The 72,089-nt window shown below is 39.0% G+C and overlaps 2 protein-coding genes across 3 annotated transcripts in view; both read right to left on the bottom strand.

The window, feature by feature from the left end:
- Positions 1–17,767: 17,767 nt before the first annotated feature.
- On the bottom strand, positions 17,768–52,777 carry CPZ (carboxypeptidase Z). 2 transcript variants are annotated; one of them, XM_015862938.2, is made up of 11 exons: positions 52,226–52,773; positions 40,034–40,057; positions 38,378–38,752; positions 37,355–37,567; positions 35,739–35,935; positions 34,644–34,805; positions 29,147–29,305; positions 25,827–25,962; positions 24,636–24,775; positions 21,399–21,498; positions 17,768–19,448 (listed from the first exon to the last, which is right to left on the bottom strand). In XM_015862938.2, the coding sequence occupies exons 1-11, from the start codon at positions 52,311–52,313 to the stop codon at positions 19,099–19,101; spliced, it is 1,944 nt and encodes a 647-aa protein (XP_015718424.1). In that variant the 5' UTR covers positions 52,314–52,773; the 3' UTR covers positions 17,768–19,098. The 2 variants fall into 2 exon arrangements, with proteins under 2 accessions (XP_015718424.1, XP_015718425.1); XM_015862939.2 differs by lacking the exon at positions 37,355–37,567 and having other exon boundaries at positions 52,226–52,777.
- Positions 52,778–65,640: 12,863 nt separating this feature from the next.
- GPR78 (G protein-coupled receptor 78) overlaps positions 65,641–72,089 on the bottom strand; it is a 7,318-nt gene continuing 869 nt past the window's right edge. The window contains exons 1-3 of the mRNA XM_015862950.2: positions 71,338–72,089; positions 70,860–70,973; positions 65,641–67,212 (exon numbers count right to left, since the gene is read on the bottom strand). The exon at positions 71,338–72,089 is cut by the window's right edge and continues 869 nt beyond it. Of these exons, the coding sequence (XP_015718436.1) occupies positions 66,975–67,212; positions 70,860–70,973; positions 71,338–72,005 (1,020 nt within the window). The 5' untranslated portion in view covers positions 72,006–72,089 and the 3' untranslated portion in view covers positions 65,641–66,974. The remainder of the gene's footprint in view (positions 67,213–70,859; positions 70,974–71,337) is intronic.

Below are 72,089 nucleotides of genomic sequence, written 5' to 3'. Positions count from 1 at the left end.
ACTGGATAGAAAGGAGTCTTATTATTAAGTCAGTGGCATCAGTATTAAATACCTAAATAATACTTTATTTGAAATGCCACACTGTTGCTGATGTTTATTTGTAAATATTACTCACACAGAAGTCTGGATCACATTTTGTCTTTCATATAGAATAACTACAAATAACTATAAATAAAGGAGCAATAGAAAGTTTTTGCATTATATACAGAAGAATATTTTACAGTAGTACTACTTTCAATATTGAGTTTATGCATATATGCTATATAATCTAATAAATGTTTTGCTTAGCAGAGGATAATGTGAAACAGATAGAAATGATGTCTTCTGTCTATTGTCAAATGTCTAAATTTGATCTCTTCTCCTTATACCTTGGAGCTAATGCTTCTAAAACTCATCAAAAACACATCTTAAGTTTCATGTAGTTAATGTTTCCTTTCTGTGGCTTTCAATCCTTCCATCCTTCTCCATTCAATCCTTCAGTTTTTTCTCCTCATCTTAATTTCTATCCATTCTCCTTCATAGCAGCATTCCACTTTGCCTGCACTCAATCCAAGTGAGTAATGATTAGAAAAATCTCCTCTACAGTCCCCGTTTTCCAAGAATCTTTTCCTGGTTATTATTCATCCCAGCAGTCACTACATTCTTCTTCCCATAATGTGTGCAATGACTTTATCTGCCTTTGATAATGAAGACTGAAATAAAAAAAAAGCTTCTACAGAGTGACAAGCACAGTTGCTTAATAGGTTCCCTTAAATCTCATAGGAAGTTTGTGCAAGAAATGTTATTTGTATTATGTATTTTGGCAGAATCACGCCGATTGGCTTCAAGCCTCCAAAAGAAGACTCTGAAATGTGGGTTGAGGCTGCTGTGGAGATGAGTGGTGGTGAAGGTCTGCATGAATAGAACCGGGATGTGATTTCACTGCCTTCCCTCCTGTCTGCATTAGGTTCCTGGTGTGGCTGACTGCTGGAATGGCACCCAATTGGCTACCTGGAGCATGGACTGGAAAGATTCCTGCTGACCTGGGGCTACCAGAACTGGTGCATTAGAGCTGTGCACAGTTTAAAACACATAAACCAAACCTTCCTTGCATTTCTTTCCTCTTTCATTTGTAAACCCTGTTGAGGACATCTGGTACCTTACACTATATAATAGTCATAATGACTACATACATTACAGTTTAGACAATTATAACCCTACAAGCCCTATAAAATCCAGCCATCTGAGTATTTTTCATGCTTGCTACTTTCCTATGAAAATGACTTAATTATCCTACCCACAGACAAGTTAAATGCTGACAATTCCATTTAAACCTGGGGACAAACTCAGTTCTCTTATTACATCTTAAGTGAAAAGATTAAATGCTCAAAAAGATTGGCTAGTCAAGGTTTCTTTAATAGTGAAAATACCACTGGAAATTTGGGTGGAGAAAAGTGGTATTTATTTAAAATTTAAATGGAAATTAATTGCTATCCCTTTAAAATTCCCCGGCATATTAGAATAAAAAAGTCCAAACCAGGACATTTGCAGTGCCTCATACAGGTCAGAGTATAAATTAATATTTATTGTTTTTAAGAAAAACAAATGCCCATTACTAAGTCCACAGTTAAAGACATCTTTGCAAGTTCCACAGTTGTTCTTTGCATAATAATACCACTGCAAATCTGTTACCTGATCTGATATTATTAATGCCAGTGGGAAAGCACTACTCTAGATGTTGCCATGTAAGCAACAGGTACAGGCAACAGGTTCAAAACTACAATTCTCTTTATACTTGATTACATTCATCAGGGAAAATGACATTGTCTGAGTATCAGCTGCCACTAGCGTGTTCAGTATTTCTCAAGTATTAGTAGCACTCCTGCAGTTGTCAAGATATGCATCTAAGATTATGCTAAAAGTAGCTCTCTTGTACCAATAATGACCATATCAGATTCTACACGTGTAATTTTGCAGCCAAGAAAATAGCATGTGATGGCAAATCAATAATAACTGACTTTTCAGACATGACGTTAGAAGAAACATCTGTGTTAAAGGATGACAAATTACAAATTCTGGGAAGAAAAAGCTTAAAAATAAGGTAAGCTATTTTACTAAGGAAAACATGTCAACCTTAAAGAAAGATAAAAGCCCAGCATGCTGTGTGACCAAGATATTCCAGCTCTATCATCCATGTATTTAGAGCACTGGTGCTTACACTTGTTTGCTTGCTACATGGAAAATACAACTTCCAGCAAGCTTGTAGCACCAAGTGACACTGGAGAAGTTATGGTTACATTTATTTTATGAAAAGATGTTGAACAGTTACCACTTTTTTATCCTAGATGTGAATTAACTGGCAAGATGAAGAGAAGAGTAAAAATAGGTTTAAGTCAAGGATAAAGTAATCCCAGTTGTGCTTCGGCTTCATCTGCAGAACACTGGGAGCTTTCTGAATTAAAAAATAAAAATAAAATAATAAATGACAGGAAATATATGTGGTGGCAGAATATGTGAAAGAGTACGTTCAAAATCTCTGTCTAGTCTCCTTTTGCCTTTCACTGTAAGCTCAGTTTGGTTCATTTCCTAGAAATTTGCTTCTGTTATGAGGATATTTCCAAACTCATTTTCCAAGGAAAGTAAAAGGTAGGGTAATCAAAACCAGGCTTATTTCTGAGAGAAATCTGGCTCATTTTTAGCATTAAAATATGTCTTGTGTTAGGAAAGTGTGATTGTTCTTGATTATCACAAAATCAAGATTTTCACAAAGCAAAAAACTCCAAACTCCCAAATCCTATTTGCTAGGAAGAAGAAATAGGGATTTCCATACTGGATCAAGACAAAGGCCTGAGTATCTCTGTGTCCTGTTTGTCACCACTAGAGCAAGCAACTTCAGAGGAAAGCACAAAAGCTCCCTCAGGGAGTTTATTTGATACAGTCTATTACCCCTAGGTAATCTCTAAGTGTAATTATAGCTTCAAAAGATGGAAAATGAAATAAGTGCATAAATTAAAAATTTTAGTATGAGACTTAAATATCCAATGTTTCTTCTAAGACACTGAATGCAAGACATTGACTACACTGTTTTTGGTATACTTCTGATCAGAAGGTTATAAGTTACCTTTGCTTAATTTGTTACCAACAATGCATAAGCAGGTACACATATTAAAATTTGTAAGGCACAACTGCTAGAGACAACTGAAATCATCTCAATATCTGCAACTCATTAAAACATTTTTCTCATTTCTATTGATGACTCATTCAGAGAAAACAAAAAAAGAGAGAGCAAGTGAGAAAAGAAATGAGAGAAAGGGAGAAAAACGTTTCTCATCCAATGTCTAAGCAATTAAAGTAAAACCCACATAGCAAGAGTGCCACTATGGGATCCAGGGGTGGACAGGGATGGTGCACAGCAGTGGGCGGGCAGATGCTATGTCACTGATGCGGACATTGCAAGCTGAAGACCATCAGTGGCTGTCAGTGAAGCATTAATCATGACAGTCTACCTGTGAGCGGCCTGATGTTAATGTGAAATGGCAGCTGAGAGCAGCCCCATACAACTTTCTCAGCCTCCCTAAGTAATTGGTAACCTCTGAACTTTGCTCACATGAGTAGCTGGGGAGAGCTGCTCCCAGTTAAGCAGAGAGGTCAAGCTGAAGCCTGATTGTCTGGACCTTCAAACATGTGACCTTCTTCCTCCAAATTTTCTTTCTCACACCTAAAGATCATGCCACTGGCCCCCAAACCTGCACTTTGATCAGTGCTCAGAGTGCTTTGTTTACCTTGTGTGCTAAGCCCGGCCAAATGTGCTTGAACTGTACAGTATCATTTTTAACCTGGGCCTTTAATTTTGGGCAAAGAGAAACTCGCCTGTCTCAGAAAACTTCTACCTTATTTAGTGCTGATCCTGGACTTTTGCAAAACTGACAGTATTGCTAATCTAATCCTGATGTCTGCAATGAGTTTTAACACTTGGAACATCCAAATGGTGTTTAGCTGGAGCAAATCTCTGAACTTTTAAGTCCTGTATTTTTCTGGGGCACATTCTGCTTATAGATTGAATATGACAGTATGTCCTGATTAGCCCAGCATTGAGGAAAGGGAAACCAAAGCCTCATTGCAGGCTGGGAAGCACAAAAGAGGCACTTACCAGGTACTGCAGCATTCCTATTAACACAAAGAATTGTGCATGAAATCTTGGGTTGTTTTCTTTGTTTTTGTTGGTGGTTTGTTTGTTTATGTTTTTCTGGTTTCTGTTTTTATTTATTTTCTTTGGTTTTTTTTGTTCTTGTTGTTTTTTGTTTTTGTTTTTAAACAGAAAACCTAGAAAAATGAATGCCAATCTCTGCTTAGTTTCATTGGGTTTTAAATATTTTTATTCAGGCAAATACATCCAAGTATTCCAATCAAAATGAAAAATGGTCATTTCCTCCCTGTTTCCTCTACCTGAAGTTTCTAGAAATACACTTCAGTTCCAGATAAAGTCTTTGCTGCATGCTCCTCTCTGGCAGAAACACTATTGCTGCCCAGCACCCTCAATTCTGGCTCATGCTAAACATCTTATTTTCTTTAATAATTAAGAGAAGATTTTGGAGTTTGGAAACAGTTTCCTTCCTACCTATTCATCTGCTCTACTACCAGTTTAATTCCCTGGATTTTGATTTTAGTTTTGGTAGAAATTATTTTCAAAGCAGGCCATTAATAACGCGGCAATGATTCTGCTCACAGTGGTATTAAGAATAACAGTCTGGCACTCTGTGACTCTGAATCTAACATAGCAATCACTGGCAAGTCCTAAAATTGCTGCAAATTTTGCCAGTACAATAGGACATCAAAAATTTGGTACTCACTTAACCTAGTCAAATTCTCTTACAGTTTAGAAAGCCAACAGCCTTGCAGTGACCGTCAATTTTATTGTACAAATCAATTTGTCTCCACTGACGGAAAATAATTGCAAAGCAAACAAATTATCCATGCTACATTGAACCCTATTCACTCCAGGGACGCTGAGCTTACAGCTTGAGAAGATTTTCCCTTGCCAGTCTCAAAAATAGAGCTTGCATATTTAAAAAAAATAGCATACATATATATATATATAGTTTATATATATATATAAAATCTCACTGCTCTTACTTCTAGTGCTTTGGGAGAACTTTAGAATATAAATTTTGCATTTGTCTAGGCATTAAAATGCCATTAGGTGGAACTTTTCTGAGTGTATCCAAACCCAACTCTATGATATGTCTTTATATAGTAAATTTTTAGAACAAAGAACACTGTTGTTGAAAGAGGGAGTTTTGGAAGCTGCTGAATGCTTATGAAGTCACTCAGGATCTTATGTAAAAGCACAGTCCAGCAGCTTTGTATATAGGCCAATATCCACAGAGGGATTTAAACTCCTGAACTGACTGTAGACTTGCAGTGAGTTTACTCAAATTTCACTCCCCAAAACCTCCGCCCTCTTGTCATCTGCCATTGGAAACATTTAAATTCTGTCAACATGTGTAATGCCCCAGCAGTTCTGCTCCTGAAAATTCTCCATAACACATCTGCTCAGGGTGTCAGTCTGGCTGCCCTTCTTGGAAGATGGAGAACCTGTCTAAGAAAGTGTGGTGGCAGGTGTTGCTTCCCATAACCTGATACCGGTAAGACCAGTAACTAATGTTCCAGTGCAGAGGTGAACAGAGCTGAACTGATTCCAGAACCAGTCTCCTTTATGTGAATGCTTGGACTTGAGCAATTCCCTATTTGCTTTTCCTCTCTCTGGTATCACAACCCTAAAAATTCTTTAATCAAAAGTAAGATGAACTGAACTCCTCCTAGGGAGGACAGTCAGACAGTTTTTGTCCCTCCTTTCTGCCCACATGGAGCCTCCCAGAGGACATATAGCTTCCAAGGTGTTAACTTCAGCCATTTCCTGGGAGAACTGGGATGAGTTCAGCACCAAATCCCAGAATGACTTTGAAAAATTTGGCCTTATATATAAGGAGCTGGAGTCAGTGGATAAAGTCCTACAGCTGCTAGAAGAAACAACTTGTGCCTTCAGCACTCATTAAGGAGCTGAGAAAGCCCATAATTAAAAGTTAGGCACTGCCTCTGGTAGATGAAGTAATTTAACTACTGTAAGTAGAGATCATGAATATCAGTTCACAGGTATTAGTGAAGATGTCTGGCTTCAGACCTTAAATTCAAGGAGTGGTTAGCACAGTGCTAAGCCTTGTAGAGCCCTACAGTACTCAGTGGAAATGTATATGTATATACACACAGTATACTTCCTTCTGCTTAGATTTGGTACACCGAAGGAAAATCTTTTCTTCTTTTCAGTTACTTTGACACTTTCAAATTTCATCTATGTGAGGCTATTTATTTGTGATCAGTGTTCAGAAATATGGCAGCAAGAAACCTTTAGCAGTTTATGTAATAAAAAAAAAATAATCAAAGAACAGTAGAATCTATTTTAAGTATGTGTATGTATGTGAAGGCAATGTAAATGGCTACTGCTGGTGTTGCTAGTCTATCCTAAAGATGCCCCATCACTGGAAGTGTTCAAGGCCAGGTTTGACAGGGCCTGGGCAACCTGATCTGGTGCTGGATCTAGTGGTTGACAGCCCTGCCCATGGAAAGGGGGTTGGAACTGATTGATTTTTGAGGTCCCTTCCAATGGAAGCCATTTTGTGATTCTATCATTCTATGTTTCTATGTTGACATGTAGTGTTTGATGAAATGTAACTCATGTGGCTTACTTACTTAAAGGTCCTGTGGTGTCTAAGTGAGTAGTAGCGCCTCTTGCAAACTTCTCTTTACAATTTAGTGAAAAATATAGCAAAATTGATGTAAATTTGTCAGAATAAGGTTGGAAGAGATGTCAAATTTTCTAAAATATAAAAACAGACACTCATTATTATTAAAAAATAATTTGCAAAAGTATTTCTGCTAAGGAAATAATTATGGTAAAATCTTTCTTTCTTGTTTCAGATTGTAAAACTTCTCTGAAATGAAATCCATAGGAAAGCTCTAAAGGCACAAAATGGAACATGGACTGGGATAGAGCTCTGTTCTTCTTAGGTGTCAAAGCCAACAAACTCTTAGACAAATAGCAGTGAGAAGCCAGACTTCCTCAGTTCCAATGTTCATCAACCACCTCATGTTACTCAACAGACTTGAAAGAAAAGGAAAGGCCAAGAAGTCAGTAGAGGAAGTTACAAAATACTTGGTAGCATACAGCCCAAATTCTTTAATGACATTTTTAGTAAATGTTTTTGCTGCCAAATGCAGTTTACTTCACCATTAGATCTGTCTGCTTTAATAACGTGCAATTCCACTTCAAAATTATTCCTGTAAAGCGCTTTCTTAATAGGAGACACCACCTTTTTGCGTTACTACAGAAGTCAGTAGGAGATTTTTGTGAATGTATGGAGTTCTTTATCTGAATATTTGCAACATGAAACATCTCTAAGATCTATAAGAATTCCTGACAAAAGTCAATCCTGGGTGGGAGGCAGATGTCAAATCACTATAGACACATTTCTATGATCCTGACCTAGGAAGAATATTGCCCAATCTAACCTATGATGGGCAAATATCTAAAAAAAGGGACAAATTTCTAATTGACCTCCTCTTCCCCCACAGTGCTCACATTCTTCACCTCCACTGCATAATTTTTTGTGGAGCCAGAAGACCATTTTCTCCATGTGTTTCAGCTCAACCTCCAGTTGTGTTTGCAGAGAGGTTAACTTTCTAAATAAAAGGAAAGAGTACAAGTTCCTTAGATGCCTGCAGGAGTAGGAGGACTGAGAAAAAATGGAAAGACTTTTGAGAATACGCTTTCCATGAGATTTTCATGAGATTTCCTCAATTGCTTCTTAGATAAATTGAAATGTGTTGCCTGTTTAATCATGTACCACTTTATAATTATTTCCTGCTGAATTTATGTGAAGCTTTGGAAATTACTATCTAGGAGAAAGGGAATGTGTGAGGGAACAAATAGACAGAAGGATTGCTTTCATTTTGCTTTATTATCACTGTAAGCTGATACTAAATACTGTGCAGGTTATATTACAGAATTATCATAGAATGAAATGTAGCTCCCACTGAGCATGTCAAAAGCATTTCTATTTATACATCTAATATTTTTTCTCTCTCTTTCCCTATCTCATTTATCTGCTAAACACTAAAAACATTAATTATGTGGTTATCATAACATCATTATGTAAAAGAAGCCAAGATGAGCACTAAACTCAATCATGTATAAAGTAAACAAACCACAAACAAGCAGATGGCACATTTGGGACCTGACTTTGCTCTGCGAAGTCATTTTCTGTTTTCAAACAGAAAGAGCAAATTCTGCATGGTCTTTGTCACTGGTTTAACAAAAGCATCTTAAAACATCTTTTTTTCATCCAAACTGGTACAACTCTGCTTTCAATAGCCATACTTCACAGGTGCCATTCATAAATTTATGGAGCATAGCTCTTAAACCCAAACTGATTTAACATTCAAGTAACTCCTGTACCTTTAATGTCTTTCCTCCCAATTCCCACCTGCAACTCTGAGGGCTAACGAAGCCCATTGCACTCATTTAATATTTCATTAATTGCATTTTAAGTCCCCTGTATAACCATGCATTGCTACCAGTAAGACGTAAGGAAACACTGTATTAATATAATATTGATTAATTTAACCAGCATAAAATGAACAGAAGGTCAAATTGAGGCAAAGCTGGTTCAAGCAAATACATCCCTGGCTGTTAACAATTGTGACTCAGCTACCTATGACTGCAACAAGAATATAGGAAGAGACTCTCCAATGCTCTCTAAAGTGTACCATTAGTCTGTTGTTTAGAGCCATCAGACTGTCTTGAGTTGGTTTTTGCCCCCTAGGCAATCATCACAATTAATTGTGCATGCAATTTATCATAGACTAATTAAGTAGCTTCTACTGCATTTATCACTGCTTGTAAATGGAAGGGAGCTCATTCTGACTTTTTATTCGTAGCACTGGCAGAACAGTTTAAAGCACATAGAATCATAGAATCACTAAGGTTGGAAAAGACCTTAAAGACCACTGAGTCCAACCAAAGCCTAAACATACCACCTTCTCAATAGATAGTAGATTCTCAGCAGATGAGCACACTTGGACCCAGAAGGGAATGGTTGTTCATCCCAGGAGTATAGGATAAATATGTTTGCATTTGAAAGAGTACTAGGTTGGTTTCTGCTGGAGAAGACCTTGATGCCCTTCCTATGTAATTATATATATTCCCCACCTTTTTACCTTCTGTTTTATTTTTTTCTTTTTTCTTTTTACTTTTTTCTTGACTTTTGATCAGTTGCAATCAAAAGAAGAAATACTTCTAGGACTCCCACTAAGGTGACTTTCCAGTGAGTTTAGCACTTCTTAGGCCTGTGGGATCTTTATGGGATCATGAAGACAAACCAAGAAGACACCAGGATCCCTGGTTTCCTGAGATGGTGGAGCTATCAGTACTCTCTGCTGCTCTTCTGTGCTATTATAACTTTGTGTTGCTACCAGAATAAATGCTTTGCTCATTCATCTCTGGAAGCCATTATGCAGTCACAAAAGGAGATAATTTTTCCACAGTGAAATGAATTACATAAAGTCATTAAGGATAGAAGAATTCAGATCTAAACGATAAAAGGAAAAAATAAATGTTCTGCATTGTTTTTGTTATTGGAACCGGAAATCAATTCTCTTTCTAGCACAATAAAGCAGCTTAGCTACTTTAGTCAATTGTTAAGGCATCTTAGCAAATACTCCTGGGTCCTCGTAATGATTACTAACATGTGCCCAAAGGATTGTGTGGTCCCTTGTCTTAGTTTATGCACTGTGAGGTTGACTGCAGTTCTTTGCAAAAAGAAAATAAATACTACAATAAATAAATAAATAAATAAATTCTCAACAACGAGATATTTCCCATTTGGTTCTTAACTGCTTATTGCATTTCCCATCCACTTAACCATAACATTTATTTTTATAAACCAAAGTGCCAGGGACATGCTTGCACCACCCTTTTGTGTTTTTAACATGGATAAAATAGAAGAATTCTGTCTTGTGTCAAATCTCTGCAATTACCCTTCAATACAACAGATTTTCAATCATTTAGGGTGGAGGATGCATTTAATGGTGTGGCTTTACTGGACATTACTGTGTGTTGTGAGTGGCTGTGAGTGAACCACTTTGAGCCAAGTGTATGTGGGCACTAAATTTCTTTAACAATAGCTGGACTGAGCTCTCCAGAGCTATTTTTTCCCCCTCATTTTTTCCTTTGCACCAGAATGGGCAGAGGATGGATAACAGCAGAAGTCAGAGGAAAGCAGAAGAGTCTTTGACCACTATCCCATTCAAAGACGCATTCCTTCAGGCACCTCTCCTTCCTCAGAGGAATTTAAGCAGTAGCATGACATGTCTGAGCATGAATTTATCTTCTGGATTATATAGAAAGTTACATAGGTGCTCATGATTATACCAGCAACTTTAATAAGCAGACAGGTTTAGGTCAGATGACCTTTACTATCTCTAGCAGATTTATTTACCTATCTGATTTTTCTAACTATCTCTAATAGACCTCAGTCTGTAAGATGATTTTTCCCTACCTGGGACTCAGCTAGTAGGACTGTTATGAAGATGTTTACATCTAAGTTAGTCACTTCCTAGCATATGTTGTGAAATGTGTGCAGTTTTAGGCCAATCATGTCTAAGACAAGAAGTTGATCTCTAGATTAGACAGACAGCAACTTGAAAATGCCTAATTCCATTCATTTACTATATTCAGGATTTACAACTATTATTTTGGTTGCCTGCATTTACATCAAAGTCTGGTGAGATTAATCCCTCTAAAGGTACTCCAGCTCCTCACACGTCCAGTCTGATAAGTGTATTCAATGTACTTCATGAAGAGTGAAAAATCTCTTGAAAACAGAGAGCCACAATACAGAATTATTTTGTCTTTTTTTTTTTTTTTTCTTCTTTCTGAAAACATAGAGAAACCATAAGAAATGTCAAGTAGCCCACCTAGAATGTCTTAGTGATTAGAAAACAGTCCAGTTAGTGGGAAAATAAGGGAATGAAGCACTTTTTATGGAGGGACAAGCAGAATATATAGCAGCTAAATTATTATTACAGGGCTATTGAAGACAGGGCTCTGCCTTCTCTAGCTGAGATTTAAATGAAAACTGACACAGATGAGCAACCTGAGTGCTGAATGGACCAAGCCTTTCAAGGGAGGTAGTCAGAGGAAAATCCAATTTGTGAATCCCAGCAGAGACAGAAATAGGAGCCTTACCTCTGAGCACGCAAAGACGGACGCTTTTGAGCAATCCAACAAGCAGACATTTAAGTGAGCATTAACATCAGAAGCAAAGTAACCATGGACTTGTGGTACAAAGATTGGAGTAGATGAGCAAACGTTCTGAGATTTTAAAATCAGAGCTATTCTAATTCCTACACTTGGAATGAAATGGCCTGATGGCCAGAGATGGGTTTTCACATATCCACTACGCAAATAGAACAAAACTATTCTTAGCAATTTTGACAGCGATGTCTGATTTACTATAGGACTACTGGTCTGTGTGGTTTTTTTTTTTTTTTTATATAAGTTTCTCCTTTCTTCCTTACTTTCCTAACAGTGAAGAATAGATATTTTTGTCTAAGGAATCTTCCAATTTCCTAATTTCATACTGGAAGACAGCAGTATTGCCTAGAGCATTAATTTAACTACATGATAGGGTCATTTTAGGTTGCCATATCTCCGCTTTGTTTGCTTTCTAGAAGCCCTAACCTCTAAGACTTTCTGCTGCTTTAAAGTACTCATGTTTCACCTTTGATTTCACTGCCAGTTTTGTTACTGAAGAACTGCACCTTGTAAACTGCCAAAGCTTGATGTTTTATATGGATAAAATCAACATAGCAGTAATTTTTTTTTGCTAGAAATATGCACACTCATATTCTGGCCATATCAGTGCTTCATTCAATTTAGAATCAATATAGCAACAGGGAAAAACATATTTCATGATCCACCTGCTTTTGAAGCCTTAATTACTTGACTTGAAACAAGGTATATTTATCATGTCTTCAAAAATCACAGCCAATTTAAATAAAAGCAATATTATTTTTTTATTCCTGGTGGCTCAAATATATGTTTGATGACAATAGAAAATAATGAGTAGTATATATGAGGTTTATTTATAAGACATTGATAATCATATAAGTATTTCATATAAACATACATCTCTGTACAATGCATGGATTCATGTAGGTGTTTGTGTATCTTAAAAAATGTTCAAAATGAACAGTCTAGTTTTTGGAGTTACGATCTGTAACATTTTTGTTTAGTAAATATAAAACTGTTTTTCTACTCCAGTTTTTCATTTAAAGGTTTGTCCATGTGGCTTAGAAAAGGAAACAAACAAACAAAACCCAGGGATACATATTGTGAGTTAATAAAAGATCATGTTATTTCTTAATCCTAATGAGAACTTCTGTTGTAGCCACAAAGTCACAGAGACATGAGAGGACCTGCCTCAGTGCTATTCCAGACCTGGCAGTGGGACATGGCACCATGCTGTATCAAGGGAGGTTTGGTTGGTGGTTAGCAGAAGGGTCTGCATAAGAAGGTGGTGAGTATGGAGCAGTCTCCCCTGGGCAGTGGGCACAGACCTGAGCTGCTGGAGCTCAAGGAGCATTTGGACACTGCTCTCAGACACAGGGTTTGGATTTTGGGTGGCACTGTGCAGGGCCAGGAGTTCAACTCAGGGATCCCTGTCAGTCCCTTCGAATCTGTCTTCAGAAATCACCTTCTTCCACAATTATATTCAAGTATAAAATAACAAGTTGCCTATATTTCTTTCTTTGCACACATCCATATTTGTTTCTCAGAGGCTTATTCTTTCTGTAGAGTATAGGTTTATACTTGGTGGTTTGGTGTTTTTTTTAGTAGATTTATGGATGATTTTCAAATTACATTACAGTTAACTGAGACATCCAGGGTATGACTTAATAATGTTCATTTGAATACTGGGTTATGGGGTTCAAGCATATATTTAGCTGAAATATTATTACAGACATAAAATGTTAGTTAATGTCAGTGTCCGAGCTACGTAGTCTTATTTTTGCTTTAGTTAGCAGTGCACTGCTTTCTGGAATATACTGCTGCATACTTGTCTGTGATTTCTATCTATGAAATTTTATTTTCTGATGACAAATGTTATCTTTATTCTTGTTAAAGAGGAATAAAGCAGCATATTCTGAAGTCATTTTTTATTAATCTAACTTGCATGGACTTCACCAGTCTGCTTGTCATTAATCATACATTATTGGTATCATCCATGTTAGCTGTTACTTATGTAGCTCCAATAGAAATTCTCATTTTAAAGTTGCTGGCTCCTATTGGATCTGAACTAATACTTTTTTGTTCTTGAGGAGAGAAGACTATGGTAAGCGCTGAATGTTCCTGAGTGAAAAAGATGCACAGGGCTCTTGTAGTTAGCCTACTGATTACCAGCTGGAGCAAAATTGAAAAGAAAAGCATACTAAAGAACCGCTGCTTGTTTCCATGTGGTCAATCTTTTATAAAGTCAGGTAGACTGGAAAGTTTGAGCCTGCTGTAGCAGGCCCACTTAATCCTCACTCTGTCACTTTATGCATACTCTTAAACACCCTCTTAGATTAATCACTAGCCAGCTTTCCAAAAGGATTGCCAGCAGCCCAGCACGAGTGATATCAGAATTGTTGAAGCAGATTCATTACCAGATTTCATCCTCATCATTGTAACATCTTATTTTCTAAGGCCCTTCTGCATAGGAGAATTTAAATTCCATGTTAAATATCTGTTCATAATATATAGGACACATCACTCCTGAAAAATTCATTGGACCATAATGTCATTTGGACACTAAAACGAAGGAAAAGCAAGAGACAGTTTCCAATGAAATGTTTAAAGTATATGTTGAATGTTCCAGGGAATGGAGTTACAGACACTGCTTCAGTGCATTTGGATGTATTTGATTGCAAGTAATCATTAAAATTGAAATTAATAAGTATTGCTATTAGGGAAAAAGAAGCACTGAAGAGAAGCAGGAGTAGGAATTCTGTCTGAACTACCCTGATCCAAAGCAAACAGTGGAAAAGAGAGCTGTGAGTGTGGGACAGCCACTGTCCTGAATGGGCAATGTAGTCTGGAGCCTCTGCACCCTGCAGCTGCTGCTTGTGCTCAGCAGCAGAGGGAAGCAAAAAGCAAAAGTAATTGGGAAATTCACATGGTACAGTGTGAAACAGTCACGGCATTTGTCTTACTGCAGTGCTGGGCAAATGGAGCAGCAAAACTAAAATAGCTATAGTGCATCAGTAGCCATAACAAAGCCTTTAAATTTAAGCAAAGATTTGGCTTTCTATTACTGAACATCTGTGCCAAAAATGACAATTAGAGAGTTATAGAATCATTTTGGTTGGAAAGGAACACTGAGATCATCTATTCCAATCCCAACCCATTTCCACCATGCCTGCTAAACACATTTCTCAGTGTCACATCTTTACATTTCTTGAACAACCCCAGGGACTGTGAGACCATCACCTTTCTGGACAGACGTTCCCATTATGTTCCTATGTTTCTTGTAAATTTATCCCTTTGCCTGTTATGAAGGTTAGGTTAAGGTTTAATTTCCAATTACTGTAACACTACCGGCATTTTTACACACGTAACTGTAGCACAGATGTTAGCACCCAGGCATATGTTGCATAGCATGAAATACACTGACATGTCTGAGGCTCCTTGGCAGTTTTTTAATGAGAAATTAACAGATTTTGCACTGTGTCAAGAAAACACCTTCCCTGACAAAATAATAATAATAATAAAGCAAATACTGTATATTGATATTTTTATCAGATTATACATAACAATTATTAATGAGTTTGAAAAGAAATATAAACTTCTTCTTTAAAGAGTTCCTCAGAAGGAAGGAGAGTAATTAAAAATATGTTCTTCGGAATGTAAGTGTCTGCAAGATGCAAAATTATATCTAAATTCTTTAGGAAATTGACATTTTAGAATCATGTTTCTGTGTGAATTGTGAAAAAATGAAATAACCTGACTTCACTGAAACAGAACTTTCTTTCTTGGCAATAACACTGAAGGAGTGGTATTTTTGAGCAGAAAACGTCTTAAAATGCTTAATCAGATTCAGTAAACAGAAACATCAGTACTAATTGCATGAAAATAAACAGTATGTATCTTGTGACTTAGAAAACTGAAAGACATGAGTGTACATTACATTACTAAGTGTACCAACAGTACTTTACTTAAATTCCATTTTGAAGGAAGGAAACTAAAGACAATGTCAGCAATAATACCACTATTCTTTTGTATTAGTGAATTTTCCCTGTACTGTTAGAAGGTGATACAACTCCTTAAAGGGGTGTTTAATTATAAAAGACTCTGCTCCCATCATTTAAAATAATCCTAACAAAGTTTAGCTACCAATGCATGTTAATGATTTTTTTTCCTCCTTTTTTCTCCTTTCCTTCTCTACTGGTGTGTCACTGGTGGCTCTTGGGAGCCAGACTGGGAGGAATCTCCCTTCATTCATCATTTATTCATCCAAATAAATATAGATCCAGAGAATGGACGTGGACATGTAAAAAGCCCTACAGAAAAACTCTCCTGGTGTTCCCCACACACTCAGAGCTGGTTGGCTGTTAAAGATATCTCTGGCTTGTTGTCTGAATTGCAGAGAAATGCTAGAATGATGGGCACAAAGAAATGACACTGGTCTGCCAATTCCTGCTTGACAGCTGGTTACAGGACTTCCAAGAAGACTGCAATATTGCTCTGAAGTGCTTTCATTTTGCTGTTAAACAATGTTAACAGGAAATCTTTAGTGGATGGTGATTTTGACACAAGTTGTGTTTCTAAGAAATCGGCTCAAAAAACTTTTCTGTTCTGAGGAAGATGCTCCTTCTTATGTGTGGGTGGCCCAAGAATGAAACATCATTTTGTTAAAACAGATGAAAATGTCAACAACTGCAAGCTATTTTCCTTTAGTTTTCTGTTAATATTTTTGACAAATAAATTTAATAAAAAGTCTCCTACGAGTGGAACAGAGACCCATGGCTTCTTTGGTGTAATCATATGCACACCAACTTGTGATTTAACTCCTGATGTTTTCTGTAGGTGTTCTTGATGTTTTCTGCAATAAGAATGAAAAGTAATTTGTATATGTGACATAAAGAGATCTTCCTCTTTACTCTTTATGTCTGTAATTGTACCACTTAGATTTACATATTTTGACTTGTTGAGAAGATTCATTGCTAGCAGACTAATGAGGTCTGGATAGTTGGCAGGTTAGAGCATTTATTAATGTTATTGCTTTCTGCAGAAACAGTTTGGCTCCACGGCTGAGAAGATGCCCTCAAACATGGAGACTAGGAAATTAATTATTAAGGAGGATGTTACAAAAAACATATGTCAATACTGTTCAATATGTGGTTGGAAGGTAATTGAAAAAGTTATGTAGTCTCTGACTTAAAAGGAGAGGGAGTCTCATGAACACACACTGTAATTCTTGAAAGCAGTCCAACTGCTAAACATGTAGTCCTCTGGAAAGAGGCCAAGCTGAGTCTGCAAGGCTGGTTTTGACCAATGATTTCTTTTTTCCTTACTTTTTTCTTTTTGTAGCTTCAAAGCATTGATAAAGACATCCCAAACCCAACCAAAACTTGTTTGAGAGGCACCAAGAGAATGCTGGAAGTCTTTTCCATCTCCAAGGAGCTGAGATCTGAAGATTTTGTCTCTTGGAAAATGAAGTATTTCCAGAAGACTGAGGCATACCTTTTCCCAGAACCCTCATAATTGCTCCAATGCAGTTTTATGAATCCCATCTCTACAGGTTGCTGTATGTGAACAAGAAGTCTTATCTGATTTTTTTTTTTATTTTTTTTATTTTTTTTTTCTGCTGAACACCTCTTTTTATGGATGAAGCACAGAGATGCAGGGAAGCTACTCTTGTTCTATTCTCCTAGTTTCACATTAGAGCTATAGTAGTCCAAAAGAACTGCTTTTTACACTCTCTCAAGTGTAGCGCTTCTTTACAATCTTCCCAGAAAATCGTCTTTCCACAGTTTTGATTGCCATCTGCTATTTCAACATGGGACTCATGGAAAGGAATGGATTTTCTGCACAGCCATTCTGTTTTATATTTCATCTGGCTTGGGTGTACTGTGATTACTTGAAAAAATTCCAAATAGTCTTATGAGAATATGGGATATACTAATAGAAAGCATCTTTCTAAGTGTGCAAGACATTACATACATAAAAAGAACAGCTAATAGCCAGCAATTTGGCATATTGTTCTGATTTTGTTAGTTTTACCAATTTTTTTTTTTCACAGGATAGTGAAAACAATGACCATAGTAAACAGTCACAATACCTGTCACAGGAAATACAGTCTGGAGGTATATCTCTTGCTAGTTTCTCTGTGAAACATTTAGGATTCAGAATTTCTTTGGTTTTGTAAGCCTAAGAAAGGCATGCTAATTTGTGTATGCAGTACATTTGGTCTCACATAATTATTTTTGTTAGTGCTATTAATTGGTTTTCTTTCATTTTTACACAGACTCCAGTCCTGCAGACCTTTAAAACTGGACTAACAGATTCAGAACTCCTATCAGGTTACAGCAGGGAATAAGGCACTCAGGCATGTACAGTGTCCAGTTGCAGAATTAAAGGCATTCATCTGCTGGGTCTTCTTAGGCAATTATAGCTTAAGATACACACACATGGCATTTAGGACTCATATAATATGGGACTTTTAAAAAATCTAAGATAAGGAAACAAGCTTTTAGAAATCAGAGGGCAATCCAGACAACTAATACAGCAGTTCCTGCAGGAAGTACGTCAGCTCCAAACAAACATTTTGATTGTACACTGTGGCATTCAGATGAGGAATTACTGTAAGTGCATGAAGCTCATTACCCACTGCGAGCCAAAAGGAAGAACAAGTCTAAATGTTTCATCAAAATAATGGATATGCAAAAAAAATTTTGGAGAGAGGACAGCATCTTGCAGTACTACTACTTACCTATTTAACTCTCTTGGAAAGAACTTAATGACTGATTTGATTATTCCATTAATTATCCCGTGGACTAAAGACTGTGTGATGTTTATATCCTCAGCATAATGTGTCATATTCAACAAATTACTTCATGTATTTTTCCACACCATAGGTTGTGTGTACTTCCATCAGTGAGCATATATTTCTGTGTTTTGCTTTACTTATTAAATTAGAAAACTTCAAATTATATTAACATCTATATATCATAATGACTGGATTTTCAGACTTCTTGGAACAGAATCAGCTTTCCAAGCATTTTTCTTGATTCTCTGGGTTTACTGATGCAAGAGAGTTCAAAGAAGTAAGACTGAGTATTTAACAGTTTTTTTATTACATATGTCTTCAAAGGATAATTTCTGAAACAGTATTTGAGAAAACATTATTTAACGATTCCTCGCTGATTTAATGACTCCTCACCTGTCTGTAAGCAGCCCATCCTACTGAATGTGCTACTTACTCAGGTGCAGATTTACTACCATATTCCTAATGATTTTTTTTCAGTCCAAAATCAATACTAATGTCACATGATGGATTAAAAAATAATTGTGAGCTGTACTAGAAGAGCTAATGAATGGAACTTAATATACTAATACAATGTAAAAAGAGAAGAGATTTCTGAAAATTGTTTTTAGTACATGGTCATTAATGTGTTAAGGCATGTACAAAAATGCATTAAAGGATCAGGAATATATTCCTGCAGGTACTTAGAACCTAATAAATAATGAATGTGATGATTAACTACATGGGCAGAAGTACAGCACATTACTAAGAAAAAGACTGCATAAAACCTGGCTCTTGAATGGGTGTGCACCATTGCTTTTAATATATAAAAACACTTGAACAGACCCACTTGTGTGCAACGAGAAAACAAAAGAAGGCTTGAATTAACATTGTACTTTCAAATGACATAGATTTAAATACTGCTAAGAGCAATCAGGGTGCATGGAGCTGGGTGGAAGGGCAGCAGAACAAGATGAGCAGAGCACGATGGCACCACTCAATGCTGTTTAAGCAGCCAGAGAGGTTTATGCAGGCCTAGAGAGCTGAAGTAGGACCACCACCAGGGCTTCTCCCTGACCTGTTGTGACCCTCCCCGAGCCTGTGCATGTTGAGCATGAGGGTCAAACAGTTCCAGGGGGTCATATTGGTCATTCATGTCCTCCATGGGCCGGCGGAGAAGCTTGTTAGGCCAAACCTCAACGGGTCTCAGGACAAAGTCAACTCGTCCAGCCCGTTTCATCTTGATGGGAAGGGTGACCCTTTTCATCACCTTGGTGTAGCCCATGGCTTGGGCAGTGATTACATACGTCCCTGGAGGCAGGAGTCGCCAGTAGTCTCCATCAGCAGCTTTGGAAAGGGAAAGGCACAAGACAGAGGTTATTTGGTCTTCCATCCTTTACAGATACATATTCATACTCATGAGTAAAGATACATAAAGATTTAGATAGAGATTAGATGCGTAACGACTTAGGGAGCAGGCATTTAAAGGACTTTAGAAACAAATCAACACAAATTTTGAAAAAAGTTCAGACAGAAGCATTTGAAGGACTAAAAAATATATTCTGCCTTTGAAAGTGTGGCCTTTGGGAACTTAAGGAAGAAAAATCACATGCTAAATTTCAGTAACTGGGAAGCTTTCCTTCTTGCTGCTTTTCTATGGACACAAGGAATAACTCCAAAAGAAACCAAATGAATTAAAAACTACGTGAAACTTAAGAAAGTGAAAGGAGAATCCAAGCTGCAATGTATACATAAATATAGCATGTCTAAAGAGGTAAGAAATCCCTCTTTTTATTATATTACATTCTACTACTTTGCAGATGTTATAGTGCATAAGACCATGGAGTTGGAGCTGCAGATGGTATAAATTGCCATTAGTATAAACTGAGTGTAAATTTCCTCCAGCTGAAGGTTAGTCCCTGCAGGCAAAAAGCAGGGAGTTTTAAAATGCAATATTTATTCTCCGTTTTGTATTTCCTTTATTTTGAATGATATGTTTCTTAACTCAGTTAATGTTGCATTAATGTTATTTTCCCATGGAATTTTTCAGTCCTTTTTTTGACACTGAAATTTAAAGATGTTTTAATTATATGGCGTATTTAACCCCACCTAACACAAGAGCAAATGCTCCATGTTACTTCAGTGTATTCACATTTTTTATTCAGCCCTTAATTCTTTAAGTGTCCATTGCCAATGTGAAGCCATTGTCTGGGAAGACATTTGAAAGAGACCCTATTTCATGCCAGAGTCTGCCATTAACTGAATCTGCATCATCTCCACTGTTGTATCCTTTCTAATGTTAAGGTTTTTTGTTTTGTTTTATTTGTGATGGGTGTTTTTTGTTGTTGTTGGTTTTTTGTTTTTTTTTTTTTTCTTTTCCAAAAGCTGGAAAGCATCCACTACATTATAAGCCACTGTAGCTCTCCAAATTGATTCAACAGCTATCATTAGGGGAAAAATGTTACCATTCACGTCTCCTGTTTTGCACTCCCATGGTCTATCCTATTCCTATTGAAATCAATAATAAAATGAAAGCATTTACTCCAATGCTCAGAACTTTAGGACTGTGAAAATTAGCAATTGCACATGCCTTGATTTATGTTTATCAGCTGGTGACACCGAACATAATTCTATGTTGTTTTGCATTTTATATAAACATTGTTCACAGATTGCATATATTTATACTGTTGTTCAGATGAAAAAAAGGTTGCTTGCCTTTCAAACACTGCACTTCTTACAGCTGCTAAAGCCACTGTAGATCCTACCATACATTCTGTATCTCATGCTCAGGACATCTCATCTATTTTCCATGAATACAAGATAGACAGAATCATAGAATCATAGAATCACCAAGGTTGGAAAAGACCTAAAAGATCATCCAGTCCAACCGTTCACCTATTACCAATAGCTTCCACTAAACCATGTCCCTCAACACAACATCCAGTCTTTCCTTAAGTAGTCTTTGCCCCCCAGAAAGGATATTGCTATATTTCTCCAAACATGAAATATGTACTCCTAGGTGGATTTCTGAATTTCTCTAATTCACATTGTTTTTGATGGCTGGCTGACAGCTTCATATGGAAGTTTTAACTGCAACAACTATGTCATCCCAGAGACATGACAGACTGAACAGACAGCTTGATATTTGCTCTCTCTAGCCTTTCTCAAAACAAACTCACAGCTGAGCCTTGACTTCTCAATAAGGTGACAGTTCCATCAGATATGACAAGACTTCGCAGGTTCATTTCTCATTGCTTTCACTCTGCCCCAGGAAAAAGTCTGAAATAAAAATATTACCTGTGGTGATATCATGCTGGATGCCTCTTACTGAAATTCTAGCATTTTTAATTGGGTTGCCAAATTTATCAGACACAATTCCTTTTATTCCCCGATGAACCTGGAAAAGCAAAGCAAAGCAAAGATACATAGGAGTCACTGATCACAGCACCACATCTAAATATTCTACCTGTGTCGACAGGAAACAGCTTTTGAGAGGTTTGATCCATTACAGAGGATCTTGGGTGCTAATACCTCTTCTGATCACATCTACATTAAGATCTCAAGAGCAGCAATATCTTCTTGGAGAGAGCTAATGAAAAGGGAGAATAGAACAAGTGCTCTCCCAGGCTAGGCATGTTGCTGTGCATTGCAATAAGGGTCTCTCCGCTGGACAGATGAGTGGCATCTCATGATACAACCACACCATTTAAAAACTGTTGCTGATTGCCTACCCTAGACTCAGAACTAGAAAGAAATGAAAAGTTAAAGCTGTAAAAAACAATCTCATTCTCTACACACAGTGTAAAGAAATCATAGTTGCTATATGCAGAACCAAGTCAGCATAGAGCAGTGGCCCTTTACTCAAAGTACAGCATTAAAAGATGTGAGAAGTAAATCAAAATCTCACGTAATTCTTAGTTTGTAGATAATACCATACATAAACAATACACTGCCATGCTGGCAGCAGAATTAGTTAATGAAGCTTTACAAAGAAGCCAGGTCTTTTTTGTTAATAGATAGATAGTTTTCAGATCCTTCCACTTCTTCATAAAGGACCGCAAAGTGAATAAAGAACTGAACCTGCACAACTGTCTTGTGGTAGATTATTTTAGAGTGAAAACATACAAACAAAATAATAGCATGAATTCTAAGGTAAGGAGAAATCAGAATAAGGATAAACCTTTGTAAATTGCTATATTTAACTCTGTGTTAATATTAAATATGCAATTCTTTGTGCAATCCTTATATCCAACGTGATCCTTAATGCAATACTTAAAAATCATTTTCAGCACACATTTATGAATATTATCAATATATAACACTGAATACAGTTATGGAAATGTTAATATTTTTTTATTTAATATGAGTGAAGACTATTTCAGGAAAATTTTTGACCACTTCGGTCTCATCATCTCCATGCTGCCTACACATCACTACATGTCAGACTGTCATGATAACAGTGTGTATAATATCCTTTTGCTCTTCTCTACAAGCACAGCTGCTTGAGCTGATGAGAAATGTGTTTGGTGACATACTAAAGAGCAATGTGAATTCTGTCAAAGGAAGAGGTGCACAAACAGCTCACTTTATTTAAGGATCTTTCTTTTGCAGCTTTAAAAAATGGAAATGGAAATAGTTTCTACTAGAAACTCCATATGAACTTTGTAATTGAAAAGTGACTCCATTCCTGTTTTTCCCGTGAATTGGTATGATTAACTTGTGCAGTTCTTTACTCATTTACTCACCCTGACTTTAAAGAGAAAAGCATCAAAGCAATGGAAAAAAATATAGAGAAAAATAGGTGCTTAAAAACATGCAGTTGAATATCTGACTTTCTGGTAACTTTAATACCAAGCTTGAAAATTATTTAGTATAGTCCAATGACAGCAGGTTTTTATTTAAGATGAGATGATTGTACTGCCATATTAATGTAGCCTTTCTATACTGAGTGGAGCAATTCACTGATGGATTTAGAAACAATTCAGTCTAAAGGCTTCAAAACTGTCCTTTAAAAAAGTTTATGATGAAGAACTGTGATTTACTTTTCAGCATTGGACTTGAGGATTTATCATATGGATAGTGGGTAAATCTGGTCAGAAGAGTCATCTCTGAGTCAAATTGAATTTACACTGTAGACATACTCAAAGTAGTATGACCTCATCCAACTTCAATAATAATTTTGCAATTACAACAGGAGAGGATAAAAATGACAAATATGAAATTCCTTTAATGATGTTGATTTGGTTTCCTTTATTAAATACACTGGTTTTGGTTTTGTCTCACGTCTGTGCCATGTAGAGAGCAGAGAGCACTCCAGAGTGCTTTTTGGTACAACTTCCAATGGGGAGAAGAGATCAATGTTTGTGAAAATGAATACTACTTCAGTGTGTTAAGTCAAGAAGATCTGTACACACACCAACCAGCCTGGTATGTATCAGAATAAGAAAAGTTAGAATTGGTTATGGCAGACTTAATCCTTATCGGGAGTAATTCAGTCATCCTTATCTACAAAGTTGTTTTGCTTACTGTCCTGCATTTACTCAAAAAGCTTTTCCGGCACAGGCTTCTACAGTATCTCACACTATAAAAATCTTTACATCTTGAAGGCTTCAACTGCAATATATATGGATTTAACCCAGCTCCATTTGGATTCACTAAAACTCATTTTCATCAGACAGCTGTAAAATGAAATGAGTTTGGTGGTCTGTACTGTAGACTTTATTGAATGATGATACTTACCACAAGTAGCAAGAGGTTGCTTAGAAAGGCAATAAAAACACTCCTAACTATTTTAAATTACTGCGTACTCTATCAAAATAAGGCATGACAGAAATCTAATCTACTAATGGCTGAGAGAAAGAGGAGCAACTTCTGTTTCTGTGTTCACTTACTTATTGTCAGTGAGGTATTTGTTTTTGCTGAGCTCAAGCTTGTTATTAAAAACGACTTTTTAATGGCTTGCTTTAATATAGTTGTCCCTTTAGAAAATGAAGCCTCAAACCTTTTAAACTATTTTCATCTAGAAACTGAGCTAAGAAGTGTGGAAACAATATTTCTAGCAAGATACTAAGAACCTCTCCATTCCAACTGAATCTGTTGGACCTCCTGTTGCTGTACAGCAGAGTTTGAGCCATGAACATGGAATATGACATTGAAAAGTTCCAAGAAGCTTTCTGGAAAACAGCTCTCTTGGTTTATTCTTCAGGAGAAAGGCTGTTTTGTATTTTTTATGGTTTTTTTTTCCCCCTAACATTAAAATTAGTTGATTTATAATGTTGCACAAAGTATTTATAGAAATCTCCCTTTTTCATTGTTTTAAAGTTCTCTATCTTCATCATTCCTGCAAGACAAGGCAAATATTATCTATAAGCCCTATCAGACAAGTGGAGGCCCTGAGCTGCAGGTGGAATGTGATGACTGATTTAGTGCTGTCTCAGTAATAACTAAAAAGGGAAACAGTAATGAGAGAAATATTGACAAAGAAAATAAGAAGAAAAACCATAAGCACTCAGGTCTGAAAAAGTAGAGTCATACCATCTCCATGTAGTTCAGAAGGGCATCCCTGTTTTCATGCCAGATTGTAAACAGTTCTTCCTCCAAAGGAAATTTTTCACATCCTACTTCCACAGTAATTTCAAAGCAATTTGTATGAAGGTAGTTAAAATCCGCCATACCTGCAGATTCAGAAAGAAAAGATGAAGAAGAACCCATTTAACTCCAAACTGGAATTTTCCTGTTGCAGTTGGCTGAAGGCAATGGCCAATACATAGAAATTATTGAACAAATCCAGAATGTTAGGACTTGTTTCAGCTGTGAATTAACTAATGACTGTGATGATACTTTCCAGTGAAGAAACATTATTTCAAGTATTGTTCACCTGGCCAGGAAACAGCAATAGAAATATAAGAATTGGCTAATCACAGTAATTAGATAATCAGCTATATTAGACGTGATTGCCAAAGTTCTTCAGGAAAGAGATGACCTTTTGCCACTAGAACGTTCAGAAATGTTTCTGCACAAAAGGCACTGGAAATAATTTTCAAAAGAATGTAAGTCTAGGATACTTAAACTTGATTCTCACTCATGCCTCAAATCTTTCTGAGTGCCCAGTTTTTATACAATAATTTTGAGAACCATCTGAGTTCAGTTTCAAGACATGATTGAAATGCCTGTGAAAATGGTATGAACAATAGTAACTCATCCTTGACATACTGAGGGAAAAAAATAAGAGTAATACTACTGAGGAAATCAAATTACCAACTTAAGCACAAATTAATGAATAGTTTGTTTCTGCTGTTGATTTTCATTACAAAAAATAAGTGTTTATTTAAACAACTTGTAAAAGCAATACTTTCAGGAAGAAGAGTACAAATCCGAAAGGTGAAATCAAACCCATGGTACTACAGTATGATAGCACAGCATCAAGCACTTATTTCTACTTTTCAGATTTTAAAACTAGAGGGATCTTATATACAGTAACAAATCTGACCCTTGTATAGCTTGGTAACATTTCTAGATTTTATCAGTGTTAAATATGTCCCTTTGCAGCTGGAAATAAATGCTACCAACATACATATCACTATTTAAATCACAGGAAACTTTCTGCAAGGATTAGACTTGAAGAAAACTGAAATGAATAAAATTGTTTCTGTCAAACCCTTGTTTGTCTCATTAAGATCGTATAGAGGTTGTACCTCTCTTGAAATGACGGTAAAGTGGTTTTACCTCCAGTGAAGCTGTACCACTCAGCACCATTTATAATACCTCCACGTTTTACAAAATTTCCACCACAGCGATGTTCCGATCGGTCTGAGATGACTGGATGTGCATCAGCATAAGCTTTTGCCAGCATTTTAAACATCTGAAAATACAGGTTTGAAATAAACAGTAAACATGTTAGTCTTCAGTCATGGCTGTTGATGCTAGAAACTCTTGCTGCTGTGAGCCCAGAGGCAGATGGAAAGTGAGAACCTCTGTGCAAGAATGTTCTGCCAAAAAGCTTTCACTTGCTTTCTTCTCTAAGGTACCCCTCTGCAATTTCATTTATTTAGCCAGTACTAAGTATCTGTTGATTTTATAACACTTGGATTTAATCTATCTGAAGCAGACATAGTGAGATTTCTTGGTTGGTCTAAATTCCAGGTTTAATGGCTGAAATCAGCTCTTCCCACTGTCTTCTAGCTGTTGCTATTTTTATTGCTTCAGAAACACCTACACCAACCTCAGCTCAACCATATCTTTGCATCAGCTGCTGGTGATTAAAATAGACAGTGTCAATTTGCTTTGCACTTATCATTCTCACAGGACAACCTGCCAGTTTGATCTCAATGACAGTTGCTTCTTCATGGGGCAGAAACCATTCCTAAAAATGGAAGGATAGGATGTAGAGATGGAGTGTGTCACCACCGATCTCTTAAGAGTGTTAATAGTGATAAGGAGCAGCTGAGTCACCACCCAGAAAGAAAAAGTGATGGGTACATGAAGTGAAGACAGAAGAAGCAGCAATGATCTGGGGAAGCCATTTCTTTGAATCAGTTTTCTATCATTTTTTCTCCAATTCTTATTCCAAATTTTAACACAAATATTCCCATTTATTCATTTGATTCAAATCTCGTCTACAAAAACTACAATTCCAGATTTTAGCCCTGAAATGACAGCAATGGTAATAAGCCACCAGATCAGATCAGCTTTAAGGGTTGCACTGCATAGTTCTTAAGACAACATGCAAGGAATTGGGTGTGTAAAATCTTAGGTCATTTCCAACCCAAACCATTCTAGGATTCTGTGATTCCATGTGAAGAAAATTTGCCAAAATCTTTCTGATGGCCAGAGTAGCTGTGACTGGACACAGACCTTAAAATAATTCCATGCTTAAACAGAAGAGTTCATAATATAAAAGAACATAAAGGGAGATAATGAAGAGAAATTTTGGAAGCATGATGCTCAGTTGCTAAAATGGGGTACATGATGTTACATGCCAACACTGATCCCACTGACTGACACAGGTTGGGTTTTTTGAGTGGGAGAAAGGGAGAGTTTCCATTCAGCAAAACTTGACTCCATTTTAGTGTGTACTTTTTTGCCCCAGTGGTCACAGGGTCAGTGCCACTAACACAAAGCAACAACAGTTTACTGGAAACAGCAGGCCAAAATATGGAAGGTTCTGGACTAGGTTATCTGAAACAGATGCAAGAACATGGCATAAGGGCGTGGGTCAGTTTTGAGACTCAGCAGTTAGAAGCCTCGTTGGTGATGTGAGCTAAAGAGTCTTGAAATCTGTCACTGCCAAGAGGACCTCCATACTACCAAACATACAGCATGAGAGACATACGTAAGTGGCAGCACCCTTCCAGCTTTTGCTGGAAGATCTCAAGGATTTCAAAGAAATTTAGTTTGAATGTGCTTTGTAGAATTTGACTTTTGAAATTCTGGACATTGTCTGTATTGCAGCATTTCACCCAGGGCTGCAGACAAGGGTGCAAATTTGCCTCTCTTACCTTTACATGGTGCATTTGGCAGATCAGTGTTCAGAACAAGGGATACAGCTAACATATAGCAGCTAAAACATGTTGCAATATTTCAGGTTGCCAGTTCCCCAGCAGCAGCAGGTTACATTACTTAAATGCAGGTCGCTTCACAGGTACACATTTTATAACTTCCCATTATTAAAGTTCCTGAGCTGACTCATTGAAAAAGTTTGTTTAAGTGGAGGATATCCCAAGCCTCCCTCTTCTCCCTCCCCCCGAACCTCCCAGTATATTCGAAACATCCATGTTTGTAACTAGTTTCCCAGGCTTTGCTGCTACTGGCTATGAAGCCATCTCAGCATACGGTTCTGTGTCTTGCAAACCAGGGATACAATTAGGGCTCACTGCATCCCAAAGGATGGAGCCCTTCATAGTTATGAATCATTTTATACAGAATATACATGCTGTCTCTGAATGGAGATGATGGAGGGACAGTTGTCCTTCATTCCCACATGTGAACCATTGGATGAAGCATGTGTGGCCACGCCTTGCACCATCTCTGTGCAGGATGACACCTCTAGCCCAGGTGAGGGGACATACTTGTACATGGATGTGTTTGTGACACCCACTAGACTTTGTAACTTCTCACCAAGAGCTTACCACCAGACATTTGTTACAGTGTTTTTTACTGTGCAGTGCCTGGCCTATATCACTGCTAAAATCATTGTTATGCACAGTCAGTACACTTCACACCACCCAGAAGAAATGAATTGATATAGAGAATGTTAAATAGTGAGAAATATTTAATAGTTGCTGATGAGAATTGTCACTTTACAAGAGATTCAGCCCAGAAATGTGCTCTAAGATAAGGGATATCTCCAGCCAAAGACCAACTTCTGATGATTTTCAATTGCTGTAAGCTGGGTAAGGAACCACATTTACTTAAGAGGCCAGGGACACTTTTAACACACACTAGAAGGATAAAGAGCTGGCTCTTCTCCTAGTGGGCTTGTCAGCAATGAATACTAGATTGAGGAAATCAAAGGGAAATAGGAAAGACAGCAAAAAATTTTACAGAAGATTTACAGCGATTCCCAGCTGAGGAACCTGAGAGGGGAAAACCATTCCTATTCTTTTGGAATAAATGTTACAAGGCTGCCACCATATGGCAGGCAGCCTTTTTGTTACTACAGATTTTAACAGAAAACACTTCTGTTGAGGCTTGCTTCTATCATTCTAGGAAAAGAGTGGTAAAAAAAGCAGAGCTTCCACCCCTTATATAGTGACATCCTTACTTTTCTTAACCTAACTCTTTTGAAAGTGTGCTTGGCTTCATAAAACGTGAGCAAATTTTTACACATCAATATTATTAGAACACATAAAGTGATTGCATGAATTACTTAATGCATAAATCCGTGGGGTTTTTTGTTTGTTTTTTTTTCTTTTGGAATAATACGTCCCATTTATTTCCATGAAAAGTACAACAAAGTGCTAAACAGCACTACTTGATAGAGCAAATTCACGTTCTGCATATGGAAACTATATCAATATACCTACTGTACAAAAATCAAACCTTACCTTCTCATCAGGTGTAGGGGAGAACTCTTTTTCTTCCATAGGATGCCTTGAATAATCATAAGGATAAGTCACAACTAATTCTCCCCCATGGAGGCTGGCAGAGAGCACAAATGGGATGGACCTCATCCATTTCATGACTGCTTTAGTCTCAGGTGCTACCTGAAAACCAAAAGGAAAAATAGCCATGACTGATTGTTCAGCAATGAAGGGATTTGCTCTTGAGCAGGATAAAGTCCTGTGAAGAAGAGTGTGTCAAGGAGGAGGATGATGAGGCTCTTCACCTCTCCCATTCCACTGATTAATGGGGGAAAAATGTCCATTTGCTCCAGGGAACAGATCATAGAATCATAGCATTTTTGGGTTGGAAAGAATGCTACTCCCCTGTAACAAACAGAGACACCTACAGCTAGGTTAGGTTACTCAGAGCCCTGTCCAGCCTGACCTTGAATGTCTTCAAGGACAGAGCATCCAGCACCTCTATGGGCAACTTCACTGCCCTTACTGTAAAAAATTGATGAGATGACATGCATCCCTATAAACCAGAAGCAAACACTGGAAAAATCGATGGAAAAAAAACCCACCAAACCAACAAACAAAAAACCACCAAAAAACAAAAATAAAAAAGCCAGAAACTTCGCCGAAGAAACTTTTTCACTGCAGCAGCACTTTCAGCAGTTCAAAATGATGATGCCATTATTTGTCATGGTGCTTTACTATTATTTGCAAACCAGGCCTCTTTTCTAGTTTAATTTCTGAAACAGCTGGGCTGACTTTGGATGGGATACAAGGATCAGTTTGTAATGCTCAGCACTTGTTGGAAATAACATCTCATATACTGACCTTAGCTCTACAGATAAACTGAACAGATATAACACGCAGCAACAATTGCAGTTCACTTGCAGGGAACTGCTGCAAATAGGTCACAAAGTTCGTCTTTCTGGCAGTGTATGAGATGTGACAACAGCCGGGTAGGGATCGGACCTCGGGGAATCCGTGCTAAGGAGAGATTTCACGGACTCTCATCGGCGTTGGTGAATTCTTCGGGGTAACAGTGTCACCTGGTGGCTGGTCCCCGCAAGCCCAGACACTAGTCGGTGCCCTTGGAGGTGAGACTGTTTTCTTTGCAACTTGTAAGGATATCAGGGGAAAAGAACATTGTTGTTCCAGACTCTGCTTCGCAGAAGTGCATATACGCAAGTTTAAATATATATATATAGAAGTGCAAGGTTGTTACGCTAGATTTACTGCGGTATTTCTGCAGGGCTGCCTATGCTGCATGTCATTCTGCACTTTATGTCCACTATCAGGAACTTGTCCAGCCAGGACACTGGAGGGGCTAATATCCAGTGCCAAAGAGCCAAGTGCCTCCAATGATTGCACTATATAGCTCAAAACACAGTAGATACAGAACATAAATAAATAAATAACACCCTAAAGATCAAAACATTAGGTTCACAGTAACTGTAATTCCTGTTTTCTTCTCATCAGTCCCTGAACAGATATAACTTTTGGATGAGGCACATCTAAATGCAGCTTTACATATGCTGGTACATTGACAGCCACACTAGGAAATCACTTTTCTATGTCTATTTATATAGTTTATATACTTATATTTATATACTTCACACATCCAGTCACAGCTTTACATTTACCTGCATATGATTTGCGTGCATTCGCTGAGCTGTTTGAAAAGTCTGTACCTTGTGTTTGGGAAGTAGTAGGAACTTGATGATCTTAGTCACCTTTTCCAATCTTTATGATTCTATAATTCTATAATTTTAAGATTAAGAAATGTTTAAGTTGCAGCTAACATATGGACACATGCTAGTTTGTGCCACTTGTCCACAACTAGAAGCACTCTGCACACCAGAAACATAAATCATGTTTTTTGTATAACTATTAAGGTTAGTTTCTGGAAAGGGCATGGCCTGAAAAAGCATTCTGAAAGTCAAATAGCACTCCAGGAGAGGGTACTCCCTGCACCACATGCAGATGCCCAGTCAGGGAAGATGTACCCTGAGAATCAGCCCTACTTTCAAACAGTGCTCTTAGGTCTTGACAAGATTTTATCTGTTTCTGTCATTCAGTGGGTAAGGGTGAAATTAGAATTTTGACTCAGAGAGCTCTGATATTCTGCTCTCTTCTGCTTAGCTGACTTGCTCACGAGCCACCTGCATAAGCTGCAAGGCACTGGTGCATCACATAGCCAATGTCTTGTTGAACCAAATGCTGTGGAAAAACAGTAATTTCAATGTCATGGTTTTTATCCTAATTGCATTTCAGCAACTTTTTGATCCACGACTAAGGCTTTGAAGTGTGTCCATCCCTTTTTATCTTGGTTCAGATCCTTTGGATGATATCAGATCCTGTCTCAATCTCCCCTTTGACTGTTTGTAGGTTTTTACTATAATGTGGATTCTGTGTTTGTTTTTCATTTCTTTTTCACCAAGGCTCTTGTTTCTCAGTCAGAGGAAATCAATCTTAAGGTATTCATCTCACAAGACAATTTGAGATATAATTAGAAAACAGCCAAATTATTTGGCCATAATTACAGTGAATGGGCACTACCTTTTAAAACCCGAATCTCATTTTTATCAATTATACTGTAATTAGTTAGTCTCCATAGCTTTCAAAGGCTTTTTTTCCCCCACCTCCTTTTAGAAACAACAAACTTCATTTTTCTAAATGCTATGCTGGCCTCCACTGGCACAGACCTCCAAATCCTGTTAAGAGTCAAGCCAATTTAACTGGATTCACTTCAAATGAAACCCAAAGTCTCTCAGACCTAGCACTCAGACCCTGTATTTCAATAACATAAAATACCAGGGAACAAAAACCACTGTATAGTAACGTCTAGAAAGAGGTCAAAGCTCTACTGAGACTGTGAGATTGGCTGAGACCACACTTTCCAGTTTCTGATCTTTATACAATGTCCTGCAATACCTACATAATTACTTTAATAAGGCAGGTAATAAAAGCTATTAAGTAAATGAAAGCTGAGAGGCCGGTGTTGAAAAGCATGATTTAATGCTTTTGCATACACAAAGCTGACTTCTGTAGGAGCCATGGGTTTGTCCACCTGACAGAATTGAAGCTTCTTATGGGAGAGGTGCTTTGGCTGCTCTGTGACTACCGTCAGTGCAGGAGAGGAATCTAAAATGGTGAAACTGCTTACCACTATGTTTCTGAACCATGCATAACTACAGTTAACAAGGAGATTTTGTGGTGCCATTCAGGCTGCAGACAAATCAGTTCTCTCCTTTGTTCTGCAAATATGCTTTGGGTATTGTTTAAGTCAGGACCCATTTTGGGTTCAGGAAAGTACCTAGAGGTCTCCTGAGTCCTTTAGTAGTATGAGGAATGAGTTATTGAACCATCAACTTTTTTCTAATTCATATTCCTAAGCAAGGACAAGCCTGCAGGAGTAGAACTGTGTTTATTCCCCAGGGCTTGTCCACACTAAGGCAGACATCAGACAGAGGGTGATTTGGTGCCAAGGCTTCCTGGTCTGTGGTGACAGACACATGGTGGTGACCAGGGGCAGAACTGGCCATGACAGTAGAGGTATTTGCAGGAGAAATATTAACCTGTCTCCAAATTAGCCCTCTGTAAACTGCTCTGATGATACACAGAATCCCTAAAGAAGTCCCCTAAGGCTGGGAACAAATCCTTGCAAGCATCTCACTCCAGGGAAGTGCACGTGTAGATATGGATCAAAAATCCTGGCAGACAACAGAACTGCAATTGCATGGATAGCCAACCTTGACAAGAACAAGGCAATGTTTGCTCTCAAACCAGGAATCCAGCAAGATGTTCTCACAAAGAGAGACAGCTTCTGCAAGTGGGATTAAAGTAGCATAGCTACTCCCAGTAAGCTAGACATATATATTTATAATGACTGTTGTGATATAATATTGTTATTACTGAGCACGTTCTGGGTAATTAGTATTTTGTGCTGTAAATGAAGGCAGGTTCACAACTAACTGGATAATCCTGGATTGCCATTTGGAAATAGGATAACAGATATATAGAAGTAAGCTGTGTTCAGAGATTTACTGTGAAACACAGGCATTCCTAGTCAAAGCTCTGACTTTGAAGGGAGGGAAAGAGTTTCCTTAAAAGAGAACAGGGATGGCTCTGAGCCTAAGTCCTATATGGGAAAGCAAATCCTTCATGAGACAAGGTAAGCCATGAGAAAACTACAAAGCACAAGTGGAATGACCTGAAACAGTTCCCTCTGTAGACATATATCCCAAAATACATTTTGCCAGCTGTTTTCATTTGACCTCTGGTTCTGCTTCACACGCTCTCGACTCTTCTTTCCCATCGGAGGTTCTGTAAATTACACTTCAGTGTTATCAGTCATTGTTCAGGAAAAAGTTGGAAATTATTATGCCCATGACCTTTTATTCTTGCAGAAATCCAGTGACATGAGCTGGGATCTGTACAGTAACATGCATAAACTTCTTGAGATGAGTTATGTTGAAAATCAATGATCTGATATAAAGTGCACCATTAAGTTCCTCATAGCCTTTCATCATCATATCTATATTATCTTAAGGAAGTGAGGTGCTTTTATCCAGATTTCACTGCTGTAAAATGGATTACCAAATGTTGGGGAGCATTAGAGATTTCCTTGGGATGTAGTACAGCCCTTATATGAGAACACCTGTAGAAAAGTGGAAATTAACAGTGTGCTGTCTCAGATCTTTTGCTAATGCTTAACACAGCTGCCGAAACAATCCTCGGTATCACTTAATGAGGATAAGTGCAAGGTCTTGCAGTGGTGTTTCCATTCTGCTCCTCTAGTCTAGAGGTGGCAGCAACTCTCCATTCCAATACCACTGCCACCCAACTGGATTTTCCCATTGCTCCAGCAGTTTGTAGTCATTTATAAGCAGTGTTTTTGTGGAAAGCATATGCCACATGACTTCACACTAAGCCATTTCGTGGTTTCCAAGTCAGAAGCTACAGCTGTATCAAACCTGTGCAGAGCTTAATGCAGTGAGATCTGAGACTGACAATCACAGAATCGCTGGTTTTGGCAGGGTCCTCTGGCAACCACCTAAAACTGGACAGAATACTCCAGATGGGGGTTCGCCAGGGCACAGTAGAGGGGGAGGATCACATTCCCCTACCTGCTGGTCCTGCTCTTTTTAATGCAACCCACAATAACACAAAAGTTCATAAAAAAGCTTTTCAACATACTACCTCAGTTTAAATCACTAACAGTGAATTGTTACATGCCTGTGACCTCTCCTAACTGTTATGATTCTTAATTTATAATAGCATCATCCAAATTATCAACAAATTTATGACACCTGCCCCTTGGCCAGACCCACACCAGGATTTTTTATGACAATTCTGAACATGTAAAGTTTAGTCCGACATATAAAATCTTATCACCAGAGAATAACGTTAAGACCAAGCAACCTCAGGTTCTTGATTTCTGAACTGCTCTGTAGTATATGAGATTTATAAAATCTGTAATTCATACCTTACCCCACCAGTAGGATTGTGGAATGGGGATATGGTCCAGGCGGGCCCCACGAATCCCAGCTCTTCTGTAAGCTTCTGAAGTCAGATCAGGGAAATTTCTGTTCAGGTCCAAATTCTGAGCTGTCTGTCGGCCAATCACCCATCCATTGTAACCAGCACCCTAAGATGTAACACAGAAACCCAGTTCAGTATAACTTCGTGAGAAAATGAGGTGTTTAAAATTTCATTTTATAACTAGTAAAGATATATTTTAAAATACATCCGAGATAAGCTAAAAATGTATATGCAGTCAAAAGAAAAAGCCACACTTAATCATTTCTTATCCCCGAGATTGCCCTTGCTAGCATATGAGAGCTATTTCACTCACCAGTGATGTGAGTCATGAGAGGAGCACAGCAGTTTCTTACTCAACACAGAACAACATGCAGAGTGGGTTAGAAGAGAAGAAAAGAAAAAAACATTACAGCTTTTGCTCAAAGAAAAGTTCAGGCAGAACGCAATAACCCCAGTGTCATTCTAATAGGTAGAGCTCACCACTTGAGCAACTCAAAAAAAGTCCTGTTTTCATGTTCCATGCTAACTATGCTATCAGTAGAAGTGAGGTAAAGAAGACAAATGCCAGGTAACATCTATCAGAAGCGTTGCTTTCATATGTCTCCCTCAGACATCAGCTGATCTCTGAAAGCTGTCAAGTACAGACCACATTAACATTTTATTACATCTGCTAGTCTACAAGAGGAATAATGCCTATTCCACAGTATTAAATTACGTTTCTTTACAAATTAGTTTAAAAGTCATTAAAGTGAGTCAGTGGGCATCCTGTTCCAGAACTGATAACAGAGACTGTGAAATGTGTGAAAAAGTAGCACAGTCATTCCCACGTCAACGCATGCAGGGAGGAAAAATGGCAAACATGGCTCTGGTTGCTTTGAATGTGTGTTCACACTGTCTTCAGAAAGGAACCTATCCCCATAGCAGCCTGGGAGCCCAGCTGCTGGTTATTAGCACTCTGTCCTTTACTTAAAGTTTGTATTTTCCTAGGGGGAATTTTAGAAACAGAAAAAACTAAACATTTCTTTATAAAGTCTCTTACCTCTTCTGCAGCCAGTTCATACCCATCTGGGTTGAGTGAAGGCAGGAGATGAATTCTGGTGTTATTGATCAAAGTTTGGATGCGAGGGTTCCCAAGAAGATACTCTGAACACAGATACTGGGCAAGGTATATCAGCAGTTCTTTTCCCACAACTTCATTTCCATGCATATTGCCAATGTACTTAAATTCTGGCTTGACTGTGGAATATGAAGCAATGAGATGCTTTAATTTGATTATACCTGGATGTCTTCCAAAAGAAGAGTAACACAGACAGATTACTGACGAAAGTTTTATTTACAGTAATTTAATGCATACATCGCTGTAAACAGTAAACCAACTCCAGATGAATTTTTCTCCCTTACAAGTCAGTCCAGCAATGATTTAAAGAGCTTTCTGGATGTGTAAAACAAGATCCATACTTTCATGATCACATACAATAAGGGGCAATCATTGCTCTAAGGTTTTTGTTTTGTTTTGTTTTTTAAGACAAAATGGGGCTCATTAGTTGTGATGCTGCAAATGTCAAGCTGGTAGGAAAAGAACAAAACACACCCCTGGCACTCTCACTTAGCTTCGGCAGCTTCAATGCCTTGTATTGCCACACATCTTAGAAATGACCTGCAGATGTGTAATATATTACCCACGTATTTGGAACGTAAGTTAGGTAATGCATTAAAAGTGGCTTTTAGGCTAAACAGATTTGGAACAGAACTATTAGTAACACATAACCTCACAATTCTCTGCAGCTATTTTCTCAGTTTCCATCCTTTGCTAGAGACTAATGGAAAGTAGAAAATAGATGCATCCTTTCCTGTCTAGCCCTTCATCTTCATCTATGATCCCATCCAGCCCCTAGCACTGGACCTGGAAGCAGGGCTGGCACAGAGCTATTGTGCCGGCTTGATAAGGCTATCAAAATTACACGTCCTGAAAAACACAGAGCAATAGATTTAGAATGAAATGCTAGGTGATGTGTTAAACTACCATCTTTTACCATGTTATATCACAGTTTTTACTTTAAAGCCTGCTTCATAGGCTTTGTATTATCCCGGCAAACAGAGTACCACCTAGAAAAGAGTCCTGAAATATCTATAAGAAAAGAAGAACAATAGGCCAACAGATAGGAGTTTAGAACTTTGCCCTGTTAATGATTTCTTCTGAGATTTTGCTGAAGTTCAAAGGCATCCCAGAATATCTCCACATCGTGCAAGTTAGTGTGGGTGAGAGAAAACAAAGCAGACACCAGTCTCTGATGCCCTCTCTGCCTCCCCAGGGGCATAGCATACAGATGACACAGAAGCTTTACCTCAGGTAATAAGCCTAAAAATCTGTTTAGATGTAGCTCAGTGCTGCAACATCTACCTGGTTGCTGGAGAACTCTCCAAAATCTTTGCAAACTGGGCATAAAAAAATAATAGTCATACCATGTGCCTATGTACATGGCTATATATATAGGAACAAATAATTCAGGAAAATGCAATTGGGCAATAATTACTGCAGCAAATCATCTCCTATCACTGTAATTTGAGAATACATTTTAGTAACAGCCTGTTAAAGAGGATGAATAGTCTATTGGATTTCCCTTAAGCAACCCAATTAACACTAATAAAACTCACGTAGTTCATGATGACCAGGCTTGGTTGAAAACTCAATGACAAAAAGGTCTTTTCCTTCAAAACTGCGACCTATGCTGTAAGTTGTTGCAATATGGGAGCATCTAGAAGCAGTCTTCTTCAATGTGCTCACCATTTGGGAATATGAATGATGCTTAAACTGAATAAAAGTAGCTGGCAAGTCTGAAGGCAAATCGTCTTCAACAATTACTTCTCCTGCAAAGAAAAAATGTAAGACAGCATTTAAAAGCTGTCATGCTCAGAGGATTGCATGAATACCTCCGCTTTTGCACAAAATATGTTTTTCGATAGTAGAATTATAGAAAATGAATCTGCAGTCAAAGCCTTAATTCTGTGTACTACATCCTATGCTGTTTATTTTGGCATATATTTCTTGAAAAAAAAATATAGTAATGCGTATGCACACTGACACATACATTGAGCAATATCCAATTGTAATATAGTCTTTGGCATACTTAGCAAACTTTAGTCATAAATATACAGATTTTTCTCTCTGAATCTGATAGATCAAATTCATTTTTGATGAAATTCAGCTATCTTGAACAGTCTAGATCTTCATCTAAACAAAACTCTGCAACTGTCACTAATGAGATAACTAAACTGAGCTTGTCAGGTCGCTGTGAATTTATGCGCACCTCAAACCTTCAGTTTTTAAATTAAAAATAAAATGTTTTTAGAAAATGTTTCAAATATATAGACAGATGCCCAAAATGCTGAAACATAGGACAAGGTTTATCTAAACACGTGTCAGTATTCCAAGTATCTAGCACTGAACTGCTTATCTTGATCTTTGTATGAAAGGAAGAGGAATGGGTACTTCTTGAGCACAGTTTAATTAAGTGGTTAAAATAGGTGGAAAAAAATGAATCACACCTTGCAAGTGTTTATAAATATAACAAGCTCGGAAGTGTTGTGCTGTAGGCACCTCAAGCTGACTGAGATGAGAACTTTCCAATCAAGTTGAGTGAGATGTGTCAACATTGCTTCTTTCCTTTCTTTCCTTACCTCGCAGCTTTGCCAGTGGGTCAAAACACCCTTCTTCTTCCCCAGCAAAAAAACGATCACAGTCTAAGAAGTAGGGCCAGGCCATGTCTATTGCATCAAAAGCAGAGAGGCAATTTTTTTTCAGGTTTTCACAGACATGCCTGCAAGGCTTTATTACTTTGTCCTTTTCACACTGTGGAGCCAGCACTGAGCACCCCAGGAGCCTCAGATCTGGATTGCATTCTCCTTGCAGCAAGTTGTGCAGCACACTTATGAGAATATACTCAGAGCTGTACTCAATCACTTCTCGAGACTTCTGATCCAGGAAATTAGGATACATCGTTTGAGTATAGGTAACATCTGTACAAGAGCTTAAGGAGATGTCCACGCATTTTGCTATGGAAAAAAAAAAAAAAAAAGAAAAAAAAAAGGGGGAACATATGAAAAATGGCTTCTATTATCAGTACTTTGAAGAGTTCAAGGACAATATAACAAATAACACATTTAAAGAACATTCTTCTGTTCTTATTCACAGGTTGACTGGAGGCAGTTTGCAATACTCTCAAATGAATCAACATCCAAAACCATTTACAGAAAAAATGATGAGAAGTATGCTTAAGCCAGAGATTGATAGTGAACAGTCTGATACAAGCAGATATCATTCAGAATTCAAATGATATTTTGATTGAGGGATGCTCCAAAAGTAATGCATCTGGTTTATTATGTTGGCCCATAACACAACATCATAAGCAGATGCTGGTGGTATGACAGTAGAGGTTGAACCTTCCCAACAGTATTCCATTAAATTCTGTTGTTGTGTGACAGATGGCAGCAGAGGAGCAGTCTGACAAAATGCTGCCCAATGTGCCAGTATGTATGAAGAAGTATGTCACTGAATTCCTCCATGCAGAAAACATGACATCCACTGACATTCACCAACACAGGAGTGCCTGGCCCATATAGGAATTCATTTAATAAGAGCATTGGGAACAAATATACTTATAAAATTAACAAAATCTGGTTTCCAAAGGAAAGACTACCTCACGCTCTAATGTAAAAACACAGGATCCTGAAAAAGGTGTGTTTATGTTATGTTCTCTTCACCAGCCTTGACTTTGAGTATGGATTTACCAATAACGTGTGAGATTACACTGACGTTTTTCCTTCATGGGGAAGGTACTGGAAGAAATATCTCTTTTTTTTGCCTGGCCACCAAAATTTGACAGAGTTCAATTTCTCTGAAACTTCAGCCTCTCTGCAAAGTTTGACTGAAATTGCCTCAAGCATTCACAAGTTATTCTGTGACTTGGCTTACAGACATGCAATTTAATATACTTTAAGAAATCAAGATAAGAGATGTTAGGAAGGAAAAATGCTGCTAGCACCTCCAGCCAACTCAAAAGTGAAAAAGAAGTAATGAAGAGACGTCTCATCATAAAATTTCTGGATATTATAGTAGTGGACCTAGGTTTTAGTATCTTTATCTTGCTAATGTCTCTGAATGGTAAAAAATGATACAATTGTCAAAATGGCAAAGTTCTCCTCTGTGAGAGAGAGATATCTCTCTAGGAACTAGACCTACTACAGCATCCATGTTAGAAAACTTTTCAGGAAATAATAAAGAAATACTTAAGATGTTGAGATTTTCCAAGGAGAGCAAGCAAAGTCACATCGTACCTTTCTGTGCAGTTTGGCATTGACCTGCAAATAAAGAAGATAAAATAGCGTTAGGACAGCAACACCTATCTCACCTCACAGAAGGAATTGCTCAACCTGGTAGTCCCACTAGGACTGCTGCATCTCCATATACATGAAATAAATACACACAAGCACACATATGATTCTCCACTAGCTAGGCTTGGTCTTCTTAGTAGCTGATCCCTGCATCTGCTGGTGTATCAGTGGCTCACACGCTGACACACACAGACTAGTCTATCTATCTTGTAGCTGGCTCACCTCCAGGGTCTCACGGCTACAAACACCCAAGCTTCCTGATCTCCTCAGTAGTTGGCTTGGACCTTCTGGTCTCTCAGTAGCCCTCTGGTTTCTCCAGTATCCATTCCAGGATCACAATTTCTTAAATGCCCAGTTCCCAGACCTCTTGACCTGTTGTCCTGCCAATTTAGTTTGATGTTCACTGTTAACTGTACACACAAACACACACAGTTTGCTCCACTTGCTGCTCCCCAGAGACAGGAGCCCCTCTGACATGTATTTCTTCAACAGCTGTTGGAATGTGGAGCCCACTTCACCTAAATCAATAAAGAGAGATTCTCAAACAAGAAAATAATTGGAAATAGAGTATAATAAGACAGAACAGATTGCAATGAGCGTACACGGGGCATAACCCAAAAAGAACATCATCCAGTCAGTCTTAGGGCCAATTTAAGATGGGAGGACTTGACAATACATACAAGTGTAATTGTGTGAGAAACAGAGACTAAATTTAAAAAGGCACTGAGCTGTGCAATCTTGCCAACCTGACAGCATTTCTGGACATGCTTAAAACTCTAATTTATGTGCCTAGGAAAATTTGGAAATTCAGGAACCTGATTTAGTCTAAAATATCACAGGAGTCTTCATGTAAATATTAACAGGCTTTATGGATCTTCACCTGACAGATCTGTTGGTCCTACATAATCCTGTGTGTATAAATTTCTCATGGAAAAAATAAGCTTTTGCTGGTTGTAAGAAGATATATTTCTTTCCCATCTGACTTGATACTATCTCTAGATACTGCATTTTATAATCCATTTAATAACATCTTGAAACTAATTATTTGCCTTCTAACTGCTCTCACAGGAAAGCTTTCCCAAAAGCTCACTCATCTAATAGCTAGAAATTGCCTTTTAATTTTCTGCCTAAAAGTAGTCATGGCCAGTTTATATCCATTTGTTCTTGTGCCAGCATTGTCCTTTAGCTTAAATAGCTCTTTGCACTCCCTGGTGCATGCCTTCTCTCTGTGTTTATGGAGAGCAGTCAGATCCTCTTAGCTTTCTATTTACTAGGTCAAATAAACAAGCTCTTTTCATTCTGAGTAACTCTATTTGATGACCCAGGGGAGTCTTCTTTTGTTCCTGTAGCCAACAATTCTATACTGTCCTTCTCTGGTTCTGGCAACTAAAGAAAAATACTGCTACGAAGTTGTTTTCATCAGTGCTTCATAGAAGCCAAGCCATTAAGTTTGAGCTTTTCCAACACTGAAGGGTCTTGTAATATCTTGGGGAATCTATGTTGTTATTTGTTCTGACTGTCACTTTAAGTATAGACACCTACACTTTCTGCTGAGTGAACTGAGCTTTGTTTTCTGTTTTCTTATTAAGGGAAGTTTAAAATTCTCCTCCCAGCAAATTTGTTTAAATGTAATCATGTGCATATGTGTTGCTAATCAGTTGATCACTTCTTAGCCAAAATAAAATCATTTTAACAAGAACAAAATTAAGCCTGGAATTTTATGTTGGAGGCAGACTTTTAATTGGAAATGAATCTAGTTCTATATTATGAACTGTCATCGATCCACATTTCCTCATAAAATAAATGAAGGATCAGACCAAGCAGGAACAGCCCATCTCCAACAGCAACAAATTCTAGTAACTAACAAGCTGGAAAAAAATGTATCCATAAAAACACTTTTCCTGGCTTGGTTCATTATGCTAGTGCAATACACAATACCCGGTTCATCAATAATGCTTTCTGTCACAGGATTTCAATATGTTTCCCCTGTTTTGGCATTATCCCTTACTAAGGTTAAAGCACACCTAAAAAAGCCTCAGCTCAGCTAGGTCCTACATTTTGTCTTACACGTGGGGATAGTCAGAGAAGCGCTTTTTGTACAGTGCTAGATGGGAAGGAGAAAGGAATGAACACTCAGAACCAAAGAATCATCAGAGTTGGGAAACACCTCTATGATTACCAAGTCCAACCATCAATGCATCATCACTATGCTTACTCAAGTCCCTCAGTGAAATTAATATCTTGAATTAATACATTGAAGGGAGACTAAGAAATGACGGACCGCACTGCAGCTGATCTAATTTTAAACTGGATAAATGTGTGCACTGTTCCTCATGGATTCATCTGGGGAGTAGGAACAGTCTTTCTACAGCTCCTCACATTTTCTCAAAGTAACACCCTTTCCCTGTTGGAAGGCTCTGTGACCTGCTACAAATGTCCTTTTTGTTTGTCTCCCTGGTATATGATGATCAAATAATGATACTGAGTCATACAGAGTTTTCCATACCACCATTACTGTGCAGGAGTGCTATACCCATCAGTCAGTTTCATACGTGGCACAAACATATTTTCAATGGTATCCCAATATTGTGCTTATTCAGCTGGAGCAGAAAGGTATTCTGGCAACAAGATGGAATAAGCAGAGGAAATCAAAGGGAAAATGCAGCCAGGCAGGGTCTGGGCATGGTGCTGTTGCTGCTGCTTTCCAATGCTCTTGCTCTTCAAGCAGCTTTGCTGCTTTTAGCAGATGCTGCTTTCTGCCCAGCTGGCCAGAGAGAAAGGTGCTGTAAAGGAGTGGATATCTGATGGAACAGATGTGTAGAACTCTGCTAAGTCATATCCTGCAGCTGAGTTCATGAGAGGTCTGAATTGTGTTGTGAGCAGGAATAGACATTAATACAGCAAACAAAGATATCTCTGGTTTCAGGTTGTCTGCTACTTAGTTTCTACACTTGGTTGTTTTTATCATATTTATACAGGAGAGAAATCCGTAATGAAATATGGCTATTATCCATTATTAAAAACACTGATTAAAGAAGATAGATTTAGTTTTTGGATGAGGAAACCAAATCCATGTAGACATGTACCTTACCTGTGGCAACTGAAGCTGTTTATATCAGAAATTGATAAGCAGGGGCAATTTTTCAATAATAGATGAAGCTTTTTATGATAAATCCATGCTTGAATTCTGTTTCCCACTACTTTAGGCCTGCAGTGCTCCTCATGAGCTTGAAACTATCAAGTCTCACTCATTGACAAGCAGCAAAATTGACTCTTTCCTCCTTGGTTCTAAACCTAGAGCTATGCTTAAACTTAGATCTAGAAGATGAGGATGCTCAGGAGAGACCTTATCACACTTTACAGTTACCTGAAAGGTGGTTATATCAAGGTGCAGGTTAGGCATTACCTCCCTTCCCAGGTAACTAGTAATAGAATGAGAAGTAATAGCAGGGGATATTCAGGTTGGATGTTAGGAAAAACTTCTTCTCATGAGTGGTGAGGTATTGTAACAGGCTGCCCAGGCAGGTGATGGAGTCACTGTCCCTGGAGGTGTTCAAGAAATACGGAGATGGGGGTGTGTGGATGACTGCACTAGGTGATCTCAGTAGTCTTTTCCAACCTTAACAATTCTATGATTCTAAACACCATGTACGTGCACTATACCACAGTTTTTTCTCCCTGTCTCCCTCTGCCAGAGACATCTATGCAACTGCTGTCATTTCAGAAGCCAGCTCTGCCCAGCCTACAGCACTTCAGTCCACCACAGCCCCATACAAGGTGCTATGTGAACCATACAACAGCCAAGGCTGTCATGTAAACACACACAAGTAAGCAGGCTGATCTTCCAGGTTATTAGGAGTTACTATACATCCAAACAAGAAAGAAAAGGTCTGGTATAGAGCAAGTTTTCAATGTGTATGTTTGCTGATGTGCTCCTTGGACATTTCCTGCATTTCCTAATGCCAATGCTTGCATTTGTTTGGGAGGGTGTGGCTCTGTGAGGGCCAAAGATAATTCTCCAGTGCCTGTACTTAAATGAAGTGTGGATGCACGTAGCTGGGTCAGAGCCTCCTGACCGTCTCTCAGAGCCCAACCCTAGAACTGCAGTCTCTCCTACAGCCCTGCACCCATGGGGTCTGGGTCCCTGTGCACAGAAATGACCAGTAAATAAATTGCAGATTGTTTCAGCAATGCCAGCCAGAAGAGCTCAGCCTCCCCCTTTCTCTTTTTCTTGTGAGTAACAACAGACAATAATATACAGACAGTTTCTCAGGCCTCCAGATTAACTTGGCAGACTTCAGCTGCTGATTCTTATGCTTGAGAAAGCCTAATGCTTTTCCGTTCTTTGAGCAGAACCTTTCCTGGGCTCAGAGGAAGACAGTGCAGCCTCCTCCTAGTCCCATTTGTGGACAGGTTGCTACAAAGAGACCTTTTTCTTCCTTATTCAGAACAACGTTTTCAATTTTTTATGACTAATTTTCTACTTCAGCTTTTCCACCAGAGGTACAAAAACCCTCTCAGTAGCACAGTTGCTATTTAGGATTATGGATAAAGTCACTTACTGAAGAGCAGAAAAGCCATTTCAAGCTTTCTGAGCCCTCTCTATAACATACACTTCTGGTTTTAATTTGCAAAAGCAAGCTTGAAAATCTACAATGCAGCACATACATATTTTACTGCCAAGATTACATTTTTTCCCCTTGATGATTCAGCACTGAAAGCAGCAAGCTGCTGTGATTAACCCTAACACAGACAATAGATCTCAATAGCTACCTCCAGTGCCATGGCTTGGCCTGTTGCCTTTTCAAAAGCAAAGCCAATAGGAGACTTAGGCACTAGAGGAATAAGCCCAAGGGTGATCATAAATTCAAAATATCTAAATCATTCAGTAAGGCTTACACAATTGCATTGTAATGACTGACAGACTGAACAAGGCTAGATGATTTATTTTGTACAGAGCAGCACACCCCCTACCACTTTTCTGAGTTTCTTACTATTTTAAATAGGAAGGCATATGTATTCATTTTAGCCTGTTTATAGTTAAAACTCTCTTTTTCCAAATAGAGTATTTCAGTTTCAGATTATGTTAGAATTACTTTCTCTGTGCTTCTACATGGCCGATTAAGTCAGTCCTTGCAATGATCATTTACCTTTTAACACTAAAGATGCAAAACTTAACATCAGTGGTAATGTGCGAACACTGCTGGGCTGTATCATTTTGTGATACCACCTGCAAACAGCAAAGCACTGACCACCTCCAGAACTCATTCCTGTCTACAGCACAAGGAAAAAGCAGGAAACATGGGGAGGTATTAATGGGTGGAGGATAATTTGGAGAACTAAATTAATAGCAGTGAAATGAGACAACTGAATAGTATGGCTAGGGTGCAAATGGTCAAGCAGAAAGCACAGAAGGAATATAACTGTATCTAAGGCACATGTACAGGATCAAAAGTGGAGAAGATCCCAAGCCACAGAAAAGGATTTCCAGGAAAACTGAAGGAGCTGGAAGTAAAACAAAGCAGCCCACGTGGTTAATTCTTCTTTCTAGATACGTCAGAGCCTTTGTGTGGTGAGGACTGTATTCCTAACATTTATCTTCCACTCCAGCAATTACTGTAATTTCCCCAGGGGAGAGATGTATTTGCTCCTTTCAGTATCTAAAGGGAGGGCTATAAGAAAGAACAGGACAGACTCCTTTTCATGATCTGTTTTGACAAGACAAGGAGAAATGGTTTCATACAAAAAGAGGGGAGATTTATCTTGGACATAAGGATAATTTTTTATTTTTATTTTTTTACAGTAAGGATGGTGAGGCTCTGGAACAGGTTGTCTAGACATGGTAAGATGCCCTGTCCTTGAAGACATTCAAGGTCAGGCTGGACTGGACTCAGAGCAAGCTGACTGAGCTGTAGGTGTCTCTGTTCACTACAGGGGAGTTGGACTAGATGACCTTCAAAGGTCCCTTCCAACTCAAACGATTCTATGATGATGATTCTGTGATGCACCTGAGGCAGCTCCTAGGGAGTGCTAAACTGAAACCAGCAGCATTAGGATCTAAGATGGAGATGGGTGAGATGTGTTGGGTAAGGAGATTACCAGTCCTGCAACATTTGCAATGCATCATGTGAACTCCTGAATCACATTCAAATATCATTGACAGTGTATCACAAATGCCTAGGTAGACAGTTCAGGAGACTGAAATTCATTAGTTCTGTTTAAATAAGCTGGCAGACAGATAAGATCTGTCTTTCTCTGCTCCACTTTCTTTGCCCATTCTGTAAGTGCTCTCTATCTAGTCAATCCATGCCCTGCATTTCTACAAAATAAGCTAATATCTGGATGCTGCCTGACAAGAACTATATGTGAAAATGCTAACCCTTTTCCTTACTTGCCTCCTCCAGTTGTCTAGTTTGCATTCAAACACATCCAGTGCATTACCTCTACCTGCAAATGGCAATTAACTAAAATTCAAAGCCAACTCCTCTGGCTCAGAAGGAGTCCCAGGGAGAAATGGGCAGACATGCTTCCTAGGATCTCAGTGAGTGTGGGTTGATACAAGCCTATTTTCAACACCCATATGAAGAAGCCTGAAAGCACTTGAAAGAGATTAATGACTAATCTGAATTCACTTTGAGTGTAAGATCACAGCAGGAGAAGGCAAGTCAACGTTTGTTATTAACCCACCTTCTTTCTAATCCACCTGCTTCTTAGAGTTCAGTTAAGCAACCATTTTTATTGAGCTATTGAGGGTGTCCCTACAGCAATGATGCTGCAACTAGCTCCTCCAGGCCTGCTTCTCTCACAAGGCTAGGACGTATGACAGGATGCTGAAGGCTTGCCATGGTAGGTGGGAGCTCATATAATCTGCAGACTGCCACGTAAAATCTGTGAAGATGCACACAGAAACTTACCACTCAGCAACAACTCAAAATCAACCTCAAGAGCTGTCCAGATTAAACTCAAATAAGGTTTTGATTGTAGAAGCCTTAAACAAGCTGAGGAAGATTACTGCTTTCTGGCTGTCCATCCCTACCAACTGTCTCTGTGCTTGTGGCAATCAAATCTCCTATGCCATCTAGATGTACCTCTGTCTGGGAATTGCTGCTCCTGAGAGTCCTCCCAGCTGAAAATCCCAAGCAGAAAAATAACCCCAGAAGAAAACCTGCTAAATGCCTTAGTTTGGCTTCAGCAGAGATGCTTTCTTTGTTGCAAGGAAAAAGCTACAGCTGGGAAGAGAAAACACAAGAAAACAACATCAGCAGCAGATGCTGAATATGCATTTGCTATTCCAAGATGATCTGACCATAAATAGGGACCTTTTCTTTGTGTGTGGCTAGTGAAAGATGGAGAAAATTGTTCAGATCTGGAAGACGCTGGTGTTAAAACAACTAATATGGTGAGAAGGTTGAAGAGGTCCGAAAATCTGCTACCTTCAAAGGGATCAAATTATCGTCAGAGTGACTGGAAAAAGGTGAAACCAGCTATTAGGCTGGTAATGTGGATCCGTGACATCTCCATAGCTTTACTTTGTGAATGCATATTCTATAAAGCTCAGTTCTCACTTTCTAATGATACAGCACTCTCTAAGTGCTTTGATCTACCAGAGTCAGAGGCTTACCTTTCAGTAAGTCCAGCTCTGTTGAATACCGCAGGACAGAGCCTCACATCTGATAAAATTCAAGATAAAAACCTCAATTTATCTTTCCAAAGCACTTGCCAAAATGTCATTCCACCCTCTTTAAGCACAGTCTATACAGCCCCCTAGAACAGCCTTGTCTTTTCATTAGTTTAGATGCATGAGACATTGTAATTAGCATCACACCTGGCTCCTCTGCAAGTAGTTGAGCTTCAGCCAAATGTGGTACTTTCTAATGCTACAAAAGATGGATAGTTAATTCAACATTCTTGACCAAAATCATAATAGCATTAGGATTTTTAAATCCATGGTTTAGCCTCATATTGTCTCCCAAATTGCTTGTCCTCTTATAACCCTGTAAAACTGAAACAGCACCAATTAAATCAATGGAACTGCAATAGGGTAAACAAATGGACTGAAATTTCATGGGCAGAACAATGTTAAGTTACTAAATTCCATTGACATGTGACAGCTACATCCAACTAGAATGTTGTTTCTCCAAATGAGATTTAGCAGTCACAGAAGTCATGAGGAAGAGCCCTGCAAATAGACCAGGATGTAGCCTGTCAGCATCAAGCACCATGTTCACAAGAAGGCAGGTGAATTCCTCTCACATCTACACATTCAGCCTCTCCTGGTTCTGAGGAGAACTTGTGTAATATTTGCTTCAGATTTGAGAATGGGATGGCTCTCACATGGCCTGGGCCATCCACAGGGAATCATGGTTGCTGTTAGCCATCTGGCACTCCATTCAACCCCAAATTAACTGTGTGTTGGGAAAGGCCATGTCAAGAAATTCTAAAGGAGATCAATCATCAGTGCTACTGAGTCTAACAGCCTAGATATATCTTATGGCAATGGACATTTTTGTTTGGATTTTGACTTGTATTTAGACATTCGCACTTTAAAAATACATAAACAAGTATTCCAAAGAAAAAATTGCATCCAGATGAAGATCATACATAAGTTATTTCAGCAGTAAAGGAATATATCCACTAAGTATACTTTCAACATATACTCACTTTGCCTTCATAAGTAGCGGTTTCTGACCCACTTCCCATGTTAACTGTTGCCAAAACCAGTGTAGCAGAAATAATAACTGTGTAAAAATACTAGAGCCACTGGTGGGAATCCAAACAGCTCACAAGACTTGGTGATGAAAACCAAGTTTACGAGAGCTGGAATTTCTTGTCTTGTGAGCATACATGATGTAGTTCTGCATTCCTTTGTTTTGACAAGACTTGGACATATTCAATTTGGGCACAGCAGTGAGATTCCAAGATCTTGGGATCTCCCACACGGTTCCATGGCCACATTTCTGGTCTGGTCCTGCCCATTGTGGGACAAGAAATGCAGGAGGAAGTGCACAGTCCTGTGAAGAACAGCTGGATAAGCTCTGCACGCACAGGCATGGAAACAAGCAGTAGAAATGTGCACAGCAGCTGAACTCAAAACACCCAGGTCTCATGAAGCTAGGGCCAGCCTGGAGCTTGTGGAAGGCAATAACTTCTCCTTTGTCACTTTGCAGTAAAACAAGGCAAACTATGAGGCTGAGGAGGGGGAGGAGAAAAGCACAGTGCTTCATGCAGTGCTTTTTTTTTTTTTTCAGTCTGATTGTCTACAAAATGATCACTCAAGGTGATCTACCTCCTACTCTACTTCCTACTCCCAGTGGTTAGGATCAGGGACCCTCCTGAAGAGGCTGGGAGCACATGAGAAACAAACAGGTACAACAGCTCCAGTCCTCGCAAGCACTTTTCATGTAATTTAATCTATAAGCAACTCTAGTAGTGTTTAAGAGGTGTGTGGATCAGGAGCTACGAGATATGGTTTAGTAGCTGTGGTAGTAACAGTGATGGGAAAATGGTTGGACTAGATCCTGTAGATCCTTTCCAACCTTGTGATTCTATGATTCTATTACACCTTTCAACTAGGAATCTGAAACCCAGCTGTTCCCCCTTTCTCCTCCAAAGCCCACAGCCCCATTGCCTGCTTAGAAGGCTGCACGTGGAGCCCACATAGAAGCCCCACAGGCGGCAGCCCACAACACCCGGACTCAGTGTGGGACCTGCTCCCAGCTGTCCCTGTCCCTGAGGGAAGCCAGCTGCTTTCAGTGCTTTGAGGCATGTGACTCCATGGTTTGTTTTCTTTCTTTCTTTTTTTTCCCCTCACAGTGCTGCATTTAACTCATTATCACCAGAATATGCCAGTATTCAGTGTATGTGGTGCTCAGATAAAACAGAAACCTATGCGATTGGCTCCCTATGCCAAAGCCTGGTCACTTTTCAGGACAACTTGCCAAGATATACTTTGCTTAAGCAAACTGCAAGCTCAATGGCCAGTGAAACACATCGAGGTCTGGAAGAGATGCCTCTCAACAGGGCAACAGAGAATCCTATTGCTCAGAGAGGCAGTGGCTTCCTGACTCCTTGTAGTGATGGCACACAGCAGAGAATAGACCTGCCCTCTCTCCGTGGCATGGTTCTCAGCTGCTACTCAGGAGGATCCCCACACACTGTCTGATGCTCGTGCCATATGTTGGTGACAGTCCTGGTGTAGGGTGACAGTAATCATGTCCTTATTTTACTAAACACAAGATCACACAGCATTTCATCAGGATCTTTCTACTTTTAGCTTTGTTTTGATTTCTTATTGGAAAAGAAAGAATGGGTTGAAGAAGAATAAACATTACTGAGAACCCTCCAAACCCAGCCCCAGCCTTGCTGAGACGAAGGCAGTAGCACCGGTTCCCCTGGCTTCCTCTCCTGCATCAGTAGCTCAGGGCACTGTGGCTCTGGACACAAAGTTCTGCCAAATCTACACTTGGTGTGAGTGATCCTAAAAGAAGAGACAAAATCCCAGCACTACAGCTGAATTTGGGTATTGAACGTGTTCAGCACTGCAGTTCCCTCTGTTTTCATGTTACCTGACATGATGCTACTTCCTTGGAAAAGGAAGAAGAAACCTGGCAGGTCTCTGGATTCCCAGGTTGCCTCTTAATTCCTGGTCCAAGAATGTTACTGCTAAGTGTACCCCATTCTCACACTGCACAACATATTTTAATGCCCACAGCCCACTTTCCCTGACATCAGCCATCCTTTAGGGCCATTTTCCAGTTCTTCCATGTGCAAGGTGTATTTCTACCACCTGCCCTTCCCTAAAGGCAGCACAACTGCAAACAGATTCCGCCACAATTACCCCTCAATTATCCCTGCTTTTATGGTTGCCAGGATTAATAACACCCCACAGCACATCTTTGTTCAGCTGGAGCGGAATCAGAGCTCTCTGAGAAAGGGAATGCTGCAAACCACACAGCCTCTTCCTGTAATTGGCTGCAAATAGTCTACAACACTTCTCTTTGTGCAGCTTTATCCAAAAATAAAATCCCTTCAGGCTGTGGTAGACCTCACTTTGATGTTCGTGGGAACGGTACTCTCAAATTATATACACTGCATGGCACATGAGTTGTGTTGTGTAGCAGTTCAGTGTCACTGACAGACCATGGCTTATATTTAAGAACCAAAATTTAGCTGCACTTCCTTGGGTAACGATAAGGTCACCTTCGGGTTTTTTACCCTTTCCTGTATTCCTGTAAAATAACTCTGAATCATTTTGAATTTGAGCTCTCTGAAAGCAGTTTTCCTCTCTTTTACTGTTTTCCTATAATAGGGCTTGTCACTACACTGGAATTGCTCTGCATTCACCTCCCCAGTGTCCCCACATAAAATAAAGCTAAATTAAGTCCATTTGGTAAAGAAAAGCCACCACATATATTTAGAAGATACTCAACATTTTATTTATTAGTCAACTAGTTGCTGAACTAGTTGACTGAACTGAGCTTTCAACCCATTCAGCAGTGTGTTCCTCTCTTACCTTTATTCTAATGGGCAAATCTGTCCTTCCAGCCAATCAATTTACACAAATTCCATATTGCTTATAGCAAGCTATGACACACCCTCCAGCTCTCAAATCCTCATAATTCTTTTCATACTTTGGACTTAGAAATGAAAAAAAAAAGTGACCTAAAGCTGAACGAAAGGAGACTTTATTAAGCTGAAAAACACACAAGGTCGAAAGTTCACCTTCATGCAATCTGACTGCCAGATTCCTAGAAGGCAAGGCCAGAGATGGGGAGAGCCCATGGCATTCCCCAGATGCCAAAGCGGATCCTATTGACTGGGAACTCAAAATTGACAGAAAAACACATGGCCCTAAGAGATAATGGTGGGGAAACATTACATTGCCTGACTTTACAAGCTTGGTTTTTTTTTGTTTTTTTTTTTTTTTTTTTTTTTTTTAATATTTCTATCCATGCTTTCCCAGCACAGCTCCAGTTTCATCACAGAGATATCTGCAGATTCTCGAAGAGCCCATCTCCCCATCTCTAGGGAAGGGTGACATCGACCTTCCGTGCCCTGAAATTAGAGCCCTTTTCTCTGCTCATCTGCAGGAGAAGGAAAATGGGGAAAAGGGGCTTTTAGGGTGGTTAGCCTTACCTAGGGTCTCCTGGCCAGGTTCACAGCGGGGTGCTGGCTCTGCGGCCCTAAACAGCCCGGTGAGGAGGAGCAGCAGGCTCGGAACCATGCTGGAGCCCTTGTGCAGACGGTGCAGTGATGTGGCACTCGCTGCCTGATGGAGCGGTTCCTCCGCTTGGAGCCTCAGCACGGCTCTCGCTCTCCAAAGCACGGAGGAAATCGGTGCACTGCGAGGGCATGCCCACGTCTCACTGCATATGCAGTCCAGGCATCAGATTTCAGCTAGCATTTGAGCTTGGAAAGCAAAAAGCTTTGAGGCAGAGAGGGAGGAGGGATGAGCTCTCTCCCTCCCCTCTGCCTCCCGACTGTCTCCCTGGTGCAGCCCGGTCTGTCATTTCGGTAGCAGTGGGGGTGAAGGGGATCACTGTATCGTGGGGACGTGGTCACTCGCTTCGGTCTTCATGCAGCGGTTTTCCCAAGGGAGAGGGGAGCAGCAGTAAAGCCGGTCTCACTGAGCTGAGGGCGACTGCCTGGAGAAAACATAGGGAAAAGACACACATACACACACAGAAAAGTAATCAAAAGCAACTTTCTTCCCAAGGAATGGTGTTTCATAAGCAGCTTAAACTGCAAGTTTAAAACACGATATGACAGTGTAGGGAATCCAAGGAGCGCACAAACATGAGAACCCACAATGCAGACACTGGGATCCTCCTCCAGGCTCCACCTGGACTTGCCAGTTGCTTAAGATGAGAGCCAGTTTACATAAACATTAAGAATTCAACCTATTCTTAAATGATTCTGTGATTCTGTAATAGCTGTTGCTCTGTAATAACTTCATAAAAACTAAGTAATATATTGAAAAATACACGATTTAACTGGGCAGTTTCTCTGTGTTGAATTTATGTTATTTTATTATTATTTTTAAACAGAAATATGCATTGTATATATATCAAACAAGTACGGTGGAACAGTTTATTTTAGGTCAGATTAATTTTCTTTTAAAACCCTATGCATGGAAAAAAATATGTATGCATTTCCCCCCCCAAATGTAAAGCAGGAAAAGCTACTTTTTTCTTGAAAAAATTAGACTAAAACTAAATAAAGAACCCTGTCTTTCCTTGCAGTGCACATTCCCTTAGGGACAAATACCTGCTTACAAATAGGAGCAGGGAACCTCACCTTAGAGCACACTGACTTCTGCTGAGCACTATTAGAGGGATCGGCAGGGAGTTATGGTGCTGTATGATAATGTAATCAGTTGAATCTCCATGCAGAGAAAGATGCAAAACAGGCTGACAAGCCAGGAGAAAGCTCTGTGCTTCTTGAAAATTAGATGATGTCTCATCATATTTGGAAGGGTTATGCTGCTGGAAGGATTAAGGAGCTTAGTTTTTCTTCCCTCCAGTATTTTCAACCGGATCCAGAGGCTGCAGAGGCTGTCCTGGGAGCAAACAACACCAAAGACCATTAGACTTCAAAGAATGAACTTCTAAGGAGAAGAATATAACTTGGCTGCCTTTTTCCTCCAACCATACAACAGCACGACTGGTCTCTCATTGGCACCAACACTGAAGGATGTCCAAGGGTAGGATGTACTTTAACTCTGCCCAGCTCCCCACCAACCTGCAGTCAAGCTGCTCTGAGGACCCATCTGACACAGACATACTTGATGTGCTCAGATACAGCTGAGGGTCCACTCTGAAACAAGGACGAGACTGTGTCGTCATAGCAATATGTTCAGCCTAATTAATCTTGCTGTGGGTCAGGACCCCTTGGCCTCAGTGCAGAGCTTCCAGGACCAAAGCTACCACTATACAAACAACTGAAACATGGTACCCTCACTCCCATGGGTCACCTCAGATTTCTTGCTGACATTATTTAGAATTACTTAGTGGTCTTGGAGTATCAGCAACACTGATGACAGGAGTAGATGTCAACCTATTTTTTTGTCTTTCTGCAGCTGTATCCAAACTAAAATATAATCATGCACATGTGTTTATTTTTATGTATTTATTTATTTATTTTAAATCTTTTTGTCTTCCTTATAAAAAGAAATGGAATTGAGCAGAAGGGACAGATACTCTTAAAATTCCTGTTAGAATTTACCTGTTGGTACATCCATGTCATGAGAAAGGGAATATTGGCCCAGGTCTAGTTTTAATAGACTTTACAGTAGTTACATCCATTCAGGATATTCTTACATTTCTATTGCAGAAAGGCGTCTCCTGTTTTTCTCCTTTCCCCTTCAGTCAGGGCTAAAAGGGGAATCTGCTCTCAGTACAGACAGGGAGAACTATCAGCTTTCCATGAAGACACAACAACTTAAATGACAAGTAAAAAACCCCATGACCTTTGCCTTTGTCTATCAGTAGCTGCAAGACCTAATACACCCTTGTTACATGACTGTGGTTTAAGCTACAGCAGAAACATTGGAAAGGCCCACTAGGGCTCCTAGATGCTAAGTTAAAGGAAGGAAAAACATTTGTTCCCTAATGTCATTCACACACGTGCAAGTTAGTTCGTAGCTAAGGGAAATGTCTATTTTACTGTGGGAATACAAAGGATGTTCTGAGTTTTACAATTGTTAAGCAGAGTGGAATGTTTTTGGTTTTTTTTCTATGTCCTTTGGGACTATGGATGAGGGATGCTCCAAAAGTAATGCCTCCTACTTTATTATTTTGACACAAGATGCCAGAAGCAGATGTTGGTGATGTGGCAGTAGAGGCTGAATCTTCCCATGTGTGACACATTGATGTGTGACAGACAGCAGCAGATGGGCAATCTGACAAAATGGCACCTCATATAGAAGTGTGTATGAAGCAAAGGTGTGGAATTGAATTCCTCCATGCAGGAAAAAATGGCACTCTTTGACATTCATTGACACTTGGTGGGTTTAGGACAGTAGATAAGATAGAAGAAGAGAGCAAAGAGAAAGACCACATATGAATTTTTTTGTTCTCCTCTATTGTACCCTAAGAGTGGCTCACAGATTAAAGCTTTCTCCATGCCTCAAATACTCCATGAATTCCCTTTAGCCTCCGACAGTTATTTTTAATCATTATCAGCCAAGTCTGCATTTGTACCAGTACTTTAGGGGAGAAAGAACAGACCTCTGGTAGATCATTCTGGAGTGAACCAGTCTAGATTTAGCTCCTTATGCTGAATTTCTTGTAATGGCTCTAAAATTGAACTTTTCTTTTAATTTATGTCACTTTAACACAATTTGCTAAATGCTTTTCCTCCAGATTTTATCACATGCTGGAAAACAAAGCAAGCACTGAGTGTTTCTTACCCTATTAATATAATGGTTACAGATATTTCTTCCCTTCTTGATTAAATATAATAAGTGGAAGAAGAAAAAAGTGCTCTTGAAAAAATGTAACTCATTTAAATTCATTAAAAGTACTGCCAGGGATGTTTAAAGCCTGTTTTCATACTCTGTCTGACTTGTCACAGATTAACTAAGTCAGTGACCCACAAAATTAGTTCCTTGTAGCACTTCCAGGTAATCCACAGAACTGATCCTATCATAATACAGAGGAATGCAATTAAAACAGGAGACCTTGTCTTCCTAGGCAGTTCAACTGAAGACGTGCCTGTATTTAAATATGCCTTTCATGTAATTTCTGGATTCACTTGGAATAAGTGGTAAGAAATGGAACAACTGAAGAAGTTTCTTTTGATGACAGGTAAAAAATGATGCCTAGTTAATACTCAGCCATGATCAAAGGCCCAAGTTATACAAAAACTGGAAGGAAACATGGCAGCAGATGTTAGAACAAGACCACAAAGAAAATAGAATAATAAATATGATCCTATATGCAGGAAAGGATGTGCAAAATAGCATGCACCAATCACCAAACCCCACCATCAGGGCACATTATTTAAGCTTTATCATTAAAAATGATAGAACTGACATGAGGATTTTGTTATCTTCTCAAAGGATCTTTTATTACTCCCTAATGTGAAGTAGAAAAGGATTGCTGCTAATTCTTTTTTGTGGTCTTTGTTCAAGATGAGACCCAAAGGTGACTCTTTCTAACTCTCATAAAGCAAGAAAAATAATAAAGTCAAGTCCATGAATCACAGATCTGAATATATAATGACTACAAGGAAAAATAAGTGTGCTCAAAAAAGATCTGTGCTGAGAACTAAAGGTCTTTTTCTTCTGATCACAGATGGAGTATTAAAAATTAATACCAGCTTTTCCAGAAAAGAACTTGACAGTCCTATTTTGAGACTCATTTCACTTTGTCTCTCTTCCTTGTCTCACAAAACATTAATGCCAAAACATTCAAAAGAAGTCCTCTGAGGTTTACTTTGCATATTCTCAGAGGTGCTGGAATCTTTGAAAAAGTAACAGAGTATTTCAGTTTTCAGATACCCGATGGGGAATCACTTAATAGATCCTGATTTCTTGAAGGCAGACATGCAGCAAATTCAAAATAAATAAATATACAAAACATGGGAGTAAAACTTGGACCAGCATCCATTTCAGTTCATACTGAATTGAAAACTCTGAGACTTCCAGCTTCACATTTAGAAATCCTGATTCAGATGTAAGAAATCCAATCCCAGACATCACAGAATGCCAGGAGAAATAGGTTGAAAATGTAATCAAAATTGGATGGCTTTAAAGGTATTTAGGTACCTAAAATACACATTTCAGTATATTGATAGCATACATCTAACTAAAAATCTGAGCCATGGTCATTTTTAGAAGTGTTTTAAGATTTATTTTGTATGCAATACTCCCAGTTTTTAAAGTGGCACGGCCACATGGTGTTGCAGAAACTTCTCCAAATATGGGGTTTTCTCTAACAGGTGAGGAACTTCAGTTTTCATTTTCTTCACTCAAAGAATCTACAAACAATGGTGAAAACCACAAGGAGCTTCTCTGGATGAACATAAAACCACTGGCCATTGTGAGGCCTATATTTTATCAGACAAACTTTGAAAAACATAGTTTCTAACCTCCACTTTTCATGTTCAGACCGTTCTTTGTGGGTGACTCAGCACATCCAAAGGAACAGCTGAATGAAAATATTGAAAAAGGTGGAGAATCCAGCTTGGAGACCAGGAATGTGCAGGACCCAGCACATTCAGCAGAATGATACTCAGCCCCACAGATGCATCCCACTCTAGAGAAAGCAAGATGACCTCAAAGTTGTTCTTCCAGTTGCTCCAAGTCTACATGGGCATAAACCACAGGCTTTGAACCAGGCCTGTATGCACTAACTCAGCTCCCTAAATTATTTGTAAGAAACGTATTGGTTCCCAGATGTGGATATCTTTATTTGATGCAGCCTGTAAGTGTATCTGTGGACGTCATTGGCTCAGGGCTTTCCTGTGTGACTCATTCCAGGGTTCAACTAGAGTCCAGCACAGCATTGCTTTCTTCACCCTTCTGCCACATTATTCTGCATCCACTGATATTAAAAGCCCAAGTTCTTTAATTTCGGGAAAAGCATTAACAAATTGGAAGGAATTTGGAGATAAATAACAAATAGAATGAGGGGGGTTAAACACTGACTCACCAGGAGCAATAATTTGAGCTATGGGCTTGTCTGCGCCAACTAATGATTAACTGCATACTCAGAAAGAGTCTACAAGTGTTTCAAGTATGTAAAGTACTTCTGAAAAGTAATTTGTATAGGGCAGTCCAATTTACACTTATGAAGGGTGAAGAGGTATTAGGTTGGATGTTAGGGGGAAGTTCTTTACTAGGAGAGTGCTGAGGTCCTGGAACAGGCTGCCCAGGGACGTTGTGGATCCCCCATCTGTAGAGGTATTCAAGGCAAGGTTAGATGTGGCCCTGGACAGACAGGTCTAATAAATGTGGAAGATAGGTGGCCCTACCAGGCAGGGGGAGTGGAGCTTCATGATCCTTGAGGTCCCTTCCAACCCGGGTCATTCTGTGATTCTGTGATTCAGTGAAGAGAACAAAAGCAGGAAAATCATGAGGAGTAAAATAAAGGCTATAGGGCGTGCAATACCAGCCATATGCTACAGTGGGAGAAATTCCAACCATGGGTTAAACTCTGGGACTTGTTCTATCAATTAGTCAAATCTTCCTTCCTGCTTTACAGAAGGGCAGTATTAGAGATTAAACCTCTGTCAGTGAAAATTCATGTAGTGATACTAATATTATGATGATGCTTGGTTAAAGACCTGATATACAACTGCTAAGATTTGTACAGATACAAAAAGTGCTGCATCACAGACACACCAAACTTGATGCCATGGGAGCAGTTCTTTATTCATTCTTTCAGCCTATTGTCATTACTGTCCTTAGTGGTCTTAGCCACATTCTTGCTGTTTCCTGATCACAATAGTGACAATGAGCTCTCTATGACAGCTGGGGATCTGTATTTCTCTGTGTTTAACTTTGATTAGGGAAAAAGAGAGAAACACTGACTCACCCAAAATGCTGACATGACTCAAAATGTTGATTAATCGGGTTTAAAGGAAGGCCCTGACAAATGAAATACCTTTGCACATAGGAATCCTATAATAATATAATATGTGCAATATATAATAATAATATGTGCAATAGGAGAAATTCCTGCAGAAGCTGAATTCCTCAGTTTTCCTACTGATTATTTTGCTAGGCACGGCTCTCAATAACTACTTTTTCCTCCTTGAATTAACTACACTGCACCAGGAGGCAAGTCCAACCTCTAGCTTTCTGCTGTGAGAAAGATGTCAAGGTGTCAAGAAACCTTGCTATAGCTAAGAGAAAGCCATTTACATACTCGACCCTATGCTGGACCTGTTTAGCTTCAAGTTGCCAAGCAACCGCTACCCTCAAAACTCATCAAATCAATGTAACTGCAGCATGTGAAATTTCAAGGTAAAAGGTACGGTGATCCAATTCTCTGGTTCATATTATGTACAATTGAAAGCCAAAAGGTGACTAACACTCTAAAGACTGAACCTGAGAGAATCAGCACTAGAAGAAGATGCTATTAAGCTGGTAGGGTAATAACAGACATTTAGCCACTGTAGAACAAGCCCAGAGGAACCTAGTATATGTCATGTCATTGAGTATGTCGCATTTCCATCCAATATTCCCTTTGCAAGAGTTATTGGGGCAGTAAGATTTCTTTTCTTCCAAAAATGAATTGATTTTTGTGTGTGTGTGTGTGAGAGAGAGAGGAATTCATGCTGAACACCTTTTATTTCTTAATTCAGCAATAAAAGGATATCTGATAATTCCATCTGAAATCAAATAATCTGCTAGATTCAGCAGAATAGTCATATTATACTCCTGTGTATCATCAACTGCAGAAACTGGTAGGTTGTAATGTCAAAGGACAAAATAGATTCAATAACACTTTTGCTATGATTCTTTTGCCTGTTTTCATTGCAAAGTACACACAAACACACACAGAAAAATGGGGGAGGGAAGTGGTGGAGTGGAAATAATGGTCTTTCTTTCTAGCTCTATTAATTTGCCCATTACATTTTTAGAGTTGCATGCTACTGCCAGATGTCCAGAGTGCTGTTTATCCTTTGTCCACACTATACAGATGCAAGGATCCTGTTCTTGCATTCTAAATAGCAATACCTTTCTTTGAATTCATCTCCACTGTCAGAGTTGGCCATAACTAGAAGCATGTTTTTAAATGTCCAAGAAACTCTGAGCAATATACCTGCAAACAAATTCAGGATGGAAGTGTTATTCATCTAAGTATCTTCCACAGTACGTTTCAGGTAATATGACTCTTTTTGGCTAAATGACCTTTCATCTGTGCCTTAGATCTCCTAAGAAGTGCCATTCTAGTACTTCCCTGCCTTCCAGAAAGAGTAAGAACAAAAAGATTATGAAGTATTTGGACTACTTTGTAAGGATCCTAAAGAGATATTTTAAATGCCTAAATCAGACTTCATCAGTAACAACAAAAATAGTGTGATTAGCTGAAAATCAAGATTTGGAGTAAAAGGCAGTCTATGAAATGGACCTATAAGGTGTGATCAGCAATCGTTCATAAAACATGAAGAATTTCATGTTTTAAATAAAAAAACAAGAATTGCAAATGAACATTTTGTTTTAACAGAAATAAGGACAAGTGTGAAGCAGTAAACTTAAAGCATGCCTAAATATTCTTGTGAAGATGCTCACACAAGCCCAATATCAAGCCTCATGCCATGGAGCAAGGGCATTGAGCTATTTACTGGATTTAAGCAAACTATTCTCAGCATGTTCCTCTGGGCTGACAGCTGCAAGAAAGGGGATCAGAGTGGTTGGATACATAAAGACAGAAACTGTAAAAGCGTATAAAAGGTGGTAATGAGACTGCCACTTAAGGTCAAGCTTCACTTGAACACAATTAAGGGTGTGAAGCCTTGTACTGGAAAAAGAAGTTGAAATGTGAGAGAATATGTTATCTGAAGATACTTCAGGGTTAGGCATGAGAAGCAGAGCTCTTGTGAACTGTTTCAAGATTTCAATCTATTTCCAAAAGGAAATTTGGAAATTTCAACATACGTCAGAGGGCTTACTTTGAATTAACTGGATGGCACAATATATGTAGATGTTGTGTGCAAATGGAAAGATTCAGTGAAATGGATGAAGCATACATACCAAAATCCTTCAGTTATGTCACAGAAAGTACTTAGTTGTTGTTGTTCGGAAAGTTTTAATTGTGTGCAATAAGCTACTCAGCAGCTTGCTATATTTGATAGTAGAATGAACTCAGAGATGAATCACAGAATCATAGAACAGTCTGGGTTGAAAAAGACCTCAAATATCATCTAGTTACAAGCCCCCTGCCATGTGCAGGGTCACCAACTACTACATCAGGCTGTTCAGAGCCACATCCAGCCTGTCCTTGAACACCCCATGGGATGGGACATCCACAGCCTCTCTATGCAACCTGTTGAGTGCTTCACCACCCTCTGAGTGAAAAACTTCCTCCTAATATCAAACCTTAACCTCCCCTGTGTTAGTTTAAAACAATTCCCCCTTGTCCTATCACTATTAACCCATGTAAACAGTCATACCCCCTCCTGCTTATATGCTCCCTTTAAGTACTGGAAGGCCACAATGAGGTCTCCCCAGAGCCTCATCTTTTCCAAGCTGAACAAGCCCAGTTCCTTAAACATTTCCATGTAGGAGAGATGCTCCAGCCCTCTGATCATCATAGTGGTCCTCCTCCAGACTCATTCCAAGAGCTCTGCATCATTCTTGTTCTGGGGGCCCCAGGCCTGGATGCAATACTCCAGATGGTGCCTCACAAGAGCTGAGTAGAGGGGGACAATCACCTCCTTCTCCCTGCTGGCCACTCCTCTTTTAATGCAGCCCAGAACACAGTTGGCCTTCTGGGCTGCAAGCACACACTGCTGGTTCCTGTCCATCTTGCCATGCCCCAGGACCCCCAAGACCTTCTGCTCAGGGCTGCTCTCAAGGAGTTCCTCTCCCTGTCTGCATAAACAGCTGGGATTGCCCCAGCCCAAGTGCAGCACCTTGGGCTTGGCCTTGTTGAACCTCATAGGTTCACATGGGCCCAGTTCTCCAGCCTGTCCAGGTCTCTCTGGATTGCTTCCCTCCCCTCCACTGTATCGACTGCACCGCTCAGCTTGCTGTCCTATGCAAACTTGATGAGGGTGAACTCAATTCCATTGTCTTTGTCATTGATAAAGATGCTGAAGAGCACTGGTCCCAAGACCAAACCGTGAAGGACACCATTTGTGACTGGCCTCCACCCTGACACAGAACCATTGATCACAGCCCTTTGGCTGTGTCTAGCCAACCGATTCTTAATCCACCAAACAGTCCATCCTTCAAATCTACACTTCTCCAATTTAGAGAGATGGATGTGGTGAGGAACAGTTTCAAAGGCTTTGAAGATGAAGATGCTTTGGTTAATGTTCATAGCATTTCTGAAAGCTGTCTAAAAAGCTTCACTGAGTGAGCAAAGTTCTTGTCACTCAGATGAACCTTTCACTGTATGGACCTTGTGACATTTAACACACATGCTTTGCAATATGTTTCATTTTCTTGGAGTCTTTGAGAAGCCTAGCTGGGAGTGACTCACATTTTATTTATTTCTCACTTAAAGGAAACTAGGTATTCTCTGCTCTTTTCATTATGCAGCCTTAGAGACCTTCATGCACCTACATGTCCTAGCAAAAAAAAATAAAAAATAAAAAACAAACAGCTTCCTGGTAAAGAGAAAAGAATCAGGCATATGCAGAAATGGGGGTGGTTACTTAGCCTGCTCGACATCTATAAGCCACAGGGAGAAGCAACTTCAGCTCCAAGTAGGTGTTTGCACATATTTTGCTAGGTGACATTTTACTCTCCAAAGCTTCTGGCACAGAGAGTTGCTCATATATTTACAACCTTTCTTAAGGTCAACTCTGCTGTGTCTCCAGCGGAGCCATTAAATATTAATTGGATCTCCTTTCCAAAAATAAAAAAACAGAATCTCTAATTTACTTGTGTAATTAACACTTCTTACAAACCAGGTGTCCTCCTGAACTAAGCTAAACAAGATATTTGCAATTCACAATCTCAAAATATGCTATGTGCTTTTGGGACAGAGTTGCTTGTTTATTTCTGCATGCAGAGTGGCACATAATTATTTTGGGAAAACAAACAAAATAACTTCCAAAAACTTAAATGCATAAGCATAAAATGTGCCCATCATGTGATCTGGTCAAGCCTTCCTGCTTATGCAGAATGTTTCCATTCTCTGTAAGTATAAACATATATATATATTTAAGCACTTTACTGGGTGAGTTTGAACATCTTGTCCGACAACAGTCAATGCTGCTAAATTTCACAGAAAGCTTGCAACCCACAGTTGCAAGGACCAAGATTAGTATTCATATAAGATGTTGTGAAAGACGTTTGATTATTGCATGTTTGATTACATAATAATCCTAACATTAGCTCTGAAGTTTAAGTTCAGAATGACAATTACTCACCTAATAAAATATGTGAGTATTTATAAATACTTTATTTATAAAGTAAATACATTTTCAGTAATTAATGAATTCTGAACATTACTTGGAAATGTTAGGTATTAATTTATCCAGGAAGAACTTGCCTGCTCTGCAATGGGGGTAAAGAAACTATGGAGTAAAAATTCATAGACCTGAGGTCTTTGTCACCAACTCAGCTCAGACATATAATCTCTCAGTATCATGCAGCCCAAGAGAACAAGCTTTTTTATTTCTCTTAAAGTGAAGAACATCCATCTTGTTATGACTGAGCAGACTGGGATCCAGATCATGCCTACATGTTTTGGGAATCAGTTGAAGAGCTGCTTCACTCCTACTGACTCAAAACCTCAGCCTCGTTGGCAGTCTCAGAGTTTATCTGCAATACAAGATAGATCTAAGCAAAAACAATAATAAAAAAAATAAATTCCTATTATTTTTGGAGAAGCAACTCTGTTCTTCATGATTGTTAGAGCAATGATATCTAATGGTTGCTTTATCCAAAATATCAGTAGGACAAAATCCACAACATCAATCCCTTTGGAGCACAAAATATTTTCCCTTTACCTCCTCCTACCTCAGAATAACCAAGAACATGATGAATGGAGCATCATTCATCATGTTAAAAATTCCAAATAGGAGTTTGTTTTGCATCAGGTAGTCAGAAAGAGGAAACCAAGGTCCCTCAATGAATGCTTCATCATCAGAGAGGAAAGGAGAGCAAGCCCTTTTCTGGAATGCAGCAGGGAGAAGGTGGCAAGCAGAAGAAAGAAAAATTTACCTGCAGAGCCAGATGTGCATACTGAGCAGAGGAAGATGCTTTCTGCTAATGCACATAAAATTATCTGCAAATCAACATTAAGAGGGAAATCTAGAAAAAGAACTACAGTTCTTCTCACATTTCCTTAGCTTCAGATGCCTTTTATTTTATTCTGGAGCATACTGTAGACCTCAGCCTCATAATTCTTTGTGGAAGCTAAATATAAAAGACATTCTGCAACACCCAACACAGACTTAACGTCTTTTTGTTCTTCAGTTGGACCTAAGCACATCCAGAAATGTTCAGTGCTTTACAAGACTCAGTTGCATTGTAGAGTGTGTGTATGGCAACAACCTAAACTAACACAAATCAGCTTTGTTAATTAACTTATCAGCAGATGCTGCAGCTTTACTATCGTAGAATTGATTGAGTTGAAAGGGAATCTTAAAGGTCATCTATTCCAACTCTCCGTCAAAGAACAGGGACACCTAAAAGTTGATCAGGCATTCAGAGGTCCATCCAGCCTGAACTTGAATGTCTCTAGAGATGGGATGTCCATCACCTCTCTGGTTAATCTGTGCCAATGCCTCTATCTTTTATTTTTATATCGAGTCTTTTGGTATCAGACTGCTTCCCTTATTTTGTATCACAACAGACGCTGCTAAAGAGTCTGTCCTCTTCTATCTTATAGCCCTCGCTTAAATTCTAAAAGGCCGTTAACAGGTTTCTTTGAAGCCTTCTCTTCTCCAGGCTTATATCAGGTTTATACCTTTAAAATGTGGCTTTAGTTTAAGTGCTGTAGAAGTTTATTGCTATAATAGCTTTAAAATTTAATTATTACATTTTCACCATCTCGCTTGTTTGTTGATGCTGAAAAAGAACGGCTTTTATCATTTGTGTGTCTTGGAAGTGTCAGCTCAATACAAGTAACTTTATGTGACATATTCCTTTCTTAAAGTGAAAGAAGTGTTCAGAAAACCAAAGATCAGCTAAAACTTGTAGGTATCACTGAACTCATCTTTCCTCATGAGGAATTACTGTAGACTACCAGAACTTTTGGCATGAAACTGTCTCTAAAAGAACAGATAAATTAGCAGAGGTATTTGATCCTGGTGTTGAAGTTGACATGAAGGAGAGAAGCATCGGGTATGTAGCAGCGTGATGGAGTAGAGAGGCATGTGGAGGCAACAGGAATTTAGTAAAACTGGAAAGATGACACAAGATTTTTTTTTTTCTTTTCTTCTTTTTTTTTTTTTTTTCAGGAAATATTGTATTTACACAAAATTAGAGAGAGTACAAATACTTTACTAAGAAGACAAAACCATTATAGTACATTCAATTTAAACACAGGCAGATCTATAGATGCAGAGCATGAAGGCCTAAGGTACTTGCATGACCAAAAAAAATAATAATAGTTAAAAAAATAATAGCATCAGAAAGGCAGGAGATAAGAGAACACAGTATTTGTTATGCAGAATCACCTTTCTATGACTTCATTAGGTTTGCAGTAAGGTGCTCTTCTTCCGTGTTGTGGATGATGATATCAAACACCCTTTCTCCATGACCACTCAGACACTTATTTTACAAAACAGGTAAGCATCTACTTAATTTTTGGCATGGGAACACAGCGACTATTTTCAAATGAAATTATATTTGTGCCTAATCACATGCTTATATAATTAGTTTTACCAGGAAGAGACTTCTCAGTACTTAATCGGGTCAGGTTTATTGTTACATAAAAAATAAGAGTTCTTTACTGTCTTTTTTTTTTCTTAAAATATATTTTAGAATTGCTTTAATTTTCCCCTCATGTACTAGATTAGAAAATAGTAACTTATTGATTGCTATAGAATAGTTTTATTTGTGTCTTATATCATCAAAGGAATATAGTTCAAAAATAATTCCTACATTTTATTTTCCAAAGCCTGTTTATTTTTAAAAATAAATAAATGAGAAAAATACATATAATAATAAAGCAGCCTTGTGTTTTGGGGCATTTGGCAACAGATTGGTTATAATATTTCTTAGACATCTCTTTGTATTAGTTAAAATAATCAGATTAATTGATCAATAGAAAATAAAAGATTATACAATATTATTACAATCCACCAAATATAGTAAATGCATGGAGTATTTTACACATCTTATGTTCCTTAAAAAGAATTAACATATTGTATCCTCTTCTTTGAAGCCAAATATCTTTTGAAGTATTTTTCCTTGACCACAGTGATAGCTGTCATTTCTACCATCTAACTGATCTTTTCTCATTTTTGCTATCTTGAATAAAAGCTTGTTTGAATAGGACTAGCTCAGTGATGTAACTGCAGTGCTATTTAACTAAACTCCATATATGTCTTTGTTACTGTTGCTGCATTTATTGTAATCACATACCACTGAAGTGCTAAATAGTAGTAATTCAGATACGTGGACTTTGGTTATGCTTGATAGAATACTGGCATATTGAATATATGTACCACTTCCTAAAGGCTATGTTACAATCATGATGCCTGATAATAAAGAATAATAACAGTAACAATTTCAGATTCAAAGTGCTGACCCATATCAATCACTTGAGGCACCAATACAATAAATCAATTAAGAGACATATTTTTAATATTCAAAACTGACAAGGCAGATCCTGGACTGCCAAGGGGCATGCACAGCACAAAGGATTCTGAACCTCGTCTTCTAAGCCAGGGATTCTTGTGTGCCCAGGAGATGGTGGGCTGTCACCTCTGGTATGGGACACTCTGAGAAATATCAAGTCTTCAGCCTTGAAATATTAAAAGCTCCTTCTCAGCTTCTCTAAAGCCTCCAAAGGCTCCCTTAGAGCCCTCAAGCCTACTCCATTCCATCAGGGACCAGGCTTTGCCGTACATCTCACTAGCAGCAGACCAGGAAAGAGCCTTTTGGGAAAGTCCACAAAGAAGTGCATTGCATTAATGCAGCTCTAACCCTCTGGAGGCACTGTCACCACTGTCAGCATGAGAGGGCAAAGGCAGCTTTCTAGCACTGGCAATCTCCTGTCTCGCTTGAAGGGGAGTGCTTGTCATGTTGTTAGTTTGTTCTGTGCAAGCAGTAATCATTTTCGGTGTCAAGAGAGCTGTTGTACCCCGATGATGGATACAGATCCCTTTTAAGTATCCTATTGACAATGTTGATCAGAACTTTTTTGTACTGTTGACGTAAAAGTGAGTAAACAAATGGATCTGACGCAGCCTTACTGTAGGTGAGGCACTTGCTTATAATTCCCCAGTAGTAGTTTATGGTAACAAAAGGAAGGAGCTCTATCAACCTGTTAAACATTAAAGAGAGATGGAAACACTTGAGTGTTATATTCACACTGAGCCCAGTGCTCAAATCATGCCTCATGAAACATTAAAGTAACACTTATTTTCTTACAACATAAGGTTCCTGCAGGAGAAGCACTCTGTACTTATTAACTCCTTCGATTCAATAGAGGCAAAGGGAACTATCTTAACAAAGCCACTGGTAAACAATAGTAATTCCTTCTTTGAAATGAGGGGGAAATTATATTTTCAGTGTTAATGCTTCCATGAAACAGACATAATAAAGTACTTCAGTTTATTATCATTCTTTCTCAATATAGAGGTTTGTGCTGGTGACAGTGGTCAAAATCTTGGTGATGTAACTGGTTACTCCTTGCCCATGACAAGTCTGAAATGGAGATGTGCACTGGGGCATCTGTACTCACTCAGCTCTTCAGATGTTTGGCCATGACACTCATGGCATCTATCTGTTGCTCCTGAAAACTAGAGGTCTCCTTTACATACTATCATTCCTGCCAACCTACATGAAGATTTGAGGTAAGCGTGCTTAGTAGTATTTACTTACCTGTGAAAATTTCTGTGTGCAGTTGGTTAACTGTTAGTTTTGCCAAAGAAAACAAGGCGACTACATTTTTATCATCATTATATGACCAGCCAGCTGTCTCCAGACCTGTGTCTCCTGGCCTGTGCTTTATAGATGATTAGTGGCCTCAGCACCTCAGCTGAGAGAGGTGCATTAATCACAAGTAGAGAAACTGAAAACAGACTAAATAATTTTTTTCCTTAGAGGTGAGAACAAACCCTCAGACTACACCAGCAAGTGTCTGGCATACAGCTCATCTACATAGGGCTAACTCTACACAGAGGTGGAAGTAACAAGGTAAGAAAGTTACATTGTCTGCACATCTTCTGTGAAATATCTTGGATGTTCAAGAATATTCTATGTTATATTTATTCAAGAAGGAAAAACAACGGCAAGAAAACAACATGAGATAAAACAACTCTTTTCTATACCCTAAGACATCACAATTTCAAAACACAAGCTCAGATGTTTTTTACAGGCTTGAAGAACCTTTTGGCCTCTTCCCAATGTGCAAAGCCTCCACCTCACAGGGTGTGCAACTTTGATGTTTCTCAGATCCCCCTGTATAGAAAAGCTGAATTTGCAGCACTAGGACTGAACTTTGCAACCAGCAGTTGAACTTTATCAGGAGACATTCTCTTTTGAGATAATAAAACAACTCGCAGCAAGTACATTTCAGAATCAGATGACTTCTGTTCTTCTGTTTGAAGCTTGTTGGAAAATTCCAGTGAATTCAAAACACACACAGAACCAATAAATGAATTGATAGGATATAGAATGTGAGAAATAAATAAATGTACAATAAAAGGCACTTGCTGTTTGTTTGTTTGTTGTTTTCTATTGTTGTTGTTGGTTTTTAGTTAATCCCATCCTGTAGTTCAGTATACCTGGTTGTATTGTTATGTGTCCCTTTTAATGTGTTATGGGCCCAAATGTAATTGCCTTGAAGCTCACAGAAGAAAAACATCACTCAGAATTTAACAAGATAAAAGGCCTAAACTAAATAAGTCAGCCTTATAAATATCCATCTGAATGTATCTTCGTATAATTTTCTTGATTTCAGTAACATGACAGCAAAGATTAAATTAATCTGCAGGCTTTTAGTGAACAGATGAATACATTGCTAACAATCAGAATCTCATTCACATCTCTGAAATAAGCTGAGCTCATAGCACAACCTGAGTCACCAGGCCAAAAAGCAAGAAAACAATGAAGATCTCTGCTGTTGCCATCATTGAGATTACTTCAGCGCAACCCTGCTAAAAATAGGTAAGAATGGAGAACTGATATGATAGCATGTCCTCCAGCATCTTTTGCTATTGCTTTTAGTCCTGTGCAGCCTGGATATTGTTTTGACTTTGGGTCAAAGAGCTTCCAGGATGTCCTTCTCAAATGCTTCCTGTTTTGTGTTTACTGAAATTCTTGGTCATTTTGAATGTACCTTGAGACATGCATCCCATAAACCAATCCTCAGTCTTATTGACACAAGTTGTACTTATTTGTCACACAAGGAAAATGGTCCATCTCACCTTTGCCAAATGTGAGGTCTGAGCAAGGAAGTGACTTACTTTACAACCTTTGAAGGAAAGTTTATAAGAAGTATCTCCATCCTGAAAAATGTGATACTGGAGTTTGCTGAGACTGGCAGAGTTCAAATGGAGTGGAGATGGCAAAATCCACTTTGCTCAATAAAATTATATCCCTCTTATGGTAAAAATAAATAGAAAATGACTCAGAATGTACTAAATAATGATCAATTAACCTTTTAACTCTGTGATGTAATGTTAGTACTTGTAATAACCCTTTTAACTTTAGAAAAAATGCAGACCATTTTAGCATCTAAATGGGGACTGAAATGTCACCCGAAAGGTTAAAAAAAATTGTCATGTTTGTGCACTGGCTTCAATTTGTCCCACTGACCATGTAAGAAAAGAACAACAGTGATCATAAATGACCTACTTTTGTATGCCTGTGTAAGATCAGAGTGGCCAAATTCTGTAAGCTGGTGTGAATGGAGACCATGACAACTTGGAAACAACTTTGAAAAAGCCTCCATCAATGTGATACTGCAAAGAGTAGTGCATCTCCCTAGTCAGAAATGTGTTCTTTTAGAAAGAGTATTGAAAGCACCATTGAATGGTGAATATAATAATAATAATAATAACAACAACAACAACAACAACAACAATAATAATAATAATAATAATAATAGTTTGTGAAATTTTCAGCCCATTTATTTTAGAGACCAAAGACTAAATCCCGAGGGCCTGCAATTTGTTATCGTTACGTTCACTTCCAACTCACTGATATATGCAGGCTTTAAAAACAATAACCATATATTGTACAAAGACCTTACAAGTAGAGAATAAGAATGACATCTGACTATTCTAAAAGGCACAGATCACCAGAGTGGATGCAAATAACTAGCTGGATAAGAAGCATAGGGTTTCCTATACATTCCTAAAGACTAATTATTGGTTTTCCTGGAAGCTAACTCCCACATCACAAGGCCAAGATTCATAATTAGTAATAAATTCACAGACATTAATGTTTTCAGACACAAAGCTTATCTGCCAAATTATCAGCCTGGATAAATTTAAATTATGTCACCCCAGCTTCTAATAGTTGCAGGCTTTGGCCTGGTGCTTTTTTAGAACCTGAGCTAATCAGGGGAAGTGATCTGTCTTTCCCTCTATTGCTTAGGTTATGCTAAGAAGGAAGGGTGTTGAATGTTTTAAACTGCTTCCATTTCCCAGTGGCATGTAATTAATTCCTGGTAGTCATCCTAAACTCCTCTTGCTCTTGGCAGAGGCACCCAGACCTAGTTGCAATGAAGAAAAGTAGAGACAGAAGCTGCCAGGAAGTGCAAAGCTCTAGGGGCAGCAGCATGTGAATGTGTGTGAGCTTGTGCAAGTGTGCGTGTTCTGATGGCCCCGGGTCTCCAGCAGGCTCTGCCAGTCCAAAATTAGTTGTAGACTTTCCCAGCCCCACCACACCAGCACCTATTAATCAGAGGGCACTTTGGTGTCTCAGACAGACCCCTCATCCACCCCAGCAGGAGATACTGACCTGGTGATAATGTAAGGACCAAAACAGATCACGAATGACCCTATAAAAATACTGATTTTCTTGGTAGCCCGTTGTCTCCTTCTTTTCTGCTCATTGAGACAGCGCTGCTTCACACTGCAAAAGGAAAAGAGCAGCTGAGGGGTTAAGGAAAGGAGCGAGGAGAGAACAGCTGAGCATGGTGGAGAGGGGAAGGATTGCTCCCAGTGCTGGAGTAGGGCATGGCAGGGCAGTCTTGGCTCCTTGAATCTCAGAGTGACATTTACATCAAAACGGGTGCCTGCTACCTGAGACTGACATTTAAATGGTGCAGGCTACAGATGCACAGCATGTCTGCTGTCACTGTATGCTGTAGCTAGAGCCAGGAGGGTTTGCTGGGAAGGAGCACAGGAAGGGGTGTTAGGAAGACAGGGCAGTGCTCTGCACAAGAGTACCTACTGCAAGGACCCCGGGATGGTGGATATGAAAAGGCAAGAATTACCTGGGGTGGATATCCACCAGCAAAACCAGAGTCTGCATGGTTATAATGTCTATCCGCTTGCAGTGGAACCGGGCAACTTTCAACACCTTTAAATAGGTGAAACATAAGATCACCAGAGACAGCATGAAACTGGTGGAGTGAAAGACGATTGTGAACACTGTAAACCTTCTTCGCTCTGTCTCTTCCTTCAGGTACAAGGTGCAAGAGGCATAAACGCTGTTGTAATCTACCCACGAGTAAAATAAGGACACCAAGGGAAAGGTGAGAGAGTGGAGCCACGAGTAGCCCATGAGTATCACAGCGTCCTTATACCGCATCTTGCTGGTGTAGCTCAAGGGGAACACCACAGCAATCCATTTGTCTATGCTGAGTGCTGCCATGCTCAGCATCGTGTTGGAAGTCAGGAAAGTTTCCAGGAAACCCACCGCTTTGCAGATGCAGCCCCCGAGGGGTTGCTGGTTCCTCAGGATTCCCAGCAGGGTGAAAGGCATGTTCAGGATGGTAAGGAGCAGGTTGCAAAAGGATAAGTTCACCAGGAAAACCCCGGCGACCTGCTTGCGGATCTCCGTACTGTAGACGAAGCATAGCAGCACCAGGAGGTTGGAGAGCAGAGAGACGACCAGCACCAACACGAGGAGCAACGCCAGCAGCACGCCTGCCAAGTCCATCTCTTAGCGGGTCGCCTGGAGTGGGCGAAGGCAGGAGGAAGGGGACATCCGAGCCGGCACCGCAGCCACCGCCCGCAGCCGCCC

Source organism: Coturnix japonica, chromosome 4 (genome assembly GCF_001577835.2).
Source record: "Coturnix japonica isolate 7356 chromosome 4, Coturnix japonica 2.1, whole genome shotgun sequence".
Classification (NCBI taxonomy): Eukaryota; Metazoa; Chordata; class Aves; order Galliformes; family Phasianidae; genus Coturnix; species Coturnix japonica.
Note: the sequence above shows the minus strand (reverse complement) of the source record. Positions and strands in the feature narration are given on the sequence as shown.

What these genes read in the sequence shown, in the direction of transcription:
- CPZ (XM_015862938.2), bottom strand. Translation starts at nt 52,313, where the DNA reads ATGGTTCCGAGCCTGCTGCTCCTCCTCACCGGGCTGTTTAGGGCCGCA. An exon ending in GCCTGGTCATCATGAACTAC is followed by an intron (nt 35,936 to 37,354) that starts GTGAGTTTTATT and finishes CATATTCCACAG; the next exon opens with TCAAGCCAGAATTTAAGTAC. An exon ending in AATCCTACTGGTGGGGTAAG is followed by an intron (nt 29,306 to 34,643) that starts GTATGAATTACA and finishes TTTGGTTTTCAG; the next exon opens with GTAGCACCTGAGACTAAAGC.